This window comes from Homalodisca vitripennis, chromosome 6 (assembly GCF_021130785.1).
Source record: "Homalodisca vitripennis isolate AUS2020 chromosome 6, UT_GWSS_2.1, whole genome shotgun sequence".
NCBI classification, from domain to species: domain Eukaryota; kingdom Metazoa; phylum Arthropoda; class Insecta; order Hemiptera; family Cicadellidae; genus Homalodisca; species Homalodisca vitripennis.
In genome coordinates this window covers 30,158,367-30,230,455 of record NC_060212.1, presented here as the reverse complement: position 1 = coordinate 30,230,455, position 72,089 = coordinate 30,158,367, and the positions used below count along the sequence as shown (strand labels likewise).

At 33.1% G+C, this 72,089-nt stretch overlaps 2 protein-coding genes across 2 annotated transcripts; one reads left to right on the top strand and one right to left on the bottom strand.

Moving 5' to 3' along the window:
• Positions 1 to 2,855: 2,855 nt before the first annotated feature.
• LOC124364174 (RNA-binding protein NOB1) lies at positions 2,856 to 39,596 on the bottom strand. Its single transcript, XM_046819453.1, has 7 exons — positions 39,380 to 39,596; positions 13,656 to 13,788; positions 8,727 to 8,920; positions 7,568 to 7,951; positions 5,518 to 5,757; positions 4,520 to 4,655; positions 2,856 to 3,163 (listed from the first exon to the last, which is right to left on the bottom strand). Exons 1-7 carry the CDS (start codon positions 39,443 to 39,445, stop codon positions 3,027 to 3,029), a joined length of 1,290 nt encoding a protein of 429 aa, XP_046675409.1. The 5' UTR covers positions 39,446 to 39,596; the 3' UTR covers positions 2,856 to 3,026.
• Positions 39,597 to 42,535: 2,939 nt separating this feature from the next.
• LOC124364173 (calcium and integrin-binding protein 1-like) lies at positions 42,536 to 50,383 on the top strand. The gene is made up of 5 exons (XM_046819452.1): positions 42,536 to 42,808; positions 46,650 to 46,684; positions 47,640 to 47,887; positions 49,034 to 49,232; positions 50,160 to 50,383. The coding sequence occupies exons 1-5, from the start codon at positions 42,758 to 42,760 to the stop codon at positions 50,179 to 50,181; spliced, it is 555 nt and encodes a 184-aa protein (XP_046675408.1). The 5' UTR covers positions 42,536 to 42,757; the 3' UTR covers positions 50,182 to 50,383.
• Positions 50,384 to 72,089: the final 21,706 nt, after the last annotated feature.

The following is a 72,089-nucleotide window of genomic DNA, read 5'->3' as shown; positions in this document are numbered from 1 at the left end:
AGGAGTAGGCAGTCTGGGTTCCAGTTCCTCATAGTCATCACATCCAGGTGGTATTGGTTGTTGATCAGTCACCATTGATGCTACCAGTCCCTGTTCAGGGCTTTTCTTGGTAGGCTTCTCTGCTAATCGTTGTATTCCTTCAGATATCTTTCGTGCCAGCCACATTTTACCCCTGTAGTTGTAGTGTAAGCCCTGCTGAGTGTGCAAGTGTCTTTCAGCCTCACTTGCCTGTACTAAGGTGACGTTTGGATGCTGTCGACAAAGAGTTTCCAGAGACTTATTGGTTTTTCTGACCTCTTTATTCACAACTGAACGTTTACAGAAAAGAGCACAGTGGCAAATTTTTACTTACTTTCAGTTGCTAAGCAACAATTGAAATTACCATCATAACATTTACTCTCAAGCTAATTAATGCGTTTGTCTACTTTTTATGAATTTAGCTGATATAAAACAGTGTACAAATCAGTTTTTACTTCAAAATTAATAAAAAATAGAAAATTTGATACAACACTTCTACTTTAGACTCAACAAGTCAGTCATGTCGAATTTTTTTTTTTAAGGAGAAACCGATCCCTTTTTAAGCTTTATTCTGTCCGTCCTCATGGGCCACTGGCCTGTGCGAGGATCTTATCAAACAGAATAAGGGGGAGAGTCGATACAGTACGAGGCTGATGGTACAGTACTGATAAAAAGTGCAACGGTCACAGACAGGATTTTAACCTGCGCTATCTCTAACTCAGACCCAAAGTCCAACGACTTAGACCGCTCGGCCATCGGCACTCCATTAGAATGTCACGAATATCACTTGACCTACCATTCTGATGTATTTTATATATATATATATATATATATATATATATATATATATATATACATATTCAACCGTGTATGGTAAAACTTTGCTCAATTTGAATAATAAAAAACATTTAAATACAATAGAAACAGTAGTTAACAACAAAATTACATTTAGAAAAACCACACAGATTGTCAACTAGCAACAGAATAAACCAAAATCAAAGGCCATTAAATACAAAAATTACGTGATCGATACTAAATGGCTCAGTTGACGCTTCCAGGGTTAGTTGTTCGCTTTCATACATATGGAAATGTTATAAAGAATAAAAACTAAATACTCTGTAGTGACAGTTTGGATTGTAAAACGTTATCAACATTCCAAGATTTTAGGAAACTTGTGGATGCTTGTTTATATTTGGTTGGACATTTGCTTTGGGTTAAATGAATCTAATATTGTACCTGGACAATGCCACACACCACCACCTTCACCTTCTGTATTCAATATACAAAGTTTACTTCTGCGTTCTGGGCCCACTAAAGAAGTTATCCTCTGATTTTTCTTGTAGATTATTTACTACATTGTACAGTCAGTACATGATATCTTCCTGAGGTGAAACAATATACCACTGGTATAAAATTGTTGGGTTTTGTTTATAACCATTAGAGAACCAATTGGTTCTTTTGTAATTCTATATTTTAAGTTGAATGACAAAGGTTATTGGAAAATAAATAAACATTCTAGTTGGAAGCAATATATATTTTGTAATATTTACAATTTTTATTACAAAGGATAACAGGAATACAGATAATTGCTATAGCCATGTGTTACAACAGAAACTCAACATTTTTAGATCGTTTTTGTTGGTATTTTTCAAATACTCTGTATTTTTTCCGTTTGTGCTTTCTTGACTTATGATGCCATGTTTTATATATTTATGTTTGTGATTAACTATTTTGTTTCCACATTTTTTAACCCGAACTTTATTATTTGCCATCAAATTTTTAAGTAATAAATAATTACCAAAAACCAATAATCGTTTTTAGGGGTACTTTGGGATTATACCGACCACACCAGTATGAAGAACACAAAAATATAAATTTATAGAAACAAACATGATAGAAAAAAAAACAACTCTTTAATTACAAACTTACAAGCATTTCCAGGTATTGTGATCGGTATTGTTGTCGCTGTTATCTTATCTTTCTCGAGAATCCCGATTACGGCAGGCCGCGCGCGGCGGCATCATGATTTGCACGGTACATAATTGCCTTTCCATTACAATTCAATTTATATTTCTGATCAGCCCCTCTAGAATTTGATATTTTACTGATAGGTACTATCTCGAGGGATGTTTTTCTTTCGTTGACATCAGCGCGGGCTTCGGCAGCACCTTCGGCGGGAGGCACTCGCATTTTAGGTGGCGGAGTGTGATCAAGAATAAAAACAAGTTTTGAGTGTTTTTTCAATAAAGAGTTTAGTTTTAGTTTGGTAATGTTTGTTTTTGTTGAATTTTTGTGTTTGGAGAAATGTAGAGGTAAAACGCGGAAGTACAACAAAGCGACGCACCAGCTGAACGGGCGGCAAGACTCTGCAATCACGTTATCTACTAGACCGCTCGACTTTGACCTCTGTCTGAGGTTGGGGAGGGGTTTGCGATAAGACAATTCCTGTTTTATATTGACGAAATATTGTTCTACGCTAATCTAGTAATCAGTAGAAGCAAAATGTCAAATAACGATTCATGTCTGGGTGTGGTCGGTATAATCCCAAAGTACCTTTTTAGGTTTAACGTCTTACGTTTGCCGAGAAACATATGTGGGCTTTGCCAATTTGCACACAAAAATTATTTCAATGTTTTTACGTGTACCCCAATGATTAAGCAATCATGTGCCAGACAAGGTACACAATAGTCGCTTAAGTTTTTCTATAAGCACGGGCTCATATTTCACAACTACCAAGACAGGCCAACAATAAAAACACTCATAAGAAAATGTTTAACAATGTGTACTCACACGACACACTTTACGAAATCGACATGGAGTACACATTGTCGTGAACATGTTACTTATTAACTTTTCACAAGAATAAACATATGTTTAAAAATTTAACACATAAATCAAAACCAGATCTCAAAATGTCCTGTATCTGTTTGTTGTTACACATATCTGACAAGTATCTGTATTCCTGTAATCCTTTCAAATAATCGATTTCAGTTGAGTTTTACTCTTTATTACTTCTTCTTCCTGCGATGTTTTACAACTTCATTGGGGTTCTTCCTCATCCAGTACTTAAATTCTTGGTTCTTCCCCCGGATTCCGAGCATGGCAGATTTGGAATTCACATCCCTCATCACAAATGGGGAAAACCCTGTACAGAGTAAATAAATTAGTTCCATTGCAAACATTTATTTTGTGACAAAAAATATTTTGAAAATGCACAGAAAATAATAGGGCAGAATACTTTATATAATAGTATATAATGAACAGAACTTTTATTAAAATTAGCTTAATTTATTTGCATTTATTAATATAAAGAAAAAGCCTAAATTATTTAAAATAATGTAAATGCAAATTGTGTTATGAAAATTACTTTAACAGCAACAAATTATAAATAAATAATTACATACTTTATTTTTAATTAATCTCCAATGGCAATAGAACATTTGTGACAAGAAAAACTATAAAATTTATTACACTTGCTGATTTGTATTGCCTGTTAATCAGCAACCAATGATAATCATTCCCAATCTATCGTGGAAACACCTGACAGTCTATTGCTTTTTCATCATTATTAAAAACTGTTATATTGCCAGACAGTTATGAAAGAACTTTTCATTATAATATTGTACGTTACACAAGTAAACTTTAACAGTTATCATTAACATCTAATTTGTAAAGAATAAATACATTCTGAATTTGATTTAGAAACAGTTTTATTGTATTTTCTACAAAAAAGAATGAAAAAGTATTTCTTTTTACAAATGAAAAAGAATATTAGTCTTGACTGATCTTATAATTGATTGGTCTTATGAGTAAATCAATTTATTTCAATTGGATTGTTAAAAACTTAATAGTTAAATTCTATTATGTAGCTAGTAACTTAATTTAAAATAAACAATCCAAAAATGAGTTATTTTATTTATGTGAGACTTTTCGTTTTCAACCACTTTTATTTCAGTTATGTGGGTCTGATGATGTTTTTATTGAAAACAAAACGCCTTACACAACTAAAATTAATTTATTTTTAGAGTATTTGTTTTTTAAATTAAGCAATAAAATCCAATAAGAATGAAGCTCCTACAATGTAGTTAGTAATTTTTATAGTATATGTTAGATATAATTTAAATTTAAAACTCTTTATTCAGAGGCAAAGTTAGGACTACAAAACATAAAATGGCCTAAAACTTTGCTAATCCACAAATCTTATTTCGAGAATTGCATTATATGTATGTAACAAACTTGCCATTAAACGGAAAGGCAAGAACCAATTCAAAATAATAAAAGACTTGTGGCTCAGCTTTAAAAAAAAAACGATGACCGTGTCACAAATAAGTTTTCAGGACATTAAATGTTACACAATGAGAACCGGCTTGTTATAGAAGCGTGATCTTGGTTTTTTTTCCAATTCTCGTTTAACGTTGCCAATATGTCAATACTGTTACAACAATCATTCATGGTTTTGAGAAATTTATACATTAATATTTTTTTACATAATGTTACCAACCTGCAATGTAGTCTTCGTCCAGAGGGTTAGTCTTGGTGCGAGCCAAGCGAGTTGGTCTCTGGTCTGGGACCGGTTGGTCCTCACACAATATCGGGTTGTTGGCGTGCTTCCCCCCTTGCGGTTTTGGCAGTGAGAACTAGGTATAACAGAATTATGTTTACTAGTGTGGTGGTATTGCAACACTTTAACGTTCAATATCACTTAATTTGGAAAGTACTAGGCCTTAACACAATATTTAAGAGGTATGTGGAAATTTTAGGAAGGTAAGACCCACTCCACCGAGTCGGGACGTTTAGGGAATGATGCAGCCATCTTTGAAGAAATCCAAGTTCTCTATCCACGGTACATGATGACGATACTCTGTGATTCCCATCAACTGGCAAGGCAGCTGACGATATAACCTGACCTTTAATTGAGAGCACCAAACGTTTTTAAAGGGAAATTTCTTACAATAGCCTGCCATTTACACCCTTTAAATCTGGCAGGGCTGTCCAGCTGGGTGTTGAAGAAGTCATGGCACTAAAAAGGAAGTCCTAGATTACTGATGGGAAAGTCTTTTTGTAAATATGTCTGATGATATGGAAACAATACACTGCTTTCTATCAGATCTCTGATACACTAGACAATAACAACTTTCCTTTGATGCCGTTTCCCATCAGGTGGTAGTAACAAAGCCCACTGTTTACCAGCTGGAGATTGAATTTTATCTGGTCTAAACAAAGTCCTACTTTAATGCTTATTAGGTTATGTTGGGTTTGAACATCTAAATGCAACCTACAAGATCGTAAATACTTAATTTCTAAATTATTTCTAAATTTTCTGTTAATTACATGATGCCAAAAAAACAAAAAAATTGCACTTTTTACAACTATTGTAAACGTCACTGAAAATAACACCAAAGACTAATAATTCTAAAATAATGTGTTTTACAAACATAACCAATGAGTTGTACTTGTATTTTAAACCATTTTTAGACCATACTTAGTGTCTGCAATTACCTTTTTGCCTCGAGCTGTCAAAGGTTTCCTGGGATTGATGTGGATGACTTGCTTCCCATTTTCATCCACAGAGACGGCAACTTTCTTCAATGTCTTGTTGCCGCACTTAGGACAGAATACCTTAGTCATGTTACTTGTTGTCTTGAAGCATGCATAACAGCGGAAGATATAGGTGCGTAGATGTTTGATTACTCTGCCGTCCAGACCGACGACGTTCAATCCTATCTGCTTCAACACATTCTGAAAGCAATAAATGTATTTGTGAATAGGATTAACCCATTAGCCACTCAATATTCCTGCACTAACCTCCTTGTACAAATTCAGATAAATATGCAAAAAATACAATGGGTTAGCAAACTTACCAAAAATTCAATTTTATTTCTATTTTGCTGACCGAGATATTGTTTTTTAGTTAATGAAACAGACTATTAACATAATACGATTTATAAGCATGTAAAGTATACACAATTTTTTTATGTCCAGAATAATTTTAAAAATTTTATTTTCTTTTGTAAAATTTGAAAGCAAGAAATTTTATTAGTACAAAACATAGTTATAATCCATAATATTTGGTGTAGTTATACAGAAAATGTAATTATTTATGTGAAAAATTTTATTTTACTCATTTATCTTTATTTTTATAGAAATTTTTGTAAAACATCTGTGTTCTTCTTACACAAATTCAAGAAAACACGCTAAAAGCGCAAGAGTTTGGTAAAACTCACAAAAAGTTCAATTTTATTGTGTTTTGGACGACAGAGTTACTGTTTTTTAGCTAATAAAACAGACTACAATATAATCTAATTTTTGAGCAAACACGATCAAACTCATTAGAAGGCTCTGCCATGTTCGCAAGATTCAAACTACACCATCGTAATAAAGAATATTGGGATATTTAACTTCACTACTCAAGACTGTAAGTAGATTATGATGGCCAAAAATAGGTGCTTTTTGACAGAAGTAGGCATCAAGACCTAAGTATGTATATATTTTCTTGATCATTACAAGCCAAACTCAACTAAAGCAACAAAAATATAAATTTACCATTAGAGCTCCTTCATGCACAAAACCAGAAATAAGCGCCACGTATGGATCACTTCAACTTCATGATGCATGTTACCACTGACAGCACATCATCATTAGTGAGCTACATTTTAAAGTACAGAATATACACCTTTATTTTTTTTCAATGCCTGCGTGATAAAAGTCGAAGTGCATAAGTACGGTCAAACTGTTCAGACTTGTATTAAAGAATATACTGAAAAAATTTTAAAAATTCACACCCTTAATACATTACAAAGATAACACTTTTCAATGTGGACCCCAACATTTTACAGAACGCTAACATTTTTCAAGAATGCAAATCATGTAATTTTACGAAATCAAAGCTTTAAATTTTAGTGAATTATGTATTCATTAATTTTATGCAATCAGCTTATTTTGAATGTCTTTTGTGTTGTTAGTAAAACAATTATTCACAAGACCCATGCGCTTTATTATATAAGCTTGTCACAAAGCAACAGCTTGCAGTTTACGTCATGGATTTTGAATTATGTAATAGCTGAAATATTGGATAAGGATAGTTTCCAAATAAACATAATAAAATATTCTCAAATGAAAAAGTGAAATAGGTTTTATATTGAATTGTTTTGTATACTTATAATTTTTTTGTTAATAAATTTAATAATTTTACATTACAGTAAAGAGGGAGACACAGGGATTTCAGCAATGTAAGTATCTTCTTTATAGGTTAACCAGTTTCTTAGTTTTGGTTTTTCAAAAAACACTAAAACAGTCAGAATTCTATGGATGACCACATATTTCAGGACCAGCCCAATAAATGTTAAATTGTTTAGACTACACAGTTATCTAGCTGTGTAATTCATTCATAGCCACAACCTCAAGGTATATAAATCAAATAATGTTATGACATCACTCGAAAACTAGTGTTCCCAATAAATTAAATTTTACTTTGCACGCATCAAACATATCAATAATGCATTACCAACTTGCATTGCAAAGTCAGTCATATCAATAATGCATTACCCACCTGCATTGCAAAGTCAGTTGTCAGGCAAGCCACTGTGACTGGTTTATCTTCAGAGAGCCCAAAGTTCATTTGCTGCTTCATTTTTCCAATGTTCTCTGGTGTTATCCAATCTGAGTCATCATCATCATCCTCCTCCTCGCTACCATCATTGTCCTCCTCGCTGATATACTCATCGTCCGACAGTGGCTGCAATACGTCACTCACTTTCAGCTCTGAGAAATCTAATTCCAAGGAGTCCTCGACATCACCAGCAGACAACTCACTCTGTTCCTTTTCTCCAGTTCCAACCTCCTTTTCTTCCACACTTTGGTCTTCAGACTGCTGAGTTGCAGAACTCTCAACAGTGGCTGTATCTGTCTTGTTTGTCTCCTTTTCTTCACTCCCCTAAAACATAAATGTGAATTTCACTGTCAGTTTTTCGAATTGAAATTGGAAAATAATGAAAACATTTTTAAGAACATTTTAGAATACAACATCTTGTCTATAAATAAGCCATATGGCTGGATGAGATTAATTTCTGTCTGTTTGTCTGTCAGTCTACACAATATCTCGAGAACAAATTAACCCTTAAGAATTGAAATTTTTGCCTGAAGCTTCCTTTCTATAAAAGCAACATCGAATCCGATGATGGTGCATGCCACTCCAAAGGATTTGGAATAGATTCACTATTATTTATCAACAAAGGCTCTTTGTTGATTAGGAAAAAAGTTGCAAAACATGAGGAAAAAACTTTTTATAAATGATATTTCTGAAGGTAAGATCTTAATATTTTGTATAAATTGAAATATCACCATATCGTTTATAATTATTAACAATAAAATCTAGTTGTCATTCTCGGAGCAGTAAAAAATTATTTATGCATCACCTGTTTGGTAAAAAAATAGGTTGACAGTAGGATTTTTAGGGTTTTGCAATTACTGAATAGTTCTCAAGGGACTACTACAGACAATTTTGTGGCAGGTGACCATTATACTAACTTAAATAATATTTGTTAGATTTGTTTTATGAACTAAACAATTTTTGTTTAAGCTGCTGATTTCCAACAATCTTGTAATTTGTATGTACTGTGTAAAATATATTGTATATTTTTTAAAATGTTAAGTGTTAATGCACAATGCAGTGGTGTAAAATCAAATAGGCCTACTTATTTATTACGAACCTTGAAAAATCCAACAGAGTCTCCTCCAAACAGCTGGGGAGGCTTCAACGACACAACCTTGTTGTAAGCGGGTGTTGTCTTCAAGTGATCAGTACCCACATGCTCCTTCTCCATCTGATAGGTCAGAGCCATCACCTTGATGTCAGTAGCTGACAGTGACGGGTAGTCTCCTGTTTTCTTAGAGAACTCTGTAACTGTTGTGACACGGAATAATTAAACATTTTGTACGGTTAGCAGGAGTTTAACTCAGCAAAAAAAGTGTCCATTTTGGAAATTGTTTTTGAGATGAGAGAATAATAAGTATTCAAGGTAGAGTAAAAAAACACCTCTACATTCAGGCAGAGGTTTACTGATGGGAGAATTTCTCTCCCTGCGGTTAACAACACTGCCGATGGCAGCTCTGAGCCATCTGAAATACTTTCATTTACTGCTGTTGAAAGCTTTATCTTGTTTCCAGGAAAGTTATATTTATTGTTTACTAGTAGTTACTCACAACTTCAACCACAATTTTCAAAATTAAAACCTATAGCTGTCTTAGTGAAAGCATTTATGATGTAATATAATGGAGCCCTACAATTGTTTTAACATAAGTAGAAATATCAGGTACATATTATTTCAGTATCCATAGTTGAAAGATTCAAAACAAATAAAACTTTGACTGGTTTTATTTTAGGTTTTGTTGTATGAATAAATATATACACATAAGGTCTCAAAGACCTACTTTGATCAAAATGTGTCAACTTCCGCCGTCTGTTTAGATTAATTTTCCACCTAAGGTATTTCTAGCGCTGTAGCTAAGTTTGACTTGTACCCCGATCAAGAAAATATATACCAACAAAAACCATTTCAATTAAAAAGCGTCTATTTTCAGCTCTTTTAATTTACTTCCTATCCAAGATTTTTCAAGTGCCACAGTGATAGTTTGCTTTTTTGTACTGATTAAGAAAATATATACTTTACATATTACTGAAAAGTTACTGCGGCAGTAGCGTAGCCAGAAATTTCGTTCGGGGGGGGTCCGAAACCGGGGTATCCGGGGGACGTTTTGTGTGTTATTTGCCAATGAATTCACTGGTAAAAGGTAAATACCAAAAATATGGAGCTTTAGTAACTACGCCTTATAGAAAGTGGAAAGATGTAATAGGCAAATTAAAACTCTCACAGCAACTCTAGTACCACAAATTTTCTTGTATAGCTACATAAACTTTACGACGTTCGATTCTGGCCGAGTAGAAGGCACCAAAGTGATGTTGGATTCACTGGATAAGAAAGAAAAAGAACAAAACAGAGCTTCACTCAAGCGTATAATTGACTCAAATATATTTTGTGAAGAAAATGAAATACCCCTTCGGGGATATTGGGCCACTGACGGCCGAAAACCCTTTAGGAAAGAAGGGCGATTTTCGAGCGTTGCTCGGGTACAGATCAAACTAACGGTCGGAAAATGCACCGGAAAAAACTCTACTGATTAGAAGTTCGGGGCACTTTGGATTTCATTGATTGAGGTATTTATGAACGATTTATAATGACGATTTTTTTGTATCATTACACTGTAGACGAGCATATAATTATCGGAAAAATCACTTTCGGTTGGAAATAAAATACACCTGAAAACCTCTAATGATTAGAACTTCAACTACTTCGGACTTCGGTTATTGAGGTAAACGTGGTATTTTTGATTGAGTTAGGACGACGATTTTTTGTTATCATTAAACTGTACTCGACTACCTATATAATTATCGAGAAAAAATCACTTCCGGTCGGTAAATACCGAAGAAAAGCTCTCTACTGATTCGTTTTGACGATTTTGGATGTCAGTGGTTGAGGTAAAAGTAGTACTTATAATCATGTTAGGACATTGATTTTAGAGATTAATTCAACGCCGATTAATAAATATATAATTATCGAGAAAAAAAAATCACTTCCGATCGGAATATACTAAGGAAAATGAAATAATACCTCAGTCAGTGAAATCCAAAGTAGTCGGAACTTCTTATCAGTAGAGTTTTTCCGGTGTATTAGCGATTTTTTAAATTTTTCTTTGATAATTATATAGGTATTAGTCGGCGTTCAATTGATACCTAAAATCAATGTTCTAACATAATTCTAAGTACCACTTTTATCTCAACGACTCAACCAGTGAAATCCAAAATCGTCAAAATCTAAATCAGTAGAGCTTTTCCTCGGTATATTCCGACCGGAGGTAATAATAATACTTTTTATTGTGTCAACAATTATAAAAATTGCATACAATCGTCAAATTAAATTATTTAGAAATATGTATATCTATTTTAAATTGCCCCCATTCATACCCGTTCATACACAGTCCACACTCAACCTCCTAAGACTCATACATACTTACAGCCATACGTTTAAAACTCTTCTAAAATTTACCACCAGAAATAGAGGATGATCGAATTACTTTAAATTTCATCCCAGCGGCTCATCATAAACTCTTCCACCGAATAAAACACCCTCAACACCAAAAAGTGTCTCAATCGAGCTTTAAATTTTGTTGGTTCATTCAAATTTTTTATTTTATCAGGGAGTTTGTTGATCAACTTAACACCAACCTCGAATGGCAAACGTTTGAATGCGGCTGTTCTGTGCGGATGTAACCGAAGGTTGTCCCTGCCTCTTGTCCCGTATTGATGGACGTCCCTGCCCCGGACCAACTCGCACTTAAATCGGCAGTACAGGGCGACATCGAGGATGTAGAGACAGGGCAAAGTTAGCAATCCCAGCTCCCTAAAGGCATCTCTGCATGAATTTCGGGATTTCAATTTTGAAATGATGCGGACAGCTTTCTTTTGACTTCTAAATACTCACTCAAATTTGTATTTAGAACAGCTGCCCCATAGCCTCAACTCGTACGTTAGATGGGGGTGTACAAGGCCGAAGTAGGCCATTTTTAGTACATCCCGGGAGCAAAATTTTGAAAGGTTCCGTATAGCATAAATGCCTCAAGAAACCTTTGAGCAGGTACTTTCAATGTGATTGTCTCAAGTCAGACTTCGATCAAGGTACATTCCGAGGAACTAGGTGGAATCAGTTTCCTCTATGAGGACATCGTCCGCCATCACAGCAGCGCGATCCTCAATCTCTCTTTACCGCAAACAGAAATTTAGTGCTTTCGATTTGGAGTTATTGGTCCTCAGATTTAATAAAAAAAAAAAAACTGAATACATGAATTCAGTTCTAAAAAGAAAATGATTTCTAATTCATGTTTTGTTGGAGCTTTAATGCAGCGTCAACATACTGGACCATTTTCCCTCTCAGGAGCGATGAGTTCAGCCTGCTGACGTACACAAGGAACAAGACTGGTCCAAGTAGCCTATAGATCCCTGTGGGACTCCATAGGAAAAAAGTCGCTAATTTAAAGTAATTTAATTGTTTTTTTTTCTCGATAATTATATATGTATTAGTCGGCGTTGAATTAATACCTAAAATCACCGTCCTAACATAATCCTAAGTACCACTTTTACCTCAACCACTCAACCAATGAAATCCAAAATCGTCAAAACTTGAATCTGTAGAGAGCTTTTCTTCGGTATTTACCGACCGGAAAGTGATTTTTTTTCTCGATAATTATATAGGTACCGTGTACAGTTTAATGATAACAAAAATCGTCGTCCTAACTCAATCGAAAACCCCACGTTTACCTCAATCATTGAAGTCCAAATTAGTTGAAGTTCTAATCAGTAGAGTTTTTCAAGTGTATTATCCGACCGAAAGTGATTTTTTTCGATAATTATATACACGTTTACAGTTTAATGACACCTAAAATCAACGTCGTAACTTAATTCTAAGCAGTCACTTTACGTCCCCACGACGAATTTGAACGAAGTGGTCGCTAATTTAAACTGTTCGCCATGTTACGGTTCAGGTTACTTTGCGACGTCACGTGACCGCGCCCTATAGAAATACCGTGATTACACTACACTATTCGAAAGGCCGAGCCCAAAAATATCGTTTGATACTTTATGATTTAAACGAAAGGACAATAATATTTTTAACAACGGTCACTTCAATCAGTGAAATTAATCAATTTAATGTTTGTAGACAAGAGTAATGATAACTGTCCTTTTTTTCCTGCCCCATGCTTTATTTTTTAATATGTCTTAAAATTTCGGGGGGGGTCCGGACCCCCTTCGCTACGCCACTGTACTGCGGTCCAAAAGAGTCATATATGACCGATTAAATTCACTTCCGCTCTAATTTATTTCCAGTCCCTCAGTTAAGTTTATGTTGTTGCCTGACCCAGAAAATCACATGTGTAGGTTTTGGAATCCAACTTAGATTTAAAAGAGTTTATTTGCGGTCTGCACTGCCTTGTGCCAAACCCAAGTTCCTGCTGTCTTGGGGTAGACATGTGGTTGGCCAAAAAGAGTTATTTGTTTACCACATGAGGTTAGCCTACATCCTTTTTAATCTATATAAATCTAAATTGGAGTCTCAGTTGCTTCAGAAATGCTAATAATCCTTTGTTGAGAAATATATGAATTCTAACATGTTGCTGGCATAATAAATTCAACCAGGTGGAATATTAATCTACTTCAGACTGGTAACAGTATTTATCTCACTATGTGGGAAACTGCTGTACTGATTTCTCACTAAGTCCAGGTGTTTTTGCCATATATAACAGTAAAATAATATTAAATATTCAAAAAAAACCAACCTATTTAGCCCTTGGGACTTTTCAGAAATATTGGTGGTACGACCACATTAGCTCCCAGCACCTCTCAGAATAATTTGGGAGCTGACTAAATCGGCTCTAGATACTCAAAGTGTTAAAATGATCTGGGGAATATTTTAGTCATGACTATGACACCACTTCACTTATTTTAGGTTTGTAGAAAGTCTAACAAAAGTATAGAATATATATTAAACTTATATACAACTGGCTATATATAAAATCATATAACTTACTAAATGATATATTTTCCGGAAACACATTTGATACTTTCAGATCGTAAGGCAGCACTATAAGTCTTCTGAGTTGTCTTTTTGATGTGATTTCATTTATAACTTCTTGAATTGACAAAATGTTCTTCCCCATATCCTGTAAAAGAAACATGAAAATAAACTAAACAACTCACAGTGTACCAAACACAATGATGATTTATTTTCTTTAATAACAAGGAAAGTCCGGTTTAGGGATTGAAAAATCACACTTTCTCCTTGATGCAACTTACTAAAGTGAAAATATATATAACACTAACTTACTTAAAATATACATAACTTATTAAAGGTTCTTGTCAGTTTTATACAATTACTTTACTGCTATTAAAATTTCTGCTCCTGAGGTCAATATTTATTTCAGTCTCATCTAAACTTAAGTCTATCAGCAACTGAGAAGAATCTATAATTAAGTTCAACACATAATATTCAATTACGAGGGGATGACGAAAGAAATGCTGCTGGGGTGAGACTTGTTATTATTTTCATGAGTATATACTCCTGAGTAGATATGAATATGGCGGTTCTAGCTCACTTTTGGGACAGACAGAAATTCCATACAAAATACTGTTTAAAGGACAATAAACGAATCTGTAAAATCAAACAGTAAGGCGGTTCTAGCTCACTTTTGGGACAGTCAGAAAATCAACGTAAAATACTGTTTAAAGGACAATAAACTAATCTGTAACTCACGAATGAAAAATTAACCGAATCTATAGCTGTTTTACTGTTCATTGTAGGCTTCTAATTTCTTAAGCTGTTTTAATGAAAAAATCCAGAAATCTTCGAAATCTTTATTCCACGAAGTTAATTGTAACACAGTCTTTATCTTTAATAGTCTTCTTTCCAGTAACAACCAAGTGTAATTTTTCATTTTTGTTCAATTCTTTAATCTTTTTTTCATCCAAAACAGTCAAAAATCTGTTCGGTAAGTGTACTTTATAATCTTCCAACTCAGCAATTATTGTAAACCCGAATTTATCTTTTATTTTCTCCAGATTCACAATTTTGTATTTCTTATTTTCTTCTAAATCAATCAATTTCTTATATTCTTTGAACTTTAAATCACCAACCTCATTTAATTCCTTTAGTAGCTCCATTTACATAAGAAAAAAATATTGAAAAAATAGTATTATAGAATTTAAATTACCTCCTACAAACCAATATAGTACTATTTTGTCCTATAATTGTACTATTTTTTCAATAATTTTTAAGTCTTAGTTTACAGATTTTTCTATAATAAATAGAAGAATCTACAGCTGTTTTACTACAATTTGTGCTGATTTCTGTCAAATTCAAGTAAAAATCATTACTTTTTCAAATTCTAAAAATATTGAAAAAATAGTATTATAGAATTTAAATTACCTCCTGCAAACCAATATAGTAAAAATCGCTAGTTAAAATTTTTGCTCTTTAAATATGGAGCGGAAAAAGATAGAGTGCCCATACTGCAAAAAAGATGTTTTTGAACATCACTTTACTCGGCATTATAATTCGAAGAATCATCTAAAAAACAAAGAACTTTATGAGAAAGAACTAAATTATTTGAGGAATTGGGCTAAAGAAAATCAAATTGTCGATCATGAAAAGATGTACAATATAGAAAAATTGCGTGAACTAAAGAAAAATTTTAAGGAAATTAAAAAAGATCTCAATCTATTTAAAGATGAAAAAATTCAATCAATCGCTGAAAAATTGTCCATTGAAACAAACGATAAAACTAAGTCTGAAATGATCGAAGAAATTGACAAAACGCTTAATGAGAAACCAGAAAATATCATTGATGTCGAAGTTTTATCCTCTATCCATGGTCTTTTCAAGCAATACATTTTAACGAATTTAAATGAAAATTTCATGTCAATTTACAAATATCTTTCTATTTTGCGTCCAGAAATTAAAAGTTTAATCGAAAAATTTCAAGAAACCGTTAAAAATATGAAGGGCTATCTCTCTTTAGAATGCGAATACGAACGAACTTTAGTGAACGGTGAAACACAAACTTGTCCAATGTACTTTACTATAAAAGCAGACGAAATCTTTGACATAAACGACTTTATTACTAAGCAATTTAATAAATTAACACATCGAGAACAGACAAATCATCCAAATAAGGGTTCTGGATGGACATTTAAAAGCTGCAAACAACTAGTTTTGAGCCTTAATAAACACGAAATAATGAACGCAGGATCATATATCGATTTGCCAAAGAAAATCAAAGATAAGAAAGCTTGTGTAAATATCAAAAATAAAGATGATTTCTGTTTTGTTTATTCTATCCGATGCGCTATTGAAAAACCCGAAAAGAATGCTGACAGAGCAAAGCAGTACGAGAAATTTGTAAATGACGAGATATTTTCAGGTTTCGAGTATCCAATGTCCTTAAAAGATATACAATTATTTGAAAAAACGAAGTCACAATTCCAAGTACAAATATCCAAAAATGTCTATAAATATCTACAGTTATGATGAGAAACTCAATATTGTTCCATTACAAATTTCTGAAAAATACGACGCTGAGTTAAACATTGACTTATTGTATGTTAAACAAGAAGACAAATCTCATTATGTTTTGATAACAGATTTAAATAAGCTCGTTTTCTCTCAGTTATCTAAGCATGAACACAAAAAATTTCTATGCAGAAGATGTTTAAGCCATTTCTACAAATCTGGAGATTTAACAGACCATTTAGAAATTTGTAAAAATCACGAAGTTTGTAAGCCAATTATGCCGTTTCCAGGTCAAACAACAACATTTATTAATTATCAAAAGAAATTTTCTCATCCTTACGTTATTTATATGGATTTTGAAAGCATATTAGAGAAGATTCCCACATGCAAAAACAATCCGCAAAAATCGATCACAACCAAGATTCAGAAGCACATTCCATATGGTTTTACTCTATACTTAGTGTCTAATGTGACCAATCGTATGTACAAGCCGATATGTTATCGAGCCAAAAATGAAGAAGATTTGCCAAATGTTCCTGCAAAATTGTTTGAAGAACTTAATAAATTATCGAAATACATAGCTAAAAAGTATAATTCTAAGAATAAAATACCTATGAAATTGACCGAAGAAGAAGAAATTGCATATCAAAATTCAAATCTTTGCCATATTTGTGAATGTGAGGGTTTTGATAATCAAACAAGAAAAAAAGTACGAGATCATTGTCATTTAACAGGTAAATTTAGAGGTTCAGCTCATTTATCTTGTAACTTGAATCTCAAATTTCCTCAGAATATTCCAGTTTTCTGTCACAATATGTCATGTTACGACACTCATTTGTACATAAAAGAATTGGCTAAACAATATGGAAACGTTGATTTGATCGCAAACACCGATGAAAAATACATAAATTATTCAGTAAATTCAGGATATGGGTATGAGTTTGAAGATGATAAACCAAGAAAGTTCATCAAGTTTTCTTTCGTAGACACGTTCAGATTTATGGCATCGTCTATAGAAAAGTTAGCTAAAAATCTAAAGAGAGAAGACTTCAAACATACAAATCATTTTATACAAGATGGTCTGAACGCAATTCTAGATAGACAACCAAATGACGAAGAAGAAATCTTTAAAATTCTATCTGGAAAAGGCATATTTCCTTACGAATTTATCGACAGTATTGAAAAACTTGATTACACAGAAGAATTGAGAATTCAAGATTTCTATTCACTTTTGACAGATGAGAGCATATCTGAGAAAGATTTTCAACACTACTTAAATGTATGGAACAAATTAAAAGAGAAAAATCTAGGAAATTACTCTGATCTCTATAACATTCAAGATGTTCTATTGCTCGCTGATATCTTTGAAAATTTTAGGAATATTTGTTTGAATTGCTATAAACTTGATCCAGCACACTATCTAACAGCTCCCAGTCTTGCATGGGATGCTATGTTAAAATTAACGAATATAGAATTACAATTAATTAGTGATTATAATATGTATTTGATGATCGAAAAAGGTATTCGCGGAGGCATTTCTCAATGTATTAAACGATATGTGAAAGCAAATAACAAATATTTAAAAGATTTTGATAAGACAAAGCCTGAAAACATTGGAGGGGATGACTGATTGCTAGCAAACACGTGTGCAAGTCGGCTCTAAAGTTTTTTATAGTTTTAACTGGTATTTTTCTGACAGTTTTTATGAAAAGTGGTGTCATTACACGCGTAAAAACAGTAGGTATTTTTTTATCGAGTCACTAAAACTTTTTATAACGTGTGTAGTGAGTAATTCGCTTATCAGTACAGTATTTCATGTACCGATCGCCGCCGCAGCTCAGGTCCGGGTCTAAAGGTGAGCCTGTTCCATTATCTGGCGGAGCTGATAAGCAAAGGTCCGAGCGCTCCTTATCTGTGACGTCCGACCCCGGCCGCTCTACAACACCAACAATGCCTGCCACCGGGACCGACAAGGCCGCCAGAGTTGACGCGACTGTCATCGCCGACCTCGTCGGCAAGCACCTTTTTTCTGGCGACGTCTTCGGCCGGCTCGTGACCCGCATCACCCACGAGCTGAAGGGTGTTGTCGAGGAGGCTGTGCGGGCGGCGCTGGCGTCCGTCAGCGATGAGGTGGCGAGGCTCCGGGAGCAGGTGGGAACCTTAACCCAGCGGCTAGAGGAGATGGACGGCCAGCTGCAGGGGCGCTGTGACGAGCTGGAGCAGTTCCAGCGACGCCAGAACCTCCGCATCTTCGGGGTGGAGGAGACGACGGGGGAGAACACCGAACCGCATCGTGGTGGAGCTCTGCAGGGACAAGCTCGGTGTGGACCTGCCTGTCTCCGCCATCTGTAGGTCGCACCGAGTCGGCAGCCAGCCCAAGCCCGGGCCCGACGGCAGGAAGAGGCATCGGCCTATTATCGTCCGCTTCATCAGTTACCGAGACCGGCGGACGATCTACAACATGAAGAAGAAGCTGAAGGGCACGGGCATCACGGTGCGGGAGGACCTGACGGCGCGGCGACTGGAGGTGCTGAAGAGGGTGACGGCGCAGCACGGGGTCCGCAACACCTGGACCCAGGACGGCAGGGTGCTGTGGCTGGGCAGCGACGGCAGCAAGGGAGTGGCGACCCGGCTCTCCGACCTCCAACCCGCTAACTGATTAAGTACAACATTTATTGTACCATTTTAAATTCTTCAATTTTGCTAACAATTTTTTTCCCGTTTTTAATTCACTACCATTTTATTTGATTTTTTCTGTACTGAATATAGAGTTATTAATGTTCATTAACTAAATTTTCGTTGAATTTTGTTTTTGTTTTTTCTTTCTTTTTCTCCACTTACATTTATGTTGTATTTATAATATTTATAATACTAATAATTATTATAATGAGAGCCTGCAAGCTTGCATGTATGTTTAAATGTATTATGATTATTGGTGGTGTAGTAATAATTCCAATTAATTTTAAGTTTATATTCTATGATAAGGTATTATTTTTTTCTTTGTTATGGTATGCGTGTGTGTGTGAATGTTCTGACCGCAATGTCACTGTCGCGTGTACCGCCGGCCGCTCGCTGCCTGCAGTATCGCGCCTCTGCGCGCAACCGCGCGCGGCTCTGACAGCCCCGCCCCGAGCGAGCGCGCCTCTTCGCTCTCCCTGCCCGCGCTTCTCTGCCGCTCTCTCTCGCTCCATACAACAACTTCCTCAAGGCAGCCCACGTTAACGCACAATCACTGTTTAGTCATATTGATGAATTTCGTTCCATTTTTGAACCATTACATACCGACATTATCTTGCTCTCTGAGACTTGGCTAAAACCAACCACAAGCGACAAGAGTGTTAATTTAGCTGGCTACAACATCTTCAGGAACGACCGTCTACACAAACGTGGTGGTGGAGTCGCAGTTTATGTCAAGTCTCAGTTTCCTACTTCCATCTTATTCTTATCTGATACATCTAGAGAGGGACGGCCTGAATTTATGTTTTTGGACGTCAGTGTTAATGGGACGCATGTTTTAGTCGGTGCATGTTACAGGGCCCCCAATACCGGCCATCTTGCCGAATTTGAACACACACTCATCGATCTTATGGCTCGTTACAGTCATGTCATTGTCATGGGCGATCTTAACTCCGATTTGTTAGGGCCTACTACGTATGAAAAAACCTTTTTGACCACAATGTTTCAGTCATGTAACATGTCTCTGCTACCACTTCAGGCCACTCATCACACTGCTACAACCGACACGTGGCTTGACATCATGGCTGTTTCTAACCCGACCCACGTTGCACACCACGGACAATTTCCTGCCCCTGGACTTTCAAAGCATGATCTCATTTTTTGTGCCTATAAACTCCATATCCCCAAAAATAAGCCCAATATAATCAAATATCGCAAATACAGGGACATAGATCATGCTTCACTTCTTACAGATGCTGCTGCTTTACCCTGGCATGAAGTAACCACTGCCAATAATGTGGACGAAATGGTTACCAAATTTAATGCTTTTCTTACTAATTTATTTGATAAACATGCCCCAATCATAACTAAAAGAGTAACCAAAGCCCCCTCTCCATGGATGAATGATTTCATAAGAAATTTGCAAAAGCAAAGGGATTCCGCCTTCAGAAAAGCTAAACGTTCTAAATCCACTCAAGATTGGGAGGCCTATAAGCGTCTTAGGAATCACACGCAGCAGCAAATCCGTAACGCCAAAGTTAGATTTTACCACACAACACTTTCAGAACCTCAGTCCACTAAATCATTGTGGAGTAAAATTAGAGACCTTGGTGTGGGAAAATCCAATATCAGTCCACCTGTTCCATTTGACCTCAATATTATAAATGATTACTTTATTAATATCCCTGTTAATATATCTGCAGCTAGCGATTATTTTGCTGAGCTGGAGGCTGCTCCTCAGGAAGCTGCTGGCCGCCAGTTTTCTTTCACACCTGTGAGTGAGGCTGATGTGCTTGCTGCTTTTACGAGGATGACCAGCAACGCAGTTGGGGCTGACAACATACCTTTGCGCTTTCTAAAAGATACATTGCCAATCACCCTTCCTGTTTTAGTAGTCATTTTCAATTATTCTTTAAATTCATCTGTCTTTCCCTTAACCTGGAAGAATGCTTTAGTTCGTCCGTTGAGAAAAGTGTCTAATCCGCAATCCCCTTCTGACCTACGTCCAATCAGTATTCTCCCTTGTCTCTCCAAATGCCTTGAAAGAGTGGTACATCAACAAATTTCATCTTATCTGAATACCTATACCATCTTGTCTAAATGGCAGTCTGGATTCAGGCCTAATCACAGCACCACCACAACCCTAATTAAAATTACTGATGATATCAGATTGGCAATGGACAAGAGACTAATCACCATTTTACTGCTTTTTGACTTTTCCAAAGCCTTTGACTGTGTTTATTACCCCCTTCTCCTCATCAAATTGAAGAAGTATGGTTTCTCCGATGGGTGTGTTAACTGGGTCAAATCGTATCTTACTGGGCGACAGCAATGTGTCAAAGAAGGGGAAAACAATATCGGAATGGAAAACCGTAACACGGGGTGTTCCACAGGGCTCTGTTCTTGGGCCCCTATTGTTCTCACTTTACATTAATGACGTCACATCTATTATAAGGCACTCTAAGTTTCATCTTTATGCCGATGATTTACAAATTTACGTACACTGTTCGCCTGATGAACTGAACACGTTTATGGTTCTGCTCAATCACGACATTGAATCAATTGCTTGTTGGGCAAATAAACATGGGCTGAAATTAAATGAAGACAAAACGCAGGCAATGGTATTGGGAAACCCAAGACTGATCGACCGTTTGGACTTCAACGTTGCACCAAAACTGAAACTCAATAACCACGTACTAAATTTTCAAAACAAACTGAAAAACCTTGGTCTTACTATGAGCTCAAATCTTAAGTGGAGTGACCAGGTTACGGTAACGTGTAATAGAATATTTGCTGGCATTCACAGTTTAAAGCGTTTTTGCTTTATATCTACCGTTCAGTGTCAAGGTTATGCTGGTTAAAACTCTCATACTACCACACTTCAACTACTGTGACGCTGTGATCAGTGACATGACTGTTGAGCTTTCGGACAGGCTTCAACGTGCTCAAAACTATTGTATCAGATTTATTTTCAATCTCAGACGTTATGAGCATGTGACTCCATTTTTCAAACAGCTATCGCTTCTGAAACTTCAACAACTTCGCCAACTTCACATTCTTTCAACTCTACATTCAGTTATCAAAAACAAGTCACCTGTTTACCTGTCCGAACATTTCAAATTTATTTCCGATATAAGTGAGCGACCTACGAGAAGGGGATCCACCTTACTGTCAATTCCTGTTCATCGATCGAACTTCTTCAGTAAGTCGTTCACTGTTCAGGCATGTCGCCTCTGGAACTCTCTTCCTGATGATATACGTATTATAGAGGGCCGAGCTCGTTTTGGGGCAAAGGTCAAGGACTTGTTGCTGGCCGGTCTGTGGGGGTGACGGGTGACGGTGCTCGTGGCGTGCTTGTGGTCAGGCTGTGTGTTTGAGAGAATGAATGTAGTAATAACGAGAAATTCTTTAAAAAGTAATCTGTTAATTTAAGTTTTAATTTAACTTTGTTTGAATTTTTCTACATATTAAGCTGATAAATTTTATTTTTAATTATTAAATAGTATGTATATATTTTGGTTAATTTTTAAGCATTTATTTTAATTTAAAATTTGTTATTAGTTAAGATCATTCACTGTACATATATCTGTATATTATGTGAGGTTGAGTGGTAGAGAGGGCTAAATAGCCCTAACTCCGCCTCTTAAATAAAGGCATATTTCATTTCATTTCATTTCATTTCATTTCATTTCATTTCATTTCATTTCATTTCAAAACTATTTGTTGTACGTCGATGCTAATAACCTTTATGGGTATGGCCTAATGCAAAATTTACCATATAACGAAATCAAGTGGATGGATCCTAAAACGTATACAACAGCAGATTGGAAAGAAACAATTTTGGAACTCACTGGCGACGAAGATTATGGCTATATTCTCGAAGTCGATCTAGAATATCCGAAGAATTTACATGAAAATCATAAAGATTTGCCTCTTGCTCCAGAACATTATAACAACAAACTTTGCACAACTCTACTGGATAAAACTGAATATGTTGTTCATTCTAGAAATTTGAAATTCTATCTGGAACAAGGTATGATTTTGAAACATGTGAATAGAGTTATTGCATTCGATCAGAAGCCTTTTATGAAAGATTACATTGATTTTAACACAAACATGAGAACCAAAGCTACAAGTGACTTTGAAAAGGACTTTTATAAGCTGATGAACAACTCAGTTTTTGGAAAATCTATGGAAAATGTGAGAAACAGATGTGATATTAGACTAGGAAATGAAGAATTTTCAATGAAACAGGCCAAGAAAACGAACTTCAAATGCTTTAACATCTTTGACGACAACTGTATAGCGAGTCACATGTACAAACAAAAGGTTAAATTTAACAAACCGATTTACATAGGATTTTCAGTTCTCGACCTCTCAAAATTGCTAATGTACGAGTTTTATTACAACAAATTAAAGAAGTTTGATCCAGATTTGAATCTGTGTTACATGGATACAGACAGTTATTTTCTAGAATTGAAACGAGATCCTTTTAAAATTATTAAAGAAAATATAGATGACTTTGATACAAGTGATTATCCAAAAGATCATGAATGTTTCACGACTAAAAATAAGAAGGTAATAGGGAAATTCAAAGATGAGTTAAATAGCGAAGTTTTAGAAGAATTTTGTGGTTTAAGGTCTAAGATGTACTCGTACAAATATCTAGATAAAAACCCAGTTAGGTGTAAAGGAATTAAGAGAAGCGTTGTAAATAAAACAATAAATATCGAAAACTTAAAGAGATGTTTGTTCGAAGATAAAGAAGAATTTAGGGAGATGACTGTAATAAAAAGCTATAAACATGAATTGTATACCATCACCATAAACAAGCTGGCACTGAACGCTAAAGATGATAAGAGAAATGTCCTAGAAAATAAGATCGATACAGTACCGTATGGATATAAAGGCGAAGCAAAATCTAATATATTAGATGAGTTAAATAAACTTGGAAACTTTGACATGTAAATGGAAGATGATTTGATTCACTGCCACAAATGCAAGAAAAAAACGAAAAATATAGATTCTAAAATCGTTCAAACTCAAAACGGGTTGTATAGAATTGCAGCAAAATGTTCAAAATGTAAGACAAATAAGAGTCAATTTATAAAGAATCCAAATGAAAAACAAGTAAAGAAAGAATTAAAGAATAAAGAAGAAATAGAGATTGAAGCTAGAGAAATTCATGCACCAGTACGAAAAAAGTTTAAAAAGAGAAAAATTATAACACTAGGAATTGACGATTTATGGGCAGCAGATTTAGTTATAATGTCTAATTATTCAGATCAAAATTATGGATTCAAGTATATGTTAAATGTTATTGATACTTTCTCAAAATATGCTTGGTCAAGAGCTATCAAAAGAAAAAACGGCAAGGATATTTCAAAAGCTTTCGAAGATATAGTAAAAGATGCCATAAGGATCAATCACAAACCTCCTAACTTACTTCATACAGATAAGGGTTTAGAGTTTAAAAATAAAGAATTTAACGATGTTTTGAGGAAATACAACATTAAGATTTATCATACTGAAAACGAAGAGAAATCAAGTATTGTAGAGAGATATAACAGAACTCAAAATGAGAGAATGAAAGTAATTTTTGAGATTAATAAAAACTTTAAATGGATCGATATTCTTCAAGAAATCGTAAAGAAATATAACGATACTGTTCATAGCACAATCAAAATGAAGCCTAAAGACGTAGATAAAGATGCAGAAAAAGAGTTATTAGAGTCGGTTTTTAAGTATGTTCCACCAGAAATTCACACGAAAACTAAATTTAAAGTCAATGATCATGTAAGAATTGTTAGTAAAAAACAAACATTTTCGAACAAATATAAGAACAATTGGTCAAGAGAAATCTTTGTGATTTATCAAATTAATAACACAGATCCTGTAACTTATAGTATAAAAGATTTAAATAATGAAGAAATAACCGGAAAGTTTTATGAATATGAATTGAGAAAGTCAAAGATTTTTTCTATATAAATGGAGGCTCAAAAGAAATGTTCAATGTGCAAAGAAATAAAAGGTTTTGAAGCTTTTTATAAAGATAAAAGTAGAAAAGATGGAATTATTTATAATTGTAAAGATTGTTATAGGAAGTATCATAAAGAGCTGTATGATAAAATAGAAAAATTAACTTTGGAAGAGAAAGAATGTCTTAAATGTAAAGAAACTAAAAAAATTTCAGAGTTTAATAGTCATCCCTATAGTAGAGATAAGAAAGACTCATATTGTAAAGATTGTGTAAAGAAGAATCACCATAGATTATATTATGAAGATACTCAATGTGAATGTGGAAGAACTATAAAATGGTTAAATAATTATCAAAAACATTTACAAACAAAATATCATAATTCAAGAGTTTTTAGTAAAATTGAGTAACATTTTCATCGTGTAATTTAGATATTCTATAAATCAGTCGAGATTCTGCCATATTTGTAGTAAAATGATTTCCGTTGTATAAAATATTCAAAGATTCTTTCATTTGGTTATACAGATTGATAGAATTTGGATCTCCTTGTCTTAATAAAATTTCCATTTCTGGGTAATCAATTTCAAGTTCTTTCAATCTTTTCGGTATTTCTCTCTTTTGAGCTCTGATAACGTAATAAGGATATTCCCACATGTGATTCTTCTTAATTAATACAAAAACATGGTGTTTTTTCTTAGCAAAATCTTTACAAACAAGGTCTGGTTTCATTAAGTCAATTTTTACACTTTGTTTTGCGATTATTTCCGTTTTTATTTCATCTTTAATTTGCAAGTGTTTAACTTCGTCCTCTAAATATTTAATCTTGTTTTCAAGTTTGTACACACCAAATTTACGAATACTTGGTAAAACTTCTTCTAAAACCCAATCTTGAAACATTTCTGCTATTTTCATTTTAGATTTCAAGATTAAAGAATATATGCCTGCTTCATTGATGAAAAACAGTGTTTTTTTGAAAGTTTGAAGGCGGGGGCGAATCACCCCTACCTTCAGAATGTATGTTTTCGAAGCTTTTTTTATATTTTTCTTTGACATGTTCTTTAATTGCTTTCTTCGTATCTTTATATTCTAACACCTCTGCAACATCTTTCGCCTTAAACCAAAATTCATTATTTTCGTCAACAAATGTTAAAATTTCTTTATTATTGAATTTGAGTAGATTCACAACTGACTCCATTTAGATAGAAAAAAAATTTAACTAGTAATTTTTATTTTGAGAATAAAGCCCAGATTCATTAACGAAAACAGTGTTATTTTGGAAGTTTGAAGGTAAGCTATTTATAGCCCCCCTTATATTTAGATTAAAATAGAAGTTTTTTATCATCTTCGTCAACGTTTATTCTGATCGTTTGCATAGTATTTTCATATTCTAGAATTTTTGCTACGTCTTTAGCCTTAAACCAGATCACATTGTTTTCGTCAACAATCGTAAAGATATGTTTGTTATTGAATTTTAGTTGATTATTAAGTAGGTCTACAACTGACTCCATTTAGATAGAAATAAAATTTAACAAGCAATTTTTATTTTGAGTATAAAGTCCTGATTCATTGATGAAAACAGGGTCAGGATGAAGATTTTGAAAGAGTCGCGATTCGATACCCTTGTCAGAATCTATGTTTTCAAAGCTTTTTTTGTATTTTTCTTTAACATTGTCTTTATTCGTATTTTTTGTGAATATTTGTGAGGTGGCCCTCGAGGGCTACCTTATCTTTTAGATAAAAGTATTGGTATTTATCATCATTATCAACTCGTTTTGAAAGTTTGAAGGTAAGAACGATTCGTTCCCCCCTTGATTCATCATTCTTTCGACAATCTTAAATATATTGTTGTTTTACTCTCATTATTTATTAAATTTCCCTCAGAGTCTTGTATAGTTAGAACGATTTTTTGAATTCTTTTAATATTTTTTCTAATTGGAATATAATCGATTTCATTCGGTTTTTCACTGATTTTTGATCCATAAGCAACATTTGGGAAAAAAGTGTACAAAATTTCAGATTCTTTGTGTAAATGTTCGGTATGATTTTCAAAACTAGGTTCAACGAGATTACAATGTACTTCAATTACATCAAACGGTCTAAATTTTGGCGTTTTATTTCCTAAATATACCTGATTTGGCTCAATAGTTTCTTGAACAAACCCTAACAAATCTACAATAATTGCTGAAAACATTATTCTTACTGGTGATTTTATTTGAATTTTATTAGAGAGATAATTTTTTTGCATTTCAAACTTGTTTTCGTCAAAGTTTAAAGATTTATCTGATTGTTTGAATGTTTTCAGATAATTTTTAAGGGAATTTTTTATTTGATCGAAAGTATAATATCCTTTGTTTAAACCATAATATTTTGTTACGTTCTTCTCACTAAATCCTATACAATAAGGAGAACTTTCACTAATATTTATTACAAAATTGTCAGAATAAAAACCGCTTAAACCGATAAAATAATTTGATTCTTCCTCTAAGTGTATAGGATGTTCCAAGTTTAAAACTAATTTAGAGCTTTCTGAAGTCAACTTGAACAGCTTCATTTTCGCAAGCGTTGCTTCAAGATGAAAATCTTCTATTTAAATGGAGAAATTTTTAAAGCAAAAAGATCAGATAAAACTTCAAACGTTTGAAGAAAATAAGAAAGATCAACCAATCAGATTGTTAATTGTTGGTTCAAGTGGATGTGGAAAAACAACTTTATTATTGAATTTTATCTACAATAGGTTGATTCCTTATTCCAATTTGTATGTTTTTTAGTAAATCTTTAGAACAAGACGCTTATAAAAAATTACAAGAAAGATTTGAAAATATTGAGAAGAACTTAAGTAAGAAAATATCATATTTTTATAATGCTTCTGAGGACATAGTTCCATTAAGCGAGTGTAAACCCAATTCGTTAATCGTTTTTGATGATTGTATTTTGGAAAATCAAGACGTTATTAAGGAATATTTCGTAATGTCCCGTCACAAAAACATATCTTGTATCTATCTTTCCCAATGCTTTTCAAAGGTTGATAAACAAGTTATAAGAAATAACCTGAATATGTTGTGTATTTTTAAGCAAGATGATCACTATTCGAGAAAGATTTATAACAATTATGTGGGATCTGATATGAGTTTTAACCACTTTATTGAGTTATGTGATAAAATTTGGAAGGAAGACTACGGATTTTTTAACTATTAATCTAACTTTGAAGCCTAAAAATGGTAAATATCTGAATAAATTTTCTAATATAAATGCTGCTCAGTGGTCTGGCAAATCTACTTGATAAAATATTTGTTACAATTATTTTTACATTATCTTTACTTTTTATTTACATTATGAAAACAACTGAAAAACGGTAAATCTGTTCACGTTTTACGTTCCACGTTCACGTTTTTACGTTCCACGTTCACGTTTTTACGTTCCACGTTCACGTTTTACGTTCCACGTTTCAAAATTTTCCTAAATAAATGGTGAACGTAACTTCTGAAGAAGCGAAAAAACTTGATCAAATCGAAAAGAAATTAATCAAAGAATTTAAAGAACAGATTCGAATTGATGAAGAAGAACAAGAACTTATTCAAAAAATTAATCAACCTGTAACTTCTGCAATAAAAAATGTTGAGGGCAAAATTGAAAATGTTTTAAGCGATAATCAAAAATTTAATGAATTTGGTTCCAGTTGTACGACAATTTGCCGATATTTCGATTCCAGAATCTGAGTTTGAATTGCCAAAATTACCATCTTCAACACCATTTAGACCTCGAATCATTGAAGACTCTACCATAGTTGAACCAATAAGTCCTGGAACAACGGATATAATAATTGGTGAAATTGGTAAAAAATTCCTTCCTAGAGTAAAAGATGATAAATTTGGTTTGTATTGGGATAGAAAAAAGAAAAGTTTTATGATTGGAAATTTACCCGTTAATTTTGAACAAAATGATATAATTATTAATGAAAAAATGTACGAAGGTACTCAAGGTTTATGGAGATTATTAACAGACAATGACGTTCCAAAAGATAATTTATATTCTGAAGAAGATTTGAAAAAGTATACAGAAATTTTATGGGAATCTGACTCAATTTACAAAAATAATGATCCATCTACTAAGAAGCCTAAGTCAAGTAGAGGTAAAAAATATATCAATTTGATTAAACCAATTTGGGAAAAACGAATCGAAGGATCAGGTGTAAGAAAATACAATGATAATAAGATTGAGTACAGATATATCGACGATTTGACAAAACTCGATGGAATTATAAATTATATTTATACTCAAGAGAAGGCTGGAAACAACAATTTTTTGAACGAAAAGAAAGCGATTAAAGATTTTATTTCGAACAAACTTGATGAATTGATTGAAAAACCTGATGGAATTAAATATTTAAAGCGAGTTTTGCCAGCAATAAGTTCATCTATGATTGAAGGTAGCGGACTTTTGAATGATTTTATCAACAATTTACCTTTTGAATTACACGTACCAACTTATCAGTATCTGGGGCCTGGCACAAAACTCGAAAAAAGACTACAAAGAGGAGATCCTGGTATAAATAAATTAGATCAAGCTGCTATGGAACACGATATTTTTTATGCAAAACATAGTGACACAAATTCCAGACATATAGCAGATAAAGTTTTGCAAGATAAGGCAATGGATAGATTTTTATCAAAAGATGCTAGTTTAGGTGAAAGATTTGTTGCACTTCCAACAGTTGGAGCAATGTTTTTGAAGAGAAAACTAGGAATGGGAATTGAAGAGAACTTGAAATTTTAACTATATAAATGGAGGTGAACGTAAATTTCAGCAAAAATCAGAAAGAAAAAATAAAATCCGCTTTTAAGAAAAAAATACCCGTTAGTATTCAATTTAAAATAGATCAACTAAAAAATGGCGAAGATAAGATATTTTTAACAAATAGACAATACAATAAACTCGAAAAACATAAGAAAAACAATAAAGGAACCAGAATAGAATTTTCTTATAATCAGTTGAAAGAACTTAAAAATGGTGGACTTTTGAAAGATTTATTAGATTTTGGAGAAAATATTCCAGTTGTTAAAAATGTTGTTCCTTATGTTCGTAAAGCTGCTCCAATCGTTAAAAAAGATGTGATTCCTATTGTTCGAAACATTTTAAATTGGTTAGATAAAGAGTTGGAAGATGTTACAGGATCTGGATTAGATGAAAAAACTTTGAATTACGTGAAATCAAACATCGGAAAAAAAATTTGAACCCTTAACATTCGGAGAATTGGAAGAACTCTGCAAAAACATTAAACATTTTAGAGGAATTTTCATGAGAGATACATTACCTGAAAAAGTTAAGAAATTCGAATGTGGAATTGTGAATTTAGACTCGATTTTGGGGAGTGGAACGCATTGGGTTTGTTATTATAAAAATGATAAGAATGCATGTTATTTTGATTCGTATGGAAGAATTGAGGACAAACCACCTATAGAATTGATTAAATATTTGAAAAAATCAAGCGTCTACTACAATGATTCTCAGATTCAAGACTATAAAGATCCCCCAATTTGTGGTCATTTATGTGTTTTTGTTTTGAATGAACTGACTGATGGTAAAGATTTTAAAGAAGTTGTCAACAAATTATTGCTTAATAAATATGGATTCGCAAAATATTTTTGATGTGTTCGGAACGCAAATTAGAACTGAAAATATTCGAAATAATGTCAATTTTGATAGTTTGAGAAATGAGTTTGATAACAAGTTAGAAAATTTATTACAAAACCTTCCAGATTCAGATATGTTTGCTGTCGAGATTGAAGATTTTAAAGCAGAATATGATAACAAACTTGCAAATTTCATGAGTTCAAATGAAGTTGCTGATAAAATAAAAACATTGGAAAAAGAAGTTGATGATGGTGTAAAAAAATTATTTACCAATTTAATGTCTCATATCGAAAAAGCTGATAAAATTACTGAAGCGATCAAAGTTGAAAAGAATTATGTTAGTTTGGCTAATAAAAAAAGAATTGTCGGTGTTCGACCTGGTATTGACAAACATGATGTTGTTGTTAAAGAACAAATTTTAAAACCTCTAAAATTATCAGAAAACATCGATATTGTTGATTTACATGATCCGAATGTTAAAAATGCCTTAGATTTTAAAGGAAAAAGAATTAGCGGTGTTAGTAAAGGAATTAATCCATTTGATGTTGTTGTAATGATTCAATTAGAAGATCCTATTAAAATGTTTAATGAACTAAAACAAAATTATGAGAATCATAAACAGCATGTTAAAGATTTTACAACAGAAGTCTATGACAAGTTAGAAGCCAGAAATAGAAGATCAGTAGACGATGTTGGTGAAATTAATGAAAAACTTACTAATTTTAAAGAGTCTTTTGATAAGTTTAGTTTAGATGCTACGAAAACTTTTGAGAATATTGGTCATAAATTTGTTGAATACAATGATTCTTATGCTGTCAAATTTCAAAAATTAGAAAAAAAACTTAATAATATGGAGGAAGATCTTACTGAAATAGGTATTCGCGTAGGGTTTTATGCATGATAAAATTTCCTTATATAAATGGCGCTCATATATTGTGTGAGATGTAAAGAAAAAACTGCAACAAATGGTATAAAATACTATGAAAACATCAATGGAGTTAAAAGAGTTTCTGGAAAATGTGCTGAATGTAACGCAAAAAAGAGCCAATTTATAAAAACTTGAAATTTTTTCCTAATAAATAGAGATGGCGGGACATTACAGTGCTTTCGATCTTTTTATCATGCAACACGAAAGAGATTTGAAAAAAGAACATTGGGATGACATTTCTCAAAAATATGAATTATCCGAAGATATGATGAGATTATACGTAAACAAATTGAATTGGTATAACATTGCAAAATATCAAAATCTGTCCCCAGAGTTCATTCAAGAAAATATACATTATCAATTAAAAGATCATATGTCTGTTCTTTGTCTCTATCAACACTTGAGTCTAAAGTTTTTGGATGAAAATAAAGATACAGTTGATTGGAACAATATTATAGATAGCGGTTACTATCCTGTGCAGATTTTATTGAAATATGTGACCGAGATCGCAAAATTTAAGGAACAGAATCCTGAATATGACGAAGTAGATCATTAAAAAATGACTAAAATCTTTTCTTATCGACTTATACATGATGTTTAAAATTTCTCTTATTAAATGGTGGACTACAGAAAGTATGCTAGTGATATTGAAAGGGCGGAGTTTAAAAATTTCTATCCAATTAGTAAACAACATTTGAATGAACCGAATAAAAGAACTGAGTTTAATATTGATTTTGGAGATAACTTTTGCTCGTCTAACTTCCAGTTTTATATTTCTGGAACTTTAACAAAACAAGATGGTCAAGCATATCTTGGAACTGATAATGTTAGATTAATCGATAATTTTATACCGTTTTTATTTTCTAAGATTGAAGTAAGAAAACACAATAAATTGATAGAAGAAGTCGAAAAACTGTGGCCAATTAAGCACAATTAAAGGAACCATTTGTTATTCCAAAAGTGATGTATTTTCAAACAGTTTTGAATCAACTTTTAAATTTGGACAATTTGAAGCGGTCGGTGATTTAGCACATTTCGGCTTAGGATTTTTTGAAAATGTTACTATTCCGATCTATAAAGGAGGATTTTATCTAAGTTTTATAAGAGCAGAAGACGATGATGTGATTCTGAAGACTGCAACTGGAAATGTTATGCCTGTTGATGGCAAAATTACAATTAACGAGTTTTTCATTAGAGTTCCGATGATTGATTACAAAACCACGAGTAAAATTAGGTTGATTGATGATATTATAAAATCTCAAAACATCACGTTTAATTTTCTAGATTGGCAATGTATTGAACAAAAAGGTATTTCCGGAACAACTTATTCGTTCGATATCACAAATATTTATAGAAATATCTTCAATCCCAAGTTCGTTATCATCGGTTTTCAAACAGATAGACAGAATAATCAAGAAAAAAATCCTTCAAAGTTTGATAGTTTGGATGTAAAAAAATATCAGAGTAAAATTGAACGGTTCTTATTATCCAGATGAATTACAAAATTTAAACATTTCCGGAGGTCTTTTCAGAATCATGTATCAGATGTATCAAGATTTTAAGAAAGTTTACTACAAAAATATGGAAATGTATTACAACCCCAAAGAATTTATAGCAAATAGACCCATTTATGTCATTGATACAACAAAGAGTTTGACAAATATTTCTAGTTCAAAGAACGATATAATTATCAATATGGATTTTCAAAATGCTGTTACAAACGCGATTTGTTATGTGGTTGTGGTTTCTGAGAAATTTTTAGCCTATGATGTGATTAAGAACGATATTAGAGAAATTCAGTAGTTAATGATGTTCATATTGTTCTCTTTCATTCCTTCTAAAACTTTAAAAATATACTCTTTCGCTGATGAAAAATCTCGATTTCTTCCGTAATAATCTTTGTAATCATAGACAAAATATCCTAAATAGTTGAATAATAAAATAAAATCATTTCTTTTTATCTCGGTAGTTGAAATATAAACATAAACATTTGCGCTGAAAAATTTATATCTCGGCAGACTTAGTTCCATAGCTTCCATTTATTCTTTTTGTAAATGGAAGAGTATAATGCCAACTGTTACAAGTGTTATAATAGAGGAGAAATTATTGATAAAAGATTAGTTTGTAGAGATTGTAATTTAATTTTGTATGAAAGACCTAAACCTAAGAAATTTCGAAATAAGCTAACACATTTGAATAATCTGCTTAGAAAATTACAATATGGAGATAAGAAGCAAACAAAATTTGTCTCAGAATTTAGAAAAAAGAACAAAAATTTTTACTTATCTCTTGGAACCGTTGACAAAATTATTTTCCTTTTCAAAGAATACATTAGGTTTGTAGGTTTAAATACACACGTTTATTATGAGAAGATTTTACCTATAATCTTTCACTATTTAGACATTGAATTTGACTACGATTTTAAACCTGAAATCTTTGATGATTTTATAGTACATTTGGAGAAAGTAAATGAAGAACCTCGTGAAAAGAATGCGGTTTTACTCACATTCTCCCCGGTTTCTCGAGTGATTGTTAGCAAATTTCATTATTTCCGTTTATAGATCTTTTATTAAGATTTCTGGATTTTTTCATTAAAACAGCTTAGAAATGTAGAAGCCTACAATGAACAGTAAAACGGCTATAGATTCGGTTAATTTTTCATTCGTGAGTTACAGATTAGTTTATTGTCCTTTAAACAGTATTTTACGTTGATTTTCTGACTGTCCCAAAAGTGAGCTAGAACCGCCTTACTGTTTGATTTTACAGATTCGTTTATTGTCCTTTAAACAGTATTTTGTATGGAATTTCTGTCTGTCCCAAAAGTGAGCTAGAACCGCCATATTCATATCTACTCTCCTGTATATGGTACTGATTCTCGCAATGGGTGTGTACTGTGCAGATCATTGACAGATCAGTGTCCCGAGACATATTCTGTTCATCTGTACTTATTGTTTTTGCTAGTGTTGTTATTCAATTTGTGACAAACCTAATTCTGAACGACTATTAATGGACCAAACAGATGAAAATGATGAGAAAATTTGAGAACTAGTGCTTGTATTATTAACTCGGCCAATTACAGATGTATAGAATAACTTGGAGCTCTCAGTTCATATATTTCAATGAAATATTCACGGTTGAAAAGTTCAACACAGTACTGCTGCCATATGTACTCGAAAATTAAAAAATATAGATGAAAATACAACAATAATCCCGCACATAAAAATAAGACATATAAAAATTATAACTTCTCACCCTAACGTTTTACAAAAACTTCCTCAACTCATTCACTTGCATCATGTAATTTTTCGATCTGTGGCACTCTTACGGAAGGTCTAGTACCTCCAGACTCATCATTACTTCATACCAGAAATAACACTTGCAACTCAAACTGACATGTGTTTATAAAAGCTTTCTCTCTATATACACAATATGATAGAGACACACTCTGACATGATAGAAGTTGATTTTTGTGCATCTCGGTATGATTTTAATCAATATGCCTATCTGCAATACCTCCAAGGGCTGAAATATAATAAGCAACCACCACCATAATTGAATTATCGATACCCATGATTATCTTAAACATCAAACCGAATTACGTCATATATATTTCAAATTACAGTACAGTTCAGCTGATTTTACAACTAAAACGAAGTAATTGAATGATGAATAAAAAACTATCTAGGCAATGATTATTTATAAAATGTAACAAACAAAACAGTGTAATATTAAGTTACTTTTTACTATTTTGAAGGATAAATGTGTCGGACAGCTTGAGACACAAATAACACATATAGGTACATCACCATTGTACTTGTAGCTATTATTCTTAATACCATACAAATGATTTTAATTTGTTTTAATTAATTTGGAACAATATTGTTATTCAATACATTAAAAAGAGCTGGCAATAATCAATTGTAAATAAGGTATCAGTGGGTTAATGGCCGGAGTAGCTAATCAAAATTTCAATGTTGTTAACATATTCTGCTCATCCTCCTGAACAAAAATATACAGTATCTTTGTTTTAGAGGGTGCAAATCACAAATAACAATATTTTTAATAATTGAAATATAAATGTAAATTTGTGGTTATTTTTGTGTACTGTGCTTTTTGTAATCTATGATTTTCGGTGTTATCTGTTCTCCGACAGCTTCTGAGTGTTTTGTGGTCAGTCCCTTTCAATAGCCTTCTCTGTCTCCAGGATAATCATGGCATCCATTACTCAATTGTGGTGCATTAACTCTAATACTGTCAATTAGTTTTCAAATTTATTTACATGTTTGTAGATTATGAGAGCAGTTAAAATATTATGAAATAATTATATTCTTTTGTAACTGGTTATCGTATTTTTTTCATTAAAGTAGATAGAACAAACATATAATAAAATTAGGAAGTTATAGTCCAGCTATCAAATACAAACAAGTTTAATAAATAAATTAAACATGTTTGTTTTTTACACTATTTATTTGTTTATAGAAAGTTTGGCTTATTTTGTTTGCATTATTTTCAAATGTTTTTTATCCGCACCAGTTTATACAACTGGTCTAAGAGATCGGATTGCAGACCTTGAAAGGTAGTGTTACTGATTTTTTGTATCAGTGATCAGTGGCAAATGTCCAGAAAAATCCTGTTTCCTTCACAATCCTATTATCATCAGAAACAAATTTCAAACAGAGAATAGTTTCTTTTGTCAAATTGTGTTTCCTAGCTAGCAGTAAAGGCTGGAAGCAGTCATGATCAGACTAACTAGAATTTGATGTTTTAGTGATAGTTACTACCTCGAGGAATGTTTGTCGAGTATATCGCACCGATGACTTAGGTCTTAACTAACATAAACATCTTTTATTTGGGTCAAATTCCCCTGATTTCAGTATTATAGTTCATTTACATTTCTAAAGATTGCGTTTGATGTCAACAACTACCAATACAAGGTTGACTCACAATCATAACAAGACCTGTAGAAGTATGAAATATTACGCTGCACAAGAAAATTAATTCCACTTTTAATATTCTATAACTTAGTTATTCATCACATGCACCCCTTGAAACATTTTTTTTTCCTATGCAGGAGGATGATAGCAATAGGTTTTTAACATGAATTTCGTCTTTTGCCACTCAGGCTGTTAAGTTCACAATTACCATGAAGAGGAGACTATAATAAGCACCCTACACTCGTTATTCAGTTGTTTTAATTGAACAATTCGATATATTATACAACTTCGATATGCAAAAATCGCACACAATGAGTTTTAATAAATTACTGTAACAAGAAGAATTTCGTACATTACAATTTTAAAAACATAAATTTAACACTAACATTAAAAAACCAACTATGGACTAACTTAGGCTTAGATATCAAAGAAACCTTACAATATTTAAAACTTGCCCAGCTTGATATCAATGAGTAACGGCTTTTGTGGGGTACGGTCCAATAAGCGGACCCGGTTTTTTATATCGAAGAATATAATCATCGATACCTAATATTCGCATATCGAATCATAGACTATCAATCGATATAAAAGTAATAACAATCATATGTTTAAATTAAAATGTGAATTTAATGATAACAAATAATAAATGAACATAACCAAAATCAGGGAAACTCATAACTTTAACTAAATGAAACAGAACGAAAACGTTTTTACTAAAGTTGTGTCCACCATTACCTTCTTTTTTTGCATCTGAAGACGACCATGTTAGCTCTTCTGACAGTTACATTTGTTACCTTTCCACAAATATCACATAATGGATTCTTAGGTACTAACCCAACATCCTGAAGCCATAAAAAACATATTTTATCGTCTTTTAAAGCAATTTCGTGAAGCTTCCTAAGATTGACGGCCATTTTAATACACAATGTTACGTGAAATTTAAAATATTACCTTAATTGTATTATTTGAAAGTGTTTACAGCTGTTCATATAGATTATTTAAGTTGTTAAAAATAATTCATCAGTATCGATTGATTATATCGATGGTTATGATTAAGTAATATCGTTATCGTAATATCGCTTATTGGACCCTACCCCTTTTGTGAAATGTAGTTCAACCCACAAGTTGAAGCCATTTCAACAAATCTCTTCACTTGTGAGAAATATCTCACAAATTTTCTTCATATTCATCGCCATTTTCAAAGCCTCAAAAATACTGTAGTTACTTCTTACTGTTTATTGTTTATATAAAAACTACTACAACTAATAAATTGAAGTCATGCGCTATGTTACATAAATTGTAATATCGAATTATTCTTTAAGATAAAACCATCGAACCATTCGATAAAAACAACCGAATAACGAGTGTAGGCCACTTATTAAAGTCTACCCTTAAAACCCTAGAACTGTTAATCGACATAATTATGTCGGTTAATGCCGCTTTTGTGGTGATAACCGTCAAAATTTTGTCGATCAAACATTCCTTCGTATAATTACTTTTTATAATATACTCCGGTAACGTATCGATATAATTCATGCACCATTGGATTCGGGAAGAAAAATGCTAAGGAACAGATGAGTTTTTATTCCTCTTTGTATTATGGTTATGACGTAGCAAGCTTGTTATTTTGAACGTAAAAGAAAACGCGACGCCGTTTGTTGTGACCGCTATATTGCCGCTGCCGTTCTGTATCACTTTCGTGCCGAGCTGTGGATATTTGTAAGTTTTAATAGTTTTACGCGTGTTTTAGTGTCGTATTTAATGTGTAGTGTGTTGTTTGATGTCGTAGTAGTGTAAACATATATATTTTAGAATAAATAAATTTCTATTTACTGAAATATGTTTGAGAAATTACCGGCTTTGTGTAGGCTATGGCAAAATGACTTGGCTAAAATTCATTTCACATAGTTTGTTATTGTTTTCACTTACTAAACGTTATTTATAGCACTATTTTAGCTCTGAAGTAACTATTTATTTTTGGTAAATAGATAGTTTTCACAATAAAATATATATTTCCTGTAATTTCTTTGGTTATATATAATAACTGTTTGGGTTATTCTATATTTTTTCAATATCTTTAGTTATATTTATAGTTTTCTAACTACATAATATTTCCTATTACTTATAAACTATAAATTTATAAATTTTGATATAGTACAAGCTTTAGAAACTATTTTATATTTTGCTGAATTAAAATTTTTCGCAAAGTTTTTGAATAATGGCAAAATTTAACTTTTTTTACTTTTCAAAAAATAATTTATGGTAATTATTTCATTACTACTGTATATTCTATTTTATTCTAAGTAATAAAATATGCAAAATAACATGTATTCATAGATAAATGTATTAGCAAAACTTTTTTTACCAAAGTCTTACGTGTACACCCGATTTTCAGAATTTATACGCATCGCTGCTTTTTGTTCTATAGCTTTATGATGCTTTCATAAATGTGTATAATGTTTATGTTTTTTCTGAAACTAGATAACATTTGACACAGAATGGCTATCTCACTTATAAATATTTCTCACTATAACTTCATTTGCTAGGTATGGTCCCCCCCAAATTTAAGAAATATTTTTCGTAAATTTTATATTTGATTAAAAAAAAGTGTTTATTAGAAAATTTTTGATGGTTAATTTTACAATATAGTGCAATTCTACGTTTAATTCTGAACACAAAAATATATACTCTTATTTATATTGCTTTTATTTTATATTTTTAATAATTTTTTTAAAAAAAACCTTGCGCGAAGCTCCAAAACAGCCCGACACTACAGGATGAAATGACCGCCAGTTCTAGGGTTAACATGACATTTGTCTTTTCCCACTACGGCTGTTAAGTTCACAATTACCATGAAAAGCTATGACTGGAATGTTTTTGTATTCGATAGTTTAGGTATTTCTAGTCGATAATTAGGTAGGCTACCCTGATTCGATTGTGCTGACTGCAGCCCCTCCAAGACAACCCTAGGTAAGATAAGCAATTTACCTAAAAATATAAGACTTAAAAAGTAATTTATTGCAGTACATACTGCTAATCAAAATGCTTAAATATAAGAAAAGACAAACCTTTCCCAGAAAGTGTAAGTAAAAAGTCATACCTGAACAGGTGCATTTTGTATGAATGCAGATGTATCAACCACAAGATATTCTGGTTTATTAAGCATTTTAGTTCTTCAGTATTCCAGAATACTACACTAAACGACAAAAATCTATGTTAGATAGTTCACAGTTCCTTCCCACCAACCATACCATACCATGTGGCAAGGTATACGATGTACGATGTTGATGTATGTTGTTTATTCGTTGTTTGAGGTTAGGTTGAAAACATGAAAGAACAAGGAGGATGAAAAAGGGGAAGAGTGGCTAATGACTTCAAAGAGAAATAATTGTTTTCCAAAAACAGAAAACAATATATATCACATAGACACATACAGTCTAATTTCATTTAATATTTTTGCATTTGCTATATTAATGTACGTTATAAATCCCTTTGTTAGTATAATATCTTTTAATATTTCGGCTTTTTTTTTGTTCTCAAAAGGAATTTGTTTATTTGTACACGGAAATACATCTTTTTACATTTAATTACAATTTTGAAAACAATAACTGGGTCTATAATATTTACCAGAATAATAACAACATAACACTATACATAATAATAACAACATAATATTTTTATATGAACCAAAATTATATGGACAACTACTCAACCATAATTAATTATAGTAGCTAATCTGTTTTTGACGGCAGCAAGAGAGGAACCGAAAAAAAACAACTTCAGGACATACGGCATTACCAGTTCTCATTAGTATATGTATAGTACTGTGGTAGTGGTAGTTTTTAGGATGATGATGATTAAAGAAAAGCTGACAGTGTCTGGATCCACGAGGAACATGAAGATTAACCTGGCGAAAAATCTCCGGACAGTCGATAAGACCATTTAATAATATTAATTATTACATTAATATTCTTCGGGATGCAAGAGTAGGTAGTTGAAGACTGCGTTGAATTTCTTCCACATCAACATCCCTGTACCGGAAGCCAAGTTTGATGCTGACCATTCTGAGGAATCGCCTCTGCACTGAATCCAGAATAGAGGGCTGTCCTACTTGGTAGGGGGACCAGACCATCGTAGAGAACTCCAAGATAGGCCGAACAAGTGCAACATAGAGAGCTTTAAATGGTATGATGGAGAAGTTCTGGTGACAGGTGCGGCTGATGAGCCCAAGTATTCGTGCAGATTTGTTTGCAATGTTAGTTATGTGCTAACTGAAGTCCAGGGTAGAAGTCAAAAGAATACCAAGGTCACAAGTACTAACGACCCTTCGAAGAATAACACCATGTAGCATATAATAAAACTGGCAAAGATGTCTTGCTCTTGTGTAGGAAATGACTATACATTTGTCTACATTTAAATCCATGGCGTTAGCTCGATACCAGTCCTGAATCCTCTCCAGGTCTATTTGCAATTTGATTTGTTGATCAGCAGAAGAGATTTCTCTAAATATCTTGACATCGTCCGCGAAGACCAAATATGAGCTCTCCAAAAAACTACCGATGTCATTAATGAATAAGCAGAACAGGAAGGGTCCCAAGTGACTACCTTGAGGTACACAAGAAGACTCATGAACAGACATTGAAAGTACACAAGCAAACTTCACATACAACGTACGTCCAGCCAGGTAATTCCGAAACCAAACCAGTAAAGAACCCGTGACACCCAGTGCCTGAAGTTTTTTTATCAGGTGAAAGTTGGAAACTCTGTCAAAAGCTTTGCATAAATCCAGATAGAGACAATCAAGTTGGTTACCATTTAAGAAGGTAGATAGGATTCTGTTCGTGAACACCACCAAATTTGTAGTTGTCGATCTACCTTGCTGAAACCCATGCTGCTGTGAAATTATTGTGCTTTTGTAAGCGAAGGTAGGCGGTTCAGAACGAGTTTTTCAAAAACTTTAGCCAATGTTGGCTGGATTACTATCGGTCTATAATTCTTTACATTAGATTGATCCCCAGACTTATGGATAGGCACTGAAAATCCAATCTTAAAACACGGCGGGTAAACTCCATGGATTATTGAAGTGGATAGCAAGGTGGGGAACCAGTACTTCACTGCAAAACGTGAGTACACCAGCAGAGACCATGTCAGGACCAGGTCCCTTGCTGATTGATACCCACTACAACGGTATCAATCAAAATTGTTAAGAAAAATTGCAAAAGCGCCATGGTATGTATCCTATAAAACGTTACATCAAGATTTGAACATCCCAACAGTCAAAAAGGAAATAACCAAATTCAGTCGCATTTTTCTTACAAGATTAGAAGATCATCCAAACCACCTTGCGGTAAGTTTACTTGATAATTCTAAAAGTGTGTACAGACTCCAACGAACTGCCATTCTGGATATATCTTTTAGGTTCTTGAATTAATTATGTTGGTGTTAACAATGGTTAACATCTAACTCAATTTTAACTGCCAATGTTGTTTCTGTATATAATATTTACTTATTGTTCTTCTCAAACTGAACAGATTGTAAATACATAAAATGTTGTTAAAAAAATCTAGTGGTTTTTTTAAATTATAGTTTCAATTTTGTCTTGCACATAAAACATACGGATGCCTTTACCTTGTTATGACAAATTAGTATTTAAACAGCTGAACACGTTTTTTTTATTTTTTTTATTTATTTTTTTAACGTTACTCAAATAAACGAGTCTTAAAAGCCCGAATTCGTCATTCAAATGTTTAAGAAACTTATTTACTTTTTTTTTCTTCTTCACAATCATCACCTATTAGAAATATCTCAGTTCATCCTTTAATTCAAATACGGTGAGAACTCTATCTCTGTGATTATCAAGAAATAGAGTTCTCGCTCCACAATAGAGAAGAAGATAACTATGACCACTACTCATTTCGTCATACAAAAGAGATAAAATTCTGGATTGTTTCTATCTGGACTTAATGTAATTTACGAGTTTTACCGCATCCAGTACTTCCTTCAGTATGTCATCCAAACATATTACAGTAAGTGTCTCTCTGTGAAGACTACACTGAGTCCACTTCACTAAAGAGGCGACTGCCATAACTATCGCAATCAATCCTCTGAAGATGCCATACATAGCTGCTATCCGATCGGTTGTCAATCCAACTGTTTGACCAGTCAATATCAGTTATCACATTCAAAGGTATAAGCATACAACGCGAGAGTGCCGTTGAAATCATTGTCTTTATTTGCTCTATGGTACATATGCCATATCTAAGAAAAAAAAACATAACTGTCACAAACATAACCAATAACTATAAAAATATTCACAAGTTCGTATTTCCAAGCCAGATAAAATTAAATCTATTGGGGAATTAAAAATTTGTTCAACTAACCATTAATTTTGTGCTATTTTCATTTTTGTTTTGATGCCTCATCATAATTATTCAAAACAGGGTCTGGAGTTTATTTAATATTCTTATATAGCCTAATTATGGGTCAGAGTTTGAGCCAGTTTACAGAAGAAGAATTACAAGATTATCAGGTAAGCTAGTCTCATTTGATAATACATCACGAAAACTGCTTCCAAAAAATCAAAATTGATGTAACCTCTGTTTCCTGACATTGATAGCATGGGAATTATATGTAGGGGCAAATAGAGAATTATGGACACCTACCAAAACTATCTAAATAGATTCTTGTAAAATATTTTGGTAATTATCATATTAACGGCCGGGGCGGAAAAATACGAGTTTTGCGTTAAAAACTTATTGGAATCGTCATATAGAACAAAAAAGTATAAGGTTTGATGGGGTGGAAATGAGAAATAACGAAGTTCTAGAAAATGAAAAATTAAATAACTTTTCAGTAATATCTCCATGTTCTACATCCACGTCTAGCGTCACGTGACCTTTTGTGGCCAATGATTGAACCTCGTGATGACGTCACCGGTTGCGCCGCCATCTTTGCAAACGTAAATGAAAAATAATACAGAAATGAGCAGAATTTTTATAAAAATAAATGTTTTTCTTAATTTCGAGAAAAAAATTAATTACGAGTGCCTCCGGCCATCAGCGCGGGCTTCGGCAGCACCGAAGGTGCTGCCCCGCGCTGATGTCAATAAAAGAAAAACATCCCTCGAGTTAATACCTATCAGTAAAATATAAAATACTAGAGGGGCTGATCAAAAATATAAATTGAAATGTAATGCAAAGGCAATTATGTAAAGTTAAAAAACTAAATAAATCATGAAAAACTCAAATATATAGATGGATCAGAGAACACATACCATTAGTGTGTTGGCGGATACAGCTGAGCAGCAGCAACAAAAAAGTCGTCTATCACAACGAAACGATAAAGTCTCCTGGTTTAAAAACACCACTCGACCGCACGACGAACACATACACTCATTTTTAAAAATTCCATGTTCAATTAAAAAAGAGATAATTTCGTTTTGGTTAAAACGTAAACTCTTTACGTGCCCTACAAAACACTCCGACACACACAATTCACTAGGGTTGGTTGAACTAGTGGATGGTTGATTCATCATTGTAAACGCACTCACTCAATCCGACCTACTGAACACGATATCTTGTGTAGAACTGACCCATGCCCCGGAGAACTCAGATAACAGGTACGTTATCAGGCTGCTATCAGTCCCGGCCGCAGATAATATTCAAGTAAACAGATTATCCAGACACAGCACACAAACTGAACATTAAAACATTAGGAACTTAACCACTTATCAATATACCCCCTAAAATCATGTTATTTGTCATTTGCACCCCATAGTACTATATATATTTTTTGTTCAGGAGGGTGAGCAGAATACGTTGGTAACGTCAAATTCGTGATTTGCCGCCCCGGCGTTTAATCTTACTGGTACGAATATTTTTTATTACATAGACTTTCATTATTACCAAGACTGTTTTTGAGGAAAGTATTACAAAGTTTAAAAAAATTAATAATAACCCTAAATATTCCCTTTCTATATTAGTATGCACTATAGGAGGAGTTCTGAACAATTGTTGCAAAACATTGTCTCCCTAAACTATATAAGTACGAATTTAGGTTGTGGAGTGTTATCATAATCTGAGAATCTGTATAACATAAATGTTTTAAAACCACTTTCAACAGTATTCATAGTAGTATACTTTCATTTCCGCAACAAACCGCTAACATAGTATTGGAGAAAAATAATAAGATATTGGAGAGAGTATTCGTATCTAGGGTATCAATTTACATTAACGTGACCATGGAAAGGTATGTTCATTTTTTTTTCCTGAAAATACAATTTTTCCTGAAAACAATATTGAAGCAAAAATTCGTCGGCAACAAAAATCAAAGGAGCTACGATTTTTTTAAATCCTCTGAAAAGTCTGTTTTTGACAGTTTCCTACAACTCTGCGTCTGCTCAAACTCAGTATAGCCAGATTTTAAAAACCGATTATCATACCAACAACGAGAAATTATCGTACTTTCATATAAAATAATCGTACCAAAAACATTTAATGAAAAAGTATGTTATGTTTGTATAATAAATTATGTTATAATTAACTTTTGGTTTGTTACTTCTATAAATTTGTCAAAAATCTTTCATGGTATGATAATAACTACCCATCGTATATCTTACCGGTGCATAAAATCAATGAAATTATCGTACCTTTACGATAATTATCGTACCTCTGGCAACACTATCCATATTTGACAGTTTGGTATTACTCCGTGCCTTCTCAAATAAAGAAGGGACGCCATTTTGAACTACTGTTGTTCCTCCGCGTCTATTCTTAACCTTCTAGTTTGGTAGTGGTAATGGCACACCTTTGTGGTTAATAGCACACCTTTGTGTGGATGTTCGGTATCTCACATGAAAGCAATTCGTAAAGACTAATACGTCAATCCTGTCAACGATGCCTGCCCGCTGCGCACTGCTTGCTCTTATAGAAAAAAAATTAACTCGAGCTTGCAAAAGTCGAATCCCAGATCACGTGATGCCCCTGCTCCTTAACGCAATGATGTCCGAAAGGCATCAATATAATACAATATTATACTTTCCCCCCAGTTTATATGCACCTGTGATAATAATAGCTACTTGGCTATAAATGCCCAACCCATGAAAAAAAGTCCATTTTCCATGGTCACGCTAATGTAAATAAATACCGTATCTAGAACAAAATGAGTGGGTTTGTAATAGTTTTTTATCTCTCAAGCATTTATGATCAAATTCTCAAGAATTTTGAATTGATACTGATCTATCACAAGGGATTTTTTCATCCAACGTCATCAGCAACTGTGCAATTTCTTGAAGCGTTTTCCATTTGAAAACAATATGGAATGAGAAAGTAAATGTTTACTTTACCTAGACTACTCTAAAAAGTAATTCCAGTCAAAATAAAATTTTACAATCACTGGATAGAAAATCCTATCACAGTTGGTAAACGATAAAGAGTTAATACCAGCTGAGGCAGGCAAGAAATATTGTGGTGGCAAATGTAGAACTATAGTAGCCCAGTGAATCGCTAAACTAACAAAATACATTACTAGCCAGTAACTACCAATCAGCAGTCATCTGAAAATACACAAAATTTCTGATCAAATAAAATCTGCCTTTAAGTAACTTGATTTCATTAATTTAAAAGTAGAGTTTTATTTTAACCGGTGAATCAAATGAGCCTTAGAACTAAGAGTAGGGAATGGGGTGTTATAAAATTAATTAAGTAGGAAAGAAATTTGATATTTAAGAATACAAAATCAAAATAAATTTATTTAACGAAAAAGAAAAGTCAAATAAAATTGGTACATATAAATTAACCGCCAGAATTGCAAATATTATGTTGTTATTTCCTTAATGCACTAGTTCTCCAGAACATAACTATACAAGACTTAAGGGCTGAAGTTAAAAAAGTATCAAAAATTGTAGACCATTAAGAGTGGAACTCCTTTTTTCTGCACGGAGCAGCATTTTATTGTTTATATACATGCTGTGTGTCACGTGATCTGAGGTATTGGTGTGAGTAAACCTAAATATAATATTCTAATATTTTCATACACAATTATAATATAACATTCTCTGAAAAACCCCTATAATGAGAATTTTAGTTTTTTATTTATCCCCTCAAGATTTTGCATACTAAAAAATAAGCCTCATTATCAACTCTTCCCTCCGTAACTATGTATGTGTAGGCCACAGTAAGCTAGTGTTCTCCTAAAGTTTCTTTTTGGCATTCTTTATACTATTGTTAGAAAGATAAGAGGATGCAGACTTTTTGAGCACCTTTTATACTTCTGGGTTGGCTGGAGAAATTGGCTTTGGCCAACAAACACTGAATTAAAGCTGTAAAAATCAAGTATATTTAGTCTATAACAAATGTTTTTTTTTTTTTCAGGATTTAACATATTTTACAAAGAAAGAAGTTCTATAGTAAGTATTTAACTTTAAAAATTCTAGTTGTAAGAGAAACTAGTTAGAAATTTTGTTTATGTGTATTCAATAAATATTACATATATTCTTGATTTTTAGTTTATATATAAACTGATAGAATAAAAATCAATTTTATTAGACTCACAATTTTACTATACATTTTTGCACAATAAACATTTACACATTTGCATAGATAGATGCATAAGGAACAACAAGTGTGTCTGCGCAACAGTCCTTTTTGCTCCAGTGAACAGAAATCTATTTCTTGCGTTATTTTGTGGCCAATCCCTCACCAAGCGTAGGGCTTCAGAAAAACTGGAGTGCAGTTACTTCTGTCTTGAAAAATATAGTATGAATGTGTGTGTGGTACACACTGCGCTCATGCAGGTTTTTTAAGCTGAATAAGTCTTTCAACCTTTCTGTGTTAGTAAGAAACATTTATGGCCCAGACATAATATTTATTACTAGCTGTTACCCACAACTTCACTACACCTCATCAGAGCAGAACAGAAGCATCATAGGCAATGTTTTAATGGGATTCTAAGTATTTGTGAGATAAATGGTTGAAAGATATCTCAACCTTAGGAACTGCCTCCAAGTTATTGAATGTTAAACTTTAAAGGTCTGTCTGGGGGTTGGAAACCAAACTCAGAGAACAAAATATTCATTAGTGGGCATTACGATTGCCACTCAGGTTTCTTGTAACTACTTAGTATGGCTTTCTTGGATCATCGTGTGTGAGAAGACTCGCAGTATGTTTTTTCTATGCTTCAAACTGTCTTTTGTTAGCCAAGAATGCAAAATTGTTGTGTGCCCAAAGAGCTGAATTAGAGGTACTTCTTGGTGTGCCCAGAGGCATCAGAATTCCTCCTGTAATGGTAGTAGTGGAATAAGTATTATTTTTATTTTGATTGATTAAATAAATTTTATTCATTGCAATTTATTTTTGGTATAGTGCTCACCAAAAATTTAAGGCGTTGGCCCCTGAAAAAGTGGGACACAACCGGAATGCTAAGCTACCCATGGCAAAAGTGTTGCAATATCCAGAGCTGAGGGTGAATCCGTTTGGTGATCGCATTTGCCGTGTCTTCAGCTCCAGCCACGATGGAGATTGCACGTTTGAAGACTTCTTGGACATGATGTCTGTATTCAGTGACGCCGCACCCAAAGCAGTTAAGGCTGAACATGCGTTCAGGATATTTGGTAAGTAGATGTTGCTATAAATAGGCCTACCCGGTGCTCAATTTGCAGCAGAATGAACCGGAATTGCGTTTTGGTACCTCTCTTTGACTGAGAAATATTTTGCAGCATCTCAGAAATGCGTAAAAACTGTTTTTGGATTTTATGTTTTTTCAAACTTTTCTGGGAGAACGGACCCTAGACCTCCCTTTTTTTGGAAGTATTCTATACCACCAGAAGTCACATTTCAATTTTTTGGAAGACTGGCCCCTGGACCCCCTTCCTTGAGAACTATTCTCTACCTCCAGTAGTCACATTTCCATTAGTGGTAGTTCTAGAAATCAGACACTTACATATCTATCAATATTACAATGAACGTAAAATATATTAAAAACTTATGTGATCAATTTTGAATAAGGAAATTTTTGAAAATAATTATTCTGGAACTTTACTGATTGATGCTAAGAGCTTCATTGATTAAACTCTTCATCTTGACAGGCGAAGTTAGGACCATTAGGTCTTTTCCTACTTTTAACCTGTAATAAATAAAAATACATTATTTGTAACTAAAAACCCAAGGTAACTGATAGATAGTGTAAGAATATTTTATTCTGGATGAAATGATTAATACAAGGTATGAGAGGTCTACAGACTCAGTTTGTTCATTTCCCAACATTTTTACCTTTCATTCTGGCAGATATGATAGTTGCACATAAAATTATATTGTGTTTTTATCAACATATGATCATGAGGCAAAATCAACATTAAAATGATTAAATTTATGGAAAAAAAAACTATTGGAACTGTTTGTAAGGTTTTTTACAGGTAATTTCATAACATATATGAAGCATACCAATAGATTGGCACTGAGGTGTCATATTTTACAAGTTAGAATTTAGTCAGTTAAGTTTTAATACCACTTCCACAGGTTGCTACCATTTTGTGGCCCGACCTTCATCATATTTTTTTGCTTAAAATTCAATTTCTACTATAGCTTCTCTAAGCTGAATGGATGTAAATGCTGAATTTGTCCCTTTTGCAATAGGATATTATTTTGTTAGAATTTTATCTATATTTACTTCATCTGTTTTATAATAAGCGAAGATCTATATTTGATTTATCATTTCATTTTTAAGATAGTACAAAGTTAACGAGTTTGGGTTATACTAGATTTTGACGGAGACGACATGTTGGGCGTGTCAGATCTACGGCATGTGATCGACCGACTAACCGGTCCCCAGCGGCTCTCTGAGTCTGATACGCAACTGCTGATACAGAACATACTGGACGAGGCAGACCTCGACGATGATGGTGCATTGTCCTTTGCCGAGTTCGAACACATCGTGGACAAGTCTCCAGATTTTGCCAAGTGAGTGCATTACATGCAGTTGTTAAATTAGATATTTTATTTATTTATTTTCTAAATGTTATCTAGATTTTATTTTATGTTTTTGAAGCACATTTAACAGAATTATTACCTCACATGGGCATATATGCGTATTTCTCTGATCAATCGAATGTGAAATACCATTTTGCAAGTTTACTCAGCACATGGAAGTGAATAATATAGGTCACATGTTATGGAAGAACGTGTGTGTCAAAATGACGTTTAACATGTGGCGAAAGTCTACAGATATTCAAGCAGCAATGAAAGTGTTAAAAAGTTTATCAATGTGAATGTTTAGTTCAGCTCCATTTCAATTTCTATTTAGCGCAGCGATTTAAATCTGATGCTATCACAGACGTGACTCCTGGAATCTGGAGTCCACATCCGCTTGAAAAGATCCAAAAAAGTTGACGACAAAGAAGCTCAAACCAAACTCTCTGCATCGTTTCAATATCAGAGACACCTAGACTACAAAGAAGCTCAGTCTTGTTACTCAGCAGCTATTCAGTGTAGTCTAGATAAAATGGTATTCTCATTATAGCAGTAGCTGCACAATTGAATGTTCTACGATGTTTAGTCACAATCTGAAAGCACGGGGAGCAATGTTGTTTTCTACTCATTACGTAGCTATGGTGGGAAGAGTTAATTTAAGACGCTGCACTAGGCGTAGGGTGGATCTGAACTAAACATTCGCAATGAATCAACCCTTCCCACAGCATTCATTTGTGCACAATAATCTAGATGATCTCTTCATCTAGATTACACATGTTTTTGTATTGTCTATTTGTAGCTATGTGAAGCCATTACACAATGGCTTGATTTTCAATATTCCATTTATGTAAATTAGGTTTTTGAATATTTTTCTGTTTATACCTCTTAAGTTGATATGAAATTATTTTTTTGTTTCAGTGTGTTCCGCATTCAACTTTGAACTTTTGAAGATAAAATTTAAACACAAAATATTCTAGTCAGATTTTACCATAAATTAATATTTAATTTATAATATTATGCACAAAAATGTATTTTATTTATCATTATTGTCTTATAGATTTAAGCTACAGTGAGATTAATGTTGTGATAATACTGTGTATTGCTGTATGTTAAAAAATATATACTTTTATTTATTTCCTAAATAACTGTGTTTCTTATTTTGTAACCTAAAATCTTCTACTAGAATTTTAAAGAGGTTTTACTATAAAATATCAACTTAGGCATTAATGTTGTGGAATTCAGTAGTTAAATTTTTGTAACTTTATTTTCAGACAAAATTTAGTAGAGCCCTCTTCAATGAATTCGCTGTGAAAAAGTACAGAAAACCATGAAGAAAAAAATAATAACATTTGCTTACATAAATTTGCAAAAGAGTTCATTGTGAAGGTGTTTTGGATATTAAGGGGAAAAATTGTAGCACTAAGTTTTGATATCTGCAATCTGATCTTTTCCTCAGGTACATGTCTAATATAACATATAGACTTTATACTGGAAAATGTACTGCTAGCTATGTCTACAGTACATAATAGCTGCTTCCATTAATAAAAAATGTGACACTAAATATATAAACAATTACTGATCATTATCTTTATTATTTACTTTGTCCAAACTGTATGAGAAAGCTGTTTACAACTATTCAGCATCAAATCTAGAAGCAAAAATTGTACAGGTAGTGAACATGGTTTTAGACTAGGAAGATCTGAAACGATGACAGGTTTCAGACATTTGTCGTCATCGATGTTACAAAAGCAGAACACCATGTTTTGAGGACTGGAGTCCACCCTCTTCTCCTTATTTCATCTTTAGCTCGTAATAGTTCCAAATAAGAGTTACTAAACCACAAAACTACAGTAGTCATCAAAATTACAATCTTTGTCATAAATAACGGTATCAGTTGACTGAAACACGCACTTACAACACCACCAAAACAAATAAATAATACTAGTAATACTCGTTAGTAAAGATTAACAAGATCTGATTGGTAGAATAGCAACATCTGAGTGAACCAGCTGAATCGTCACAATGCACGGAACCAGTATAGGAACTGAGAACGTAATAAACATATTACTCAATATGTACATTTATTACGAATCATTAAAAAATGATCACAAACTATGTTATTTACATAAATGTAACATTCCTGTTTTTATTAGTATTAATATTGATAGTTTAAGAGTATGCTTTAAAACCGTAATAACAGAAAATTTTAGACGTGTTAAAATATCCAATATCAGATGTTGCCATGTATATTACAACTAACAGCCATTAGGATTTTGTAGTTTAGGGATAATCTACATTGTTAAAACTAAAATTTCATCATTACAAACTTATCATCTGTAGTTTTAAATATATAAAAAAATTAATACAGATATTTTTTAACAACTCCATGGATTAGTGTCATGAAACAAGGATTATAAGTAATCTCATGTCATAATTCAATACTGCAATGGCTGCATGAATATTTTTTGTGTGAACGGTGTCAAAATCACGCATCGCTTTTTCAAAGTGCTTGCCTGGAATTATATTTAAAATTTGTAGGATCTTTGATTTACTTTGGTTTCCCTCATTATAAACCAAAGCTGATTCATAAGGAGGAATTTGTACAACTTTGCTACCAGCAAATCCTCTTTTAGGGCAAATAAACCAAAAAACACTGTTATAACTCTTATTGGCGTTTTGGGTTTTTCCTTTTAGGCACTTTTGGATAAGCTCAGGCTTTGAAGAGGTCATGGAAAACAGGCTTAATAGCATCCATAATAGCAGTGGGAATTGTATTTTTATGGTTATAATCATTTACTGTCTCATTTACTTTACAAATCAGTACTGTGTTGAAATATCGTTTTTGGCCCCCAACACTTGACAATTTAGCGTGACGTTACCTTGGTTTTTATTTCATATCTTTCTCAAATATTGAAATACTTAACTGAAACTTTCACTAAAACGTTCATAAAACATCAGACTAAAAAAACTGTTTTAAGAAAGTGATGTTTTTAGTTTTAAGGTGTATAAAATATTAATCATATTAACTAAAATAGATTTTACACTGTGTGTTCCACTTATTTAGAAAAACATTTATTTGTTTAATCATACAGGCATTTTAAAATTTGTGGACTTGAAGAATTTAATTGGACGCAGTTTAAGTGGATTTGGAATTAAACTTTATCCAAATATCGGATAGTAGACAGTGTTGCTGAAGAGCACCTGACCTAATGGCACCCACTGAACAGCATACTGAAAAAGATTAAAAATAGTAGTTAGTAAAATATATATATTAATAACATTATAAATTGTTTGCTAGCAGGAAGAGTTTGCTTCAATTTTAAAAGTTACATTATCGTTCTGATTACAAATTAAAATCTTGTTCTGTTGCAATCCTGATCACCGATAAGCAGTGATGTAGACCGGGTAAATACCCAGTGGGAAGGGAAAAAAAAAAGCTGATAAATATTAATTGTTATTTATCCAATAGTCATTTAAATACCCAAAATGAGGGCGTTCTTAGTTTTTGAGCTTTATACAACACTTTTTGTTGGTTTGATGAAGTGTTGAGCAAACAAGGATTCAAAACTAGAAGAAGTAAAATGTTCATGCAGGTATTTTTGAGTATTTATAATTTCTTGGACTGCTCTTCTATCTTAATTATTTAGATTGTAGAAGGCAAATCAAATGCAAATAAATTACCTACTGAAATTTGACGAGTTTGTGATTTATATACTTAGTATGTGTTCTGCTGCTTTAGAAATGCTGGCTCTAGATGACAAAGAAGGCAAATGTGAATAGCATTACTGTATTCTCATCTCAGAATTATGTTAGAAATAAAGATTGTGAATAATGATATAACCTCATATATTAATGCATCCAGGTATGTTAAGTGCTCAAACAGTGTCTACAAAAACATTTGGAGATGTACACAGTATTTATTGAACTTCTCTGTTATTTTCTGCTCAGTTTAAGGGTTTGATGTCTTCAGTAGTAGAAAGTAACAAGCTTCCGGTGCATTGAGACACCATTAGGCGCAGGGATAAGCTTCTGTTGCTATGAGATACCGTTGAGTGCAGAGATAAGCTTCTGTTCCTATGAGATAAATTTCAGTTCAGATATAAGCTCTGTTGCTATGAGACACCGCTGGTTGCAAAGATAAGAATCTGTTGCTAGGAAAAAAATTAGGCGCAGAGATGAGCTTCTGTTGCTATGAGACACCACTGGTTGCAAAGATAAGCTTATGTTGCTATGAGACATCTCAGGGTGCAAAGATAAGCTTCTGTTGCTATGAGACACCACTGGTTGCAGAGATAAGCTTATGTTGCTATGAGACATCTCAGGGTGCAAAGATAAGCTTCTGTTGCTATGAGTCACTTCTGGATGCAGAGATAAGCTTCTGTTCCTATGAGATACCATTCAGTTCAGATATAACCTCTGTTGCTATGAGACATCAATGGTTGCAAAGATAAGCTTCTGTTGCTAGGAGACACCACTGGTTGCAGAGATAAACTTCTGTTGCTATGAGACACCTCTGGATACAGATATAAGCTTCTGTTGCTAGGAGACACCGCTGGGTGCACAGATGAGCTTTTGTTGCTATGAGACACCACTGGTTGCAAAGATAAGCTTCTGTTGCTAGGAGACACCACTGGTTGCAGAGATAAACTTCTGTTGCTATGAGACACCTCTGGATACAGATATAAGCTTCTGTTGCTAGGAGACACCGCTGGGTGCACAGATGAGCTTTTGTTGCTATGAGACACCACTGGTTGCAAAGATAAGCTTCTGTTGCTAGGAGACACCACTGGTTGCAGAGATAAACTTCTGTTGCTATGAGACACCTCTGGATACAGATATAAGCTTCTGTTGCTAGGAGACACTGCTGGGTGCACAGATGAGCTTTTGTTGCTATGAGATACCACTGGTTGCAAAGATAAGCTTCTGTTGCTAGGAGACACCACTGGTTGCAGAGATAAACTTTTGTTGCTATGAGACACCTCTGGATACAGATATAAGCTTCTGTTGCTAGGAGACACCACTGGGTGCACTGATGAGCTTTTGTTGCTGTGAGGTACCACTGAGTGCAGATTTAGACTTCTGTTGCTATGAGACACCACTGGTTGCAGAGATAAACCTCTGTTGCTATGATACACCTCTGGATACAGATATAAGCTTCTGTTGCTATGAGACACCATTGGCCATTGGGTGCAGAGATTGTTTCCAACTACTGTTCTCCAACCCTTCTATTCTACTTGTACAAACTATTATTTATTATTCAAAAAATGTAAACAGTCTCTAACCATATGTACTACATGTAATTTTTTCAAAGTACTATCCCAAATTCAAGCTGTGATTCTCAAAAATTAATTGTCAGTTCCTGAGATATACCAATAGTATTATAAATACCTGTAAACATTATTTGGAAAACCACTATCATTATTAATAAAAATGGTCAAGAATATTAAAATACATTGTAATGCCATACTTAAAAAACAAAATCTAATGAGATCATGGCAATGTTGAGCTTATTTCCAGGTCACGTTCCACTTGCTTTAGTGTCTGGAATCTGTTACAGTCACAGATTTGACTTTTGGAATATGGAGTCATGTATGTCTGAAAAAACAAATAAAGTCACGACAAAGAAGCTCAAAATAAACTTAACTTCAGATGCACTTAGGCTGCAGTATTATTCCTGACTACAACAGATTCCAGATGCTGTACTAAGAGGAAGATGAACTGGAGCTAAACTCAACATTCATATTGAATTAACCTTTCCCAGTATAACTACATTATGTGTATTGAAATAAATTGATAACATTTTAAATTCTATAAAACTAAAGCCAATATACTCTTTAGTAACATGTTTTTTTTAGAAATGGAATTTAATGGAAATAAATTGATAGTGAAAATATACTCACATTGGTTAAATTGGCCCCAACCAAGGAAAGACGCAAAACGCGAGGCACCTGAGCACACATTACATTTCAACAGAAATATAACTATATATCAATGATTATGTAATATGCAATATTTACTAATACTAAGATAAAATTGCAGATTTTTTACTAAAAGAGTATAACATTGGCCTATCTTTCCAAACTTGTACTCCCAGTTGTTACAAATTCATCACAAATAATTTGTAGTTTGTTCAATCACTACTTGTGTTTAAGAATTACTCTTAACAAGCACAGCAAGTACATATCCCAGTGCAAATTATTATAGCAAAACAGAATTGACATTTGATATGAGGAGTTTTGGAAGTATTTAATTGAAATTATCAATAAGCTCTAACCCTTGTAATGATTAATCATATTTTCACTAAACCATTTTTAACAATATTTTCCATAACAAAAAACTCAGTGTTGCAACTATTAATGGATTAAACTGTTTAGATTTCTGAGTCTACTACAAACTAACCAGAAGAGCTACAATACTGGGCATGATGTGTAAATCATGATGACCTTTTATTGAAGTTGAAATATTATAGTATTTCTGGTACACCTCTAAATTTTTTGAATCTTATCTTAAGAACCGTTTGCAGTCAGTTTCAGTTAATGGTGAAATATCCAAGGATGTTTTTGTTGAATGGGGAGTACCTCAAGGATCTGTGTTGGGACCACTCTTATTTTTAATTAGCATTAATTATTTGCCAAACTCATTAAACACAAAATCATTTTTATATGCTGATGATACTACATTCCTAAATACTGCCAATAATGTGAATGAACTTAATTTACTATCTCAAGCCACTATAACAGATGCTGCTTCTTGGTTCAGAACAAATGGATTTTTGCTCAATGAAAATAAAACTCAAAAGATGTTATTTACGTTAAGAACTATGGACAGCAATAATATTGACAAGGATAGGGTTTCCAGGACTAAATTTTTAGGAATCTACATTGATAATAAGTTAAGTTGGCAGGCTCATATATCCTCAAAATTATCAAGAGTTATATATCTTTTAAAACAATTAACAAGTTGTGTACCAAGTCACTATCTGAAAACAGCTTATTATGCTTATTTTCAATCAGTTTTTCGATATGGTTTAATTTTATTTGGCAACTGTTCTAGGATCGATGAAATTTTAATTCTTCAAAAAAAAGGAATTAGAGTAATAACAAAATCAGAAACAAAAGCTCACTGTAGACCTTTGTTCACTAAATTAGAAGTGCAAACAATCATAAACTTATATATATTTGATTTGATTACTTTCATTTTGAAGAATCATGACTTGTTGAAATTTACAAATGAAATTCATGACCACAATACTCGTAACAAGAATAAGGCAGTAATTGAGTATCACAGACTAAGCAAATCTTTATCTAGTCATATTGTATTGTCTATTAAAGTGTACAATAAGGTTATTCACCTTATAAATGAAAATTCAGTGAAGATATTTAAACACAAATTTTATAAGTGGTTACTCAACAATCCCTTTTACTCTTTAAATGAATTTTTTTTACTGTCTGTGATCAATTTTTAAACTAAGAATTTATTTTTATACTGTGCAACTGTACTTAATTATTTATTAACGTTTTATAAGTGTTTGTCTAATTTTATTAATAAATAAATTTATGTTTTGTTTATGTATGTATAACTTATATTGTTTCTATTGTTATTTTGATCTCTAGTTTTCATAGAGATTAAGTTGTTAAGATTTTATTAATACATTTTTAACTGTTTTTTATTTATTGACTTATTTGTTGTAACTTTAAATATCCTTATATTATTTATTTAAGTAGGTTAGTGACGTGGCAATACTGCTCAATATAAATAACTTTGTCAATGCTTTTGTAAGCCTGAACGACAATAAAACATTTTCATATTCTTATTCTTATTCTTATTGCATTAGAATTTAGCTAGAATATTTATGGATTTAGATATAATAAAGTAAATAATATACAAACAATGACTTGTAGTTTATATATCAATAATGATGAAAAAGAACTGTTTTTTTGAACTTTTCAACCAATTTGCAACTTAAAAAGTTCATAATTCTGATCAAGACCAAATTTTTATACAAAATAGTTACAATTGTACTGTTCTTAAGTATGAAATTTGTATTTCAAATGAAAAAAGTTGGCCTTGGCATTAGATGAGTGGTACTGGCATATGCTAATTGCTAAAATGTGTTTTTTTCTGTTCTGCTTCATTGGATTACTGTACTAATTGTACTATATTATTGTACTAATTAAAATATCAATGTTGTGCTGTCAAGTACTTACCATTACACTTTCCTCAGGTGAATTCACACCAATATTTTCTACATCCTGAAAAATTACAGCAAACTTGTTTACTGCATGGTCAATACTATTATGACTCAGCAGTTACACAATAAAATACTGAATAACCTAAATATTTTGGGCATTTTATACAGCAGATTGGCAGACTTGGTGTGTTTGAGTGATTGAATGTGTCTTTGCTTCTTGTTCTTTATTTTGAATTTTTTTTTCTTACATTATATTCATAAGTTTTTCTTCTGTATTTTTGTTTTGAATACATTTCAATACTTTAAATTCATTTAATTTTGTATAGGTTAAGCAATTTTTTATATTCTATTTAAAGTATAAGTTAATAATTTACCACAATTGTATCAAACTGTGGCAGAGGGCTTCATAGCCCTAACTCTGCCTTTTTAATAAAGGCATTTTTCATTTCATTTCATTCTAAATTAAATTGAAGATCTTATCAGAAGGTAATATTTACTACAGAGTAGAAGAATATTCAAATGGATAAAAAGTTCAATATTGAACATAATCAACTTAAGCATTGAAACCATGAAATATCTGAGGATTGGACTATCCATTTATTAAAATTATTTCTACATTTGGAATTTGTTTATTTCCTATATCTTTTATTTATAATAATTTATACCTGTATATTTACATCATAGTAATAAACATAGTATAATTTAACCTGTTGACGAGTGCACAAAAAACTGGTCATGGTACCATATGTTGTTAATATGGTCCCATTATATTTCATTACTATGATAAAGCACAACAATTGCCGTAAGCTACAATAATGTCCTTAACTTAAATGTATTATAAAATTTTTTGGAGTGTTTTTGAACTCTTTTATTTGTTCTGAGAATGACTCTCTGCACATCCTAATTCTGTATGGGGGTAATATCTCATTGGATCTAAATTGAATTAATCACATGGACAACCTCAGAAAAAACTCAATACTAGCTACTTTGTTATAAAAATTAATTTTCCTCAGTAGCCTAGAAACAGCAAAAATAACTTATTTATCCCTTTTCGAATCCCATGAGCAATATGGTTACCTGCTGTAGTGAAACTTATACTACAATTCTTCAACGAATACTAATCGTACTAAAAAAATATATTAGAATACTGGCTGGCCTCCAATCTCTTAAAAGCTGTAGAGAAGTCTTCAAGTCTCTGAAAATTCTCACTATTATTTCACTTTAACCCTTCACACGCCACTTATTAGTCTATTACATTCCTATATTGACAAGACAAGTAAAATAATTTTTTCTTTAAGTTCAAAACTAATTTTTATCATAGCTAAATTATAAAAGTAAAAGCAACAGAAGTTTAAAACAAGGTATTTTACTTAAACTTAGCGTATTTTTTGATGAAAATAAAAAAGACCTATTTAAAAAACTGTTTTTCAAATAAATTTAAATTTCATTATAAAATGTAATGAAACGGAAAAGTTTTATAAAATACTATTTATTAGTATATTTTCTAATCACAACACTACCACATGATGAAGAATAATAACAAGATACGTAATAGAGGCACACTTGTGACAACCGAGAAAGCAGTAATACTTGCCACGGATATGTTTGGTTATGGCTTTGTAGAAGACACAGAACTGATGAGCAGGTGGTCAGAGTTAGACAAAGGGCGCTCCCCTCCCTGTACCACATAGTAAAGGTCGTTTATAAATACTTCCTTGGCAACTGCGATAAGCACGGAGCATGTACCGATCATTTCGAAGGCCTTTTATGAACTAAAAAACTCTCCCAGAGACATAATCCATAGTATCGGATATAACTGTATTTGACATTTCAGTCAAAGTGTACTATTCTAATATGTCCGTCTATGGTGTGGGAAGGGTTAAATTCAAGAAGTGATAATGTATACTGATAGGGAAAATTTTCACTGCCCTATAATACCAGAAATGCTGCATTCTGCAACCTTCCAGCACAGCTATATGAGCTGAAACCTTCATACATAGGAATAAACCTCTACCACCTTAACTGCTATTTAAAAGAGGTAAGGACTGAAGACTCACTCTACATGAATGGCTTCTAGATGGATCATTCTAATGATGGTAGAGTATCGTCAAAAAATGTATTGTTATTTATTTATTATTATCTTTGATATTGTATTTATTGACTATGATCTCAACAATAATTGTAAATAAAGATATTCTTAATCTCATTCTGCAGGCAATCTATATATCCATTTTAACATGTATGAATTTGTAGAGCTACTGTAAAATTCTCAGGATCTGTTATTGGCCAAATAGGGAATTGGGTGTGGCTGCCATAATGCACAATAGGTTAATTGTGTATTTTTAATTAAATAATAAAGATGACCATATTAGTATAATAGATCCATGCTTGAAGCAATTAATATACACTACAATTTGTATGGCGTAGTGTAAAGAATTTAATGTAGTATTTAAGGAATTAAAAATGGCAAATTACCAAATGTTATGTATGAATCATAAAAATATACTTGATAGCATTAAAATTTAAGGAATACTAAAATTGTGGTATTCTATTTAAACATGTATAAGAATATAGAATATAATTTTAAATTAGTCTATTAGTATTGTAAATTACATTGGCATTGAACTGTTTCCTGATCAATATACCACGAATACTGCTCCTAAATAAACTGTACATTTCAAAAATGTAGTATTAATTTCTTGTTATATATTTGATTTAATATCGCTAGTCAATGAATACACATTTTCCAGCATTAATTGTATCCTTGTGAGTCATTTCAGAATCAATTCATTTGTGAAGTTGCCTGATGATGGAATCATTGATTCTGAAAGGCCTCGCAAGAATAAAATTAATAATGGAAAATGTGTATTCATTTACTAGTGATTTTAATACCATGCTTCAAGATTATTCATTTATATATTTGGTTAGAACCTGTCACATATATATATATTTTCTTTTAACTGATAATGTTTAGTAAATAGTTTTTGACAAAAGTGTACTTTTTCACTTTTTTCTTAATAATACGTGTTATTTTTTATGATGTGATTATCTGTACTCACTTGATCATTTGTAGGAGCAAACTCTGAAGTTTTGATGACTGTGAATATGAGGAAAGTAGCTAATAAAACAACAGTCCTTGTCATTTTGCTCTGCACTTATGGATACTGACACACCGTTAGAATATTTATATTTTGTCAGCAATTTTCCATGCATGTTCCTGACTTAATTGTTTGCTGTTAACCTTCACTTAAACTTGAAATTCTCTTTTGAAGATTTTTGGCATTGTCTACCACAATATGTAAAATATATATGTACGATATATAAAAAGTCTTGATTGAATCAACATAATGTACATTATGCATTATTTATTATCTGTTATGCTAATCTAAAAACTATGTAGGTAATAATTCACCTATCATGATCATGGGTTATGACTCTTTTGATTTAATTTTTATTACTAATATTTCTTAAAATAGTCTGACACTGTTATTATTTGCCGATGGCACGTCTTTGATATTAGCAGATTGCATTTGGCAGAAAGCTTAGGACCAAGCATCCTTGTATCTCATAACAATAAAATTAAAAACTAAGGTATGACCACTTTTTTAACATCTACATCCAGAAACCTATACATCTGAAAATGATGAATATTAACGATCAAGGTCCTAGGATAGATTTATGATATATTAATAAATACGCTTATGGTTGTGGTATTATTGAGTATTTGGGTGGAACAGTTCAATATCAGGTGCAGTTATCGATTAAAAATTGAACTAGATTCCATAATTTACTATTATCCAATATTCCAATATTAATTTTATCATTGCAAGGCCTTTTGGAATCAATTGTTCCATCATCAAGCACTTCAAAAATGAACAAATATTTACATTCTTCTAAATAATAGATATTAAAATAACATATGATAAAAGATTTAGAAGTATGATTAGCCAGTGTAAAATATTTAATCTTGATTTGTGTTAATGCTAAATGTTTCCTAAGCATTTAAGTGTATTGTGTTAGTAACTTCTTTCAATAATCGTAAATTTTTATTAGGGATGGTGTGTCCAGATTGAATATAATGTTTCGCAATAGCAGATTTTTCATTTTTTCCATTTTGTATATGTGCAAAGTGTTCTTTGAATCGTGTCTTGATGTTCCTTTTTGTTTGACCAATGCACAATTTATTACAGTCGTTGCATTTAATTTCATAAGTTCAATACATAAGTGAATGAAGTAAACGAGTATTGTACTTCATAGTCCTAACTTCGCCTCTAATAAAGACATTTTTCATTTTATTTCAAGTGAGCTTTACAATCAATTTTACAATGATTGTCAACAAGCTGTCAATTATTTTGGTTATTACAGTTGATAATTTATGTGAGTGTGGTGAGGTATTTTATTATTATTGTACTAGTCAAATATTTTGTTATTTGCACAATGAGTGACGACAAATTCGTCCAACAAACAGCCACATTATGGAGTCAGGAGGATGTCTTGAGTCCATACAAACTGGACGATGTGATGTGACGTTCCACATCCATGTAGCGAAAAGGATCGGTTGACTGCCACCGGGTTTGCTCTGGCAGACGGTTTCCTGCTTTTCATTAATAAAGCAACCTTGTGTGCAAATTGTCAAGCTTTGATTTATGTTTATTTGAAATGTGTTTAATATACATACATACTTATAAAATCTTTAAATATATTTACATTTTTATTTACTATACAAATTAGAATTTATTTATTAGAAAGGAAATGTATATAAAATAATTGAATTACTTGAAATGAGTTTAAACATATTTACAAATTGAAATAATAATACAAATGTTATACAATAAAACAAAAAGGCAATATTTTTTGTTCAAAAACAATGTTATGAAATGGAGAAATGACGTCACAATTAATTATGTTGTTGTTGAAATTGTTAAAAAGAAATCCATAAAAATTTTGGTCTGACATTATGTGGAATTAAAATCTTATTATGTAGATTGACGTACATATAAACTGCGACATCTTATCTTCTGGTGGTTCTACCTTGCAGCTGTGTTGACCAATTTCAACTAAATAACCATTAGAGAACGTTGTTGGCAAAAGAAATAGCACATGTGTGTACTGTGTTGTCTTCTAGTTGTTTTATTTTATTGAATACTGAAAATATTCAATAGGCAATACTGAATCAGCAGATTGCACTTAAGGTGGCATGAGTAAGCAGTGAAACTTGTTTCCTGGGACATATTTTTGTTTTTTTTTATCACTGTGGCAGCCGTCTTATAGCGCAAAAGCAGAGTGAGAGTAATCAGTCCCCTAGAGTGTCATCTGACCTCTCACTAAATAGATTGGTGTCTTCTTGGGTTATGGGTCTGATTACGGGACATTACCTAAGGAAACATCTTCACAGAGTTGGTGTCCTTTGGGAGGATCCGCTCTGTAGAATGTGTGACGAGCAGGAGGAAACTGCTGAACACCTGCTCTTTGACTGCCCTGCAATAGCAAGGGAGCGGTACGTCATCTTTGGTAGTTTAGAGTGGATAGAGCCACTGCCTGCTGGCAGCAGGATCCCTGTTTCAAATCCATCTGGACCCTAGTAAACCTTTTGCTATAGAAAAAAGAAATACACTATTTATTATATTTTTAATTTTATTTATCAAGAATCAAAATACCATACCATAAATTCCATAAAGAGGTACATTTATACTACTGTCTGCTTAATTGATGATATAACAGATAATTATTGCAGGGGCTATGCCTAATAAATACCCCTGTGGAGCTTGTGCCACCAGTGTAAGATACAAAGCACTCCTCTGCACAGGCCCCTGTAATAAATGGTTCCACTCAAAATGACTTAATGTGGCAGACAAGATGTTTAAACAACTGAAAATTGAGGAAATAGAGAAATGGAAATGCCCCACCTGTACAGCCACCCCACAAAGCCAGAGTATGCAACATGTTGAAGAAAAAATAAGAAATCTACAAAATCAACAAGAACCAGATCTTGAAACCTCTCTCACTCTGGCTGCTGAAGTGGGAAATGCCCTACTGGTGGAAAATGAGAAACTTAAACAAAGCCTGGAACAGATAAAATTGGAAAACCTAAAACTAACTACAGAAATTAACCAAATAAAAAATACTAGCAATGTGTACTATGAAGCTCAAATTGAAAAATGGAAGAAGAGAAGCTATACTGCAACGAAACCTGAGTCTTCTTGAAACCGTGAACGAAACTGACCAACAACTGGAAAAAGAGTTTAAACTGTGAGAAGAACTAATAAGGACTTTTGAAGATCATGACAAGAAAAATGGAGAAATAATTCATAAATATGAAGAAAAAATAAAGCATCTGCAAGAAGAAATGACACAACTTAAGACAAACAAGTATATGGTAACAGATAAATTAGACAGCCAAAAAAATGTCAAGAACACAGAAACGCAAACTTATAACTCAGAGTCACCGGCTAACTCGGCCCAAAATGCACTGCAATTGGCCTCAAATAAATTCTTACTGACAGAACTATTTGAAATCAGGACAAGACAATATAGAAAATATCATACAGCTATCAAACTCCACTGTAATTTGGGACATAGCCCAAATAAAAATAAGGCAAGGTCAAATAGAAAGCTTGATTAAAGACATGAAAGATCAAGCTCATCCTTCTGATACCCCCAAACCAAAAATGAAAAAGCTTAATAAATCTGTCTTAAAACCCTATACTGCCTCCTCTTTAACACCTGAAAACAAACAAAGACAGGTTAAACATGGGAAAAACTACTTCAGCATCTCACTGTAGGGACGAAAATACAGAGAGGAATGCGAAATAACAGATAGTCAACCACAGCAACAGAGAGAGCAATCAATCCTGCCTGAAACCAGACCTACACTACATAAAAATAAGTTTAAAGTCACAATATCTCCCCCAATCACAGCAGTCAGGCGAGACCCCTCTGAATCATTACAAATGTTCTATGACAGAAGCATTAAACAAGTACAAAGTGAATCATCCCTATCTAAAAATCTAAATATCCCTAGAACCAGACTTCATCCAAATAAACCCTTAAAAGAGGTTTATCAAAGGGATGTGAAACTCTCATCTGAAAAAATTACAGATGCCAGCCAAACTTCTTTTTTAGTGCCAACAACCAAGCGACTAGCAACAACACCAAACCTAAGAAAATGCCCTTGTCGCAACCAGCCAAGTTCACAATTTTCCACCAAAATATTAATGGCCTCAGGAGTAAAATTGACAGACTAAACCACAAACTCAAACTCGCCAACCCAACCATGGTTGTACTCACAGAGCATGGTCTTTCTAAGGACAAACTAATAAACACTTGGCTTGATAATTACGAGTATGTAGGGGGGTTCTCAAGACTTGAACATAGGAAAGGTGGAGTTGCAATTTATGCCAAAAAAAAACTTAGGCAACGAAATTTCCTGTATTGACATCACAGGGAAACAAATAGAACTTGTCTGTGAAACGCAGCTAATAAAAAATCAAAATAAAAAAACTCTGAACTATACATCCTGGGTATATATAGGCCTCCCGCTCACCATTATCTCGAAAAGGCCCTTGATAACTTGTATAATATACTTGACGACATCCCTACCTGGAAAAATCCAATTATCATAACTGGAGACATAAATGTGGACTGCCTGGCTGACGGAGATGACAATAAACTTCTGAATGAAGTTCTCATGAGTCATGGTATCATCAGGATCCCTCTACCACGAACAAGGATCACTGCTTATTCAGCAACATCAATAGACATAATTGCAACAAACCTGATGCTATCAGAAGTTGAAACTGCAGTGCTTCACACAAGCCTATCAGACCACACCGGTCAGATATGCAAAATAAACCTGGAACTTGATAAGGCTGTAATGCCAAGAACATCTCGAAGGTTTTTCAATGCACGTAACCTGGAAAACCTCAAAAATATTCTAGTGCGTGAAACTTAGGAAACTGTCTTAAATACAGGAGATGCAGACCAGGCATACACAGAATTCAACAAGATTATGAGAGAAGCATTGAACATAGCATGTCCCACCGTACAGTCAAGATCTAAGAAAAAAAAGTCAACACAAACCAAGAACAGGAATGTGAACTGATGAGGCTGAAAGGAGCATATACTGCAGCTCTTAATAAATCAATCCTGATAAGCACTGAGGAAAATAAAAAACAAGCCAATGAAAGAAAAAAAGAATATGATCTCCGACTGAAATATTTTAAAAAGGAGGCTGCAATATACTACATTGCAAATGCAGAGAACCAGACCAGAGCAGTCTGGCAAGTAATAAATAATAACCGCTTCAGCAACAAATCTCAAAAAAATTATATAACATCCATTAACACAGAAGACTTAACAATAACAGACCCTCAACAAATTGCTGAATACATGAATCACTTCTTTGCTAATACTGCAGAACAAGCTCTGTCAAACTCCCAGCAGGCACTTTTAAAAAAACTGCCAACAATCCATGAGAGTGAATTCAGGTCTTTTGAAGAGAGTTTTAGACCAACAAGTAGAATAGAAGTACACAAAACAATAACATACTTGAAATCAAAACTGTCTTCTGGAACAGATGAGCTCCCATCAACAGTCCTCAAACATTGTAAAAATGAAGTGCTAACTCCTATAGTTGATGTAATAAACAAATCTTTCCAACAAGGCGTCTTCCCCTCTCTCCTAAAAAACTCGTTAATTTATCCAAAGTACAAGAAAGGACCCACTTCCCTGGCCAGCAACTACAGACCTATATCTCTCATCTGCACCCTATCAAAAATTTTTGAGAAAATAGTACTCACAAGATTACTCACTCATCTAGAAAACAACAATCTTTTAACCAGCCGGCAACATGGCTTTAGAAAAGGCAAGTCCACCGCCACAGCCATAACTGAACTAGTCGAGACTATAATTGATGCAGCTGAAGAGGGGGCCACAACAACAGGAATCTTACTTGACTTTAGTAAAGCTTTTGATAGTCTGAGCCATAAACACCTTCTAGATAAACTACATACACTAGAAATAAGAGATACAGCGCATCAGTGGCTCCAGAGCTATCTCAGCGGAAGGACACAAATTACTGTAATAACTCAAGTGGTCAACAAGACATCTCATAAATTTAGATCCACACAAACACAGATAACGAGTGGAGTTCCGCAGAGGTCTGTGCTTGGCCCTGTACTATTTATTTTATACACAAATGACATCATTTCGACGCTACAGGACCACTGTGAAGTATTCCTCTATGCTGATGACACTGCCCTCATGGTTTCACACAAGAATGTTAAATAGCTGGAAATTAATGCCTACATTGCTGCAAGTATAGTAAAACAGTACAGTCAGGAAAATGATCTTGTACTGAATGAAGAAAAAACGCAACAGCTTTTTTTTGGCCCACGAAGAAGGAGTGCTCTCGAGCTACCCAATGTCTCAACATCTAATGAGGCCAAATACCTTGGGATACCTAGACAGTGATCTCAATTGGAAAGCTCATGTAGACCAATTGTGCAAAAAACTTAGCACTGCCCTATACATCATTAAGCGACTCAAACACATCAGCAACACAGAAACCTCAAGAACAGCTTACTTTGCGCTATTTGAGTCGTTAATGCGCTATGGACTGACTATATGGGGGTTTTCAGCTCAAAGAAATCTACAAAGGGTACTGCTCCTGCAAAAAAAGGCCATCAGAATAATAGCTGAATTGGGCTTTCGAGATTCCTGCAGAGGGGTGTTTAAGAGACTGAAGCTGCAGACAGCGGCCAACCTGTATATCAGCGAGGTAATAATATATGCAGTTCACAAAGGACTTGACCAATTCTTGGAGACCCATTCCTATAATACCAGGAACAGAGTTAACTATAGACTCCCTGCACACCACCTGACTGCCTATGAAAAAAAGCCTTCCTACATAGGGGCAAGGCTATTCAACATCCTTCCATCAAAGCTGAAATCACAAAGAAGCAACAAGAATTTTAAAGGAGCTCTTCTTGACTGGCTAATGGAGAGGGAGTTCTACTCTGTTGAAGAATGCCTGCAGATGGGGAGACCTTCTCATTGAATGACCATGTACCTCAAGCTAAAAACTCTTGACGCCATTACTGTACTCTATGTCCATGTCAATAAAGATAATTTTGTCTGACAAGGGTGGGGAATTTCCCCAGGAGGACCTGATCGGTCGTTTTCGGCGGTTTGCAGAACTTCTGAAACCGTAAACTGGTCGACCTCGTGGTGTGCTTCCGGGGGGGGGAAAGGCCCTTGAGGCTTAATTGCATGGCAATAGGCCCCATTAAAGAAGAAGAAGAATCAGTCTCACTCAGCAGACTTTAACAGACTCAGCATGTTAACTTTTCTAGGGTGGCTAGTGCCGGCAAACATGGCAGAGTCGGTGAACAAAATGGGATGCAGAATACTCTCTTGATTTAAAACGAAGTATTAACTGTTGAAAGTATCCAACAGAGAGCAGTAACATGTTCATTTCTGCACTTTGGACTAAACAAAGTTGCCGTTTATGGGATTACCCCATAAAGTGATAACCCCAAAGTTGGTGACATAGAAAGACGCATATCAACAGCATTTTTTATTGTCCCCTGATGCGGAATTTGGCTATAAGTACCAGTATGGTTACTTATTATTTACTTTCTGTATTTATTAACAAGTTTTAGTGTTTAGTTTATGACTATTGTGTTTTATTTTGTGTGTTGTAAATAATGTAAAAAGTGGCAAAATCAAACCAGATAAAACCCACCAGATGAATGTTTTAGGGTTTATCACACAAAAGATTTTTCTGTGTAAAATGTTCAGTGGTTTCCCATATTCAGTTGGTCTAAAACTATTTAGCAAACTATACACAGTACATACATATTTAGTAAATATAAAATATTTCTACTTTATAATATTATTCTATGAGGTGGTGGGAAAATATATTTTTAGAGAGTATACAGTTTTATCTATTAGAAAATACTTCAGTCTCTTTTTAAATATATTCAAATTTAATTCATCTCTAATTTTTTGAGGTAAATGTTTCAGAAATTTCATTCTGAAATCAATTGGTGTCCAGCAAGAGGTTTTTAAAAGAAATAAAAAAATACTTTATTAAAGAAAGCATACTATTCAGTAAATGAATTTTTTGATGACTCATATAAAATAGAGGTTTTTTTTATTTTAGATTGTTATAGTAGTTTTTAGATTCTGATAGTTTTATAGTCAACAAGGTTTCAAACTTCTTACTGAATCTTTATATTAAGAACTGGTTAACTTTGTGTTATTTAAACAAATGTTTAGTGATATTAAAAAATTGTGGAGCTGGACTGATCTATTCCCATAAGCATAGTTTTCTTTTATACATTTTCAAAACTAAACGAGTTGTGATTTTGTTTCTTTTATCCAGTAAACAATATTTTTCTAATATTGTACAGGTGAGATTGACAATTTGTCTTTTGAGTAAATAGATTATTTTTGGCAACAAGAATTCAATCAAGGATATATTGACCATATCCATTATTTTAAAATTTGTAACTTTTAAAATGCTCTTTTATTATTGTTTCATTATATTTCAATTTTAGTATAATTCTTATTGATCTTTTTTGTTGTTATAGAATACCACCAATATTTTTCTTTGTTGCTGAACCAAAAAGACATACCGAAAGGCAAGTAAAAGTGAATATTCACAAAATATATATGCCTCGAGATTTTCTGATTAAAAAAAAGACATTCTATAAAGTGAATAGAATACAACATATAGTTAATTAGATAATAACACAATGTAGAAAAATAACAATAAAACCAACTACCAATTACAGACTGATTTTGCTCGCTAAATTAGGGGGTACACTAAGCACAGCAGAAGCCTTACAAAATACTATTAATAAATTAATTAAAAAATTGTTTTACCTACCTCTTTTGCACTTTTACTGCTAGCCCTTTTATTATTGTACTACTCATTGCCAGGGTGCTACATTTATTCAAAACATGCAATCTGTTTCGTAAGATCCGTATGGTTTAAAAAATGTTCCAATGCTGTTTTATTATAATAATAAAACGTTAAAGTGTAAAACAAATTCTAAAAATGTTATAATAAAAACTTTATGTATAATATCATAAAATCGATCAATGTTTGTACAATTTAGAAATGTTCGTACCTTGAAAAATACCTACGCTATGAAGATTTTGTCTAAAACTCAACACCACAATATCCCAGGTTGTGGCTTGTCATTTATAGAATAAAATAGGAACCAAGAATGCTTCTAATGGTCCTTCTCACCATCTTTGCACCCAAACGACCATAGTAGTGAACATTATGGTGCTCTAACATAATAGTATCCAGAAACAATATAAAAAAAGGCAGACGTCTGATGAAATAGAAGTTGGTGTCCAATAAATCAGAGATATATCAGGTTCAGAGGCGGCTGTACTGTAACAAGTCTGTATTCCTTTCTCCCACAAGAGCGCCTTTTGTTAAACTATCAATAACTCTTTTTGGTTGTACGTTCACTTGATGTCTTCATTCAAAGGTACAATTGCTCTGGTACAACTGCACACATCTGAATGCCTTTGGCTGTTTTTTTTAATTTCATAATTTAAAGGTAAAAAAGCTTGTTAAACAGCAAGCAATAATATTGGAATATCTAAACAATGTTGTGATGTCTATATGTTGTATTTTAAAATACAATATTTTGAAAAACTTTTAAAAAAACCAAAGGAATGAAATCGTTACAGTTTAGCATTATTTGATTATTTCTTTTGGATGAATACCAAGTTAGGCCAGCCCCTTACGACATAATGGTGCAAGAATTGATAACTTAAATGTAACCACTAACTTATTTGGTGTATATTAAATAATGACACAAGTTTCTCAAAGTGATAAATTTTTTTACTATGTACAAAAATAATGTAAATCTAATATATATACATACAGAGAAGGAACAGAAAGCAATTACAGAATTATTTGCTACTGCACCAAAAATTCTTATTTATAAATGTTCTTAAATGAACAATTAAATATGTTACTTTTATACTTTAATTAGTACAATCATCAAAAAAGGGATATTTACAGGTATAGCAAAGAATGAAAAAACTCTAAATCATAATTATATACAATTTATCAATGAACAAAAATAATCTTTTAGATACAGTTAAGTAATTAAAACACAAGATTGGAGAAAATTTATATGAATAGTAAAATACAGTGGAATGTGGATAATTCAACTTTTCTACCGGTCCCTTAACACTTACACTATGTATTATATTTAAATTTGTATGTACATTACTTATGAACTAGGATCTCTAAAAATAGACAAGCCAGCATTAAAATGTCTAATACTGTAGTTGACAAAACTATATAGCCAGGTGCACTCATTGTTGTTCAGACCATAGCTGTACTAAGTACAATGAGTCACACGATGTTTACAAGACTGAAAGAGTCCCCTTCCCATCTTGTTGCTTGCCACACCTTTTGGATTTCCAAGAATTTATCAATGTGGGCAAACTGAATTTATCATACATTACCTCACCACTCTGAGGGCCAGTGTCTCCAACCCCTACTACTCCAGCACATAACCCTCTTCACCACATCTTTCATAAGCCTTCACTGTCACAGCGGATTTTTTGAGATGAATGTGTTAGAGCTGTGCATAATGATTTTGTTATACAAGGGTTATCCAGAAAGTAGACTATGTTTTGCTCTGTAGCCGCTAGGGTTGGAACTATTGCAGCCATTTTGATGTCAGGGCATTTCTCCATTAAGTGGCTATCCCGCAATGCAACTGAGAGGTTATTGTCGCTCCTTGTTGTTTTACAATAGCAGTTTTAAATGTGTAACGCAATTGAAAATCCCACCAATTGTGAAGTGCGATCGATAATATAGTTTTGGTTGGCTAAGCACAATAAACCAATTGAGAATTATCACCAACTCTGTGAAGTTTGGGAACGATGTGATTACTAGAGGTGGAGTGCGTCAGTGGTTTATTAGGTTTAAAAATGGCCATGATGACGAATAAAGTGGAAGGCAAAGCATTGTGACGAATGAAATTGTCGCTAGAGTCGATGAGAAGATTAAAGAAGACCGCCGATTCACAATAACAGAACCTTCATTAAGTTTTCCTCAAATTTCAAGGAGTTTGTTACATGAAATTGTTACGCAGAAGTTAGTTTACCATAAATTTTGTGCAAATGGGTGTTGATCACACACAGCAAATGGATGATTTTAAGTGAGAGGTATTTCAACATCCGACTAACAGTCCGGACCCTGCACCCAGCGACTACCAACTGTACCAACTCTGCAATGAAGACCTGGCGTATGACGCAGCACTTTGATGACAACATGGAACTGTGGGAGGGTGTGACTAACTGGTTGATTTCAGCAAAATTTTATATTTCTGGAATTTCAAAACTAGTTCAACGTTATGACAAGTGCCTAAATTTGTATGGTGACTTTGTAAAGAAGATTATTTTAGTGTCACTTTCAAATGTATATAATACGACATTTTTCTTGAATTTTGTCTTGAAACGGCATTATAACATTAAGAATTTAGTTCTATGACAGTAACGGAGCCCTAATCAATCTTTTCAGCCCTTTCAATAACACGTGTGTAAATTAAACCTTAAGGATACTTCAAATTTAATCACTGGCCCCTTGAATGAATTATCTACATTCCACTGTA

What these genes read in the sequence shown, in the direction of transcription:
- LOC124364173 (XM_046819452.1), top strand. Translation starts at nt 42,758, where the DNA reads ATGGGTCAGAGTTTGAGCCAGTTTACAGAAGAAGAATTACAAGATTAT. An exon ending in AAGAATTACAAGATTATCAG is followed by an intron (nt 42,809 to 46,649) that starts GTAAGCTAGTCT and finishes TTTTTTTTTCAG; the next exon opens with GATTTAACATATTTTACAAA. An exon ending in ACAAAGAAAGAAGTTCTATA is followed by an intron (nt 46,685 to 47,639) that starts GTAAGTATTTAA and finishes TTTTTGGTATAG; the next exon opens with TGCTCACCAAAAATTTAAGG.
- LOC124364174 (XM_046819453.1), bottom strand. Translation starts at nt 39,445, where the DNA reads ATGCTTAATAAACCAGAATATCTTGTGGTTGATACATCTGCATTCATA. An exon ending in TACAAAATGCACCTGTTCAG is followed by an intron (nt 13,789 to 39,379) that starts GTATGACTTTTT and finishes TTTCTTTTACAG; the next exon opens with GATATGGGGAAGAACATTTT. An exon ending in ACTCTGTTGGATTTTTCAAG is followed by an intron (nt 7,952 to 8,726) that starts GTTCGTAATAAA and finishes TTTATGTTTTAG; the next exon opens with GGGAGTGAAGAAAAGGAGAC.